At 40.8% G+C, this 72,089-nt stretch overlaps 2 protein-coding genes and 1 non-coding gene across 4 annotated transcripts; all 3 read right to left on the bottom strand.

Moving 5' to 3' along the window:
* Window positions 1–17,375: 17,375 nt before the first annotated feature.
* On the bottom strand, window positions 17,376–17,537 carry LOC114770903 (U1 spliceosomal RNA). The gene has a single exon (XR_003743494.1). It is a non-coding gene; the product is annotated as a U1 spliceosomal RNA (small nuclear RNA).
* A 25,282-nt stretch (window positions 17,538–42,819) lies between these two features.
* LOC114770635 (mitogen-activated protein kinase kinase kinase kinase 1-like) lies at window positions 42,820–43,968 on the bottom strand. The gene has a single exon (XM_028964680.1). It carries the CDS (start codon window positions 43,966–43,968, stop codon window positions 42,820–42,822), a length of 1,149 nt encoding a protein of 382 aa, XP_028820513.1.
* Window positions 43,969–53,271: 9,303 nt separating this feature from the next.
* On the bottom strand, window positions 53,272–63,853 carry LOC114770407 (CMP-N-acetylneuraminate-beta-galactosamide-alpha-2,3-sialyltransferase 1-like). 2 transcript variants are annotated; one of them, XM_028964326.1, is made up of 7 exons: window positions 63,521–63,853; window positions 62,430–62,623; window positions 60,711–60,890; window positions 58,778–58,831; window positions 57,709–57,754; window positions 57,229–57,348; window positions 53,272–54,586 (listed from the first exon to the last, which is right to left on the bottom strand). In XM_028964326.1, exons 1-7 carry the CDS (start codon window positions 63,839–63,841, stop codon window positions 54,422–54,424), a joined length of 1,080 nt encoding a protein of 359 aa, XP_028820159.1. In that variant the 5' UTR covers window positions 63,842–63,853; the 3' UTR covers window positions 53,272–54,421. The 2 variants fall into 2 exon arrangements, with proteins under 2 accessions (XP_028820159.1, XP_028820160.1); XM_028964327.1 differs by lacking the exon at window positions 58,778–58,831.
* Window positions 63,854–72,089: the final 8,236 nt, after the last annotated feature.

Here is a 72,089-nt window from a genome sequence, read left to right as displayed (position 1 = left end):
TAAGCAAGTGTCTTGCTTAGGGACACAATGGTAGTAAGTGGGATTTGAACCTGGGTCTTCTGGCTACTTCCAACCCTGGATATGGATATGTATATGGATGCTGGATTAAAGTACTGTATTTGACACATAGTTGTAAAACACCATACCCCTGTGGAAATATGGCTCCCACTTGTATTTTATGCAGGTAAGGCAGTCACATTGGGAGCTTCTCAGCTCGTTACCTGTATACAATACACCAGTCCACAGAAATTGTCATTGTGAAGCACTGCAGCCCAGCACACATCAACATGTGTCCTCTGCTTTTATCCCATCGCACTTCGTGAGCAGTGGACAACCATGAAAGGCACCGGGGAGCAGTGTGTGGGGACGGTACCTTGATCTCAGTGACCTCGGTGGCACCTTGGCAGTTTTGGGATTTGAACTGGCAACCTTCCAATTACGGGTCCATTATCCAGATTCTAAATTCTGCACCATGGCCGACAACAAACTTTCCAAGGATGTGAGAGACAAGATTGCAGACCTAGACAAGACTGGAATGAACTACAAAACCTTCGCCAAGCAGCTGGTTGAGAAGGTGACAACAGTTGGTGCAATTATTCACAAATGGAAGAACCATAAAATAACTGCCAGTTGCCCTTGGCCTAGAGCTCCACGCAAGATCTTACCTTGTGGAGTTTTGGCGATGGTGAAAACAGTGTGGAACCAGCCCAGAACTACTCAGGAGGAGCTTGCCAATGATCTCAAGGCAGCTGGGACCATAGTCACCAAGAAAACAGTTGCTAAGACAGTACGCCGTAAAGGACTGAAATCGTGCAGCCCGCAAGGTTCCCCTGCTCAAGAAAGCACATGTACAGAACCATGTGAGGTTTGCTGCTGAACATCTTCATGATTGAGTAAGAGGACTGGGTGAACGTGTTGTTACCAGATGAGACCAAATCCAGCTCTTTGGCAACAACTCAACTTGCCATGTTTGAAGGAGGAGGAATGTTGCCTATGACACCAAAACACCGTCAAACTTGGAAGTTAAGAAACTGTCCATCACGTCAAAATAGGGCCAGCATGAGGCACATATGCATGACATCACAAATGAGGGTCAGCGAACAGGAGCAGGAGCACTCACACAAATCTAGAAACAGGATCATTCGGAAAGGGTGGACATAATTACTTGGACAAAAACCGGGAAATGGCGCCATCTGTTGGGCTAATGGCACAAAAGTGAAATTACTAGCAGTTAAACATTGCAGCTTACACCCAGGTTAAATGGCATCTGCCTTGATTTATTTGTGTATCTGTTTGCGTGCAGCGCTGTAATATAAACAGGCGCTGCCATTGCATCTCAGTTGCCACTGGTGCCAGTGGGTGTCAAGATGTTGGAGCAGACTACAGCGTGTGATGTCAGGGACAGGACGCCATCTGACGCTGAGGGGGATTTCGGTTCAGGGGGCGTGGGAGGCTAGACATGAGACAGACTTCAGGTGTGTAGCTGAGTATCAGCAGGATTCTCTCTCTTACTCTATTATGCATGCAATACACACTTTGTTAAAAACTTTACAGTCAAAAAACATTGCAGTACAGGCCAAACATTTGGAAACACCTTCTCATTCAATGTGTTTTCTTTATTTTCAAAACTATGAATGAACACATGGAGTTATGTTCTTAACAAAAAAGGTGAAATAACTGAAAACATGTTTTATATTCTAGTTTCTTTGCTCTGATTACTGCTTTGCACACTCTTGGCATTCTCTCGATGAGCTTCAAGAGGTCATCACCTGAAATGCTTTTCCAACAGTCTTGAAGGAGTTCCCAGAGGTGTTTAGCACTTGTTGGGGTCCAGCTCACCCCAAACCATCTGGATTGGGTTCAGGTCCGATGACTGTAGAGACCAGGTCTCCACTTTTTGTTAAGTACGTAACTCCACATGTGTTCATTCATAGTTTTGAAGCCTTCAGTGAGAATCTACCAACGTAAATGGTCATGAAAATAAAGAAAACACATGGAATGAGAAGGTGTGTCAAAACTTCTAGCCTGTACTGTATATAAAATATTAATTAAAATAATAAACTTGATTCAAACTTGAATAAAAAAAATATTTCAGAAATGAAATTGTCTTTGGACAACTAGGTTACACCCTCTCTCTCTCTCACACACACACATACCGACCGAACTAAGAAATTAGTAAATGCACCCCTACACACACACTTTGGACACGCTAGAGCAAACACGGCTCCTGGACTGATATAGAAAACCACACTGCTCATAGGCCTGACTGTCCTAGAAAGACAAAGAACAAGAGACAGAAAGCCTGGTAAGAAAAGAGGGATGCGGGCACAGAAAGGGAACAGAGAGAGAAGGATGGGTGAAGGAGATGGATCGGTTGAGTGGGACAATATAACCCAGGGGACTGATGACCGCATTTGATAAAACTTCACACTTCATGCACCCGAGCGATCCTCCTCCCTCTGACCCATCCTTGTCTTCTCTATCCACATTTTCCCCTCTCCAAAATGAAGATGGATTGACAGATGTTCTTTTTTATTGCCACCTATTGTAATGACCTATTAATTTGTGTCTAATTACAAAGGAGTCATGATGGATTAAACCAAAGAGCACTCTCAAGATCTTTGCAACCTTATTCTTGGAAAGCATATTGAGCGCATTGACTACAACAATGAATTTCCAAACTACCAAACAAATCCAAAACATCATTTCAGCATTAACCGGTCACGACCAGGTGCCCTAAGCAGCTGCAACAACAGGAGAACCAGCAGCAGCAATGACAGCAGGCTGAAATGCAGCAACAACAGGGGCTAAGCTCTCTCTATCCACCGCCCTCGGCCGATGCCTGTCCTGCAAAATCAGCATCCTCCAAGTGCACGAACTCTACCGCTTTGCCCCACCGAATCCCCACAAGCCAGTGGACCTCCTAGCCAGAGCATAGATCTTCACCATACTCTATCTTTGCATTGCTCACCACCTGGTGCCAATTCGGGGGGTGGACGAGTGGAAAGCCAATTTTATCACCCCCACAGGTCTCAATGAATACTGTGTGATGCCTTCTTTCCAACTTATTAGTCAACGACGTCCTGTGAGATCTGCTCAACCTATACATCTTTTTGTATTTGGATGACGTCCTCATGTTCTCCCTACCCACATCCTCCATCTTGGAATGCCTCCTGGAGAACAGACTGTTCATAAAACTGGAGAAGAGTTCCACGTCACACATACCACGTTCCAATCCTGGGTTTCAGTATCTGCCTCCACGGGATGGCTATGGTTCCCATCAAGACAACTACCGCCACCTCCTGGCCAGCCCTCTCCACCATACAACAGTTACAACAGTTCCTGGGATTCGGAAACTTTTGCCGCAGGATTTTATTTTTAGAACTCACATTTACTGTTTTATTTTTTATATTCTGGGACTATTTATTTGCATAATTTTATATATTGAATCTTATATTATTCAGTTGACATAGTGTCTATTGTTTTTTTATCTTGAACTGTCCACTTTCTGCCATGACAATGTAAATTTCCGACTTCTGGGACAAATAAAGGATCATCTTATCTTATCTTGTATGGGACTACAGCCCAGATTCAAACATCCTTGCTCCAGGGCAGGCCCACCCATCTACTGTGGACCCCTGTGGCTCCATGTGCTTTTGAAGAAAGGGGTTTACAACTGCTCGAGTCTTAATCCACCCAGACCTGCAGCTCCCTTTCATGTTGGAAGTCGCTGCCTCCCCCACAGGGACAACTGATCCAGCTGATCTTCCAGTGGCTGGGACTCCCAGACGATGTCACTGACTTGTCCTGTCTGCGCAGCCAACAATGTAGACAACAAGCGACCCCAGGGACTCCTCCTCCCACTGCCTAGACCACACTGCCCATGGTCTCACGTGTCCTTAGACTTTGTGACCGGCCTGCAGACAACCCAGGGGAAGGTCAGGGTGCTGGTGTTGATAGACCGTTTCCATAAAGACGGCCACCCACATCATATGAGAGGGTGTGCCACACTATGATCCCCCAAGGACCTCTTCTTTGACAGAAGACAGAGCCCCAGTTCATCGCTCGGTTCAGACACCACCTTGGGGTGTCCATCTGTCTGTCCTCCTTCTTGCGTAACTTGCCCAGAACCATGAGTCCTCTGCCAATGGCGTCTCCCCCTTCGAGGCCTTGACCGGTCCCTGCCATCAACCTATGCTTCCAACAGCTCCACTACATCTAGGCTCTCGTTCACTGGGCCCTGAACCACAGGCCGGTTCTATGAAATGTCAGGCAGGCCAATGTCGTTGACCCACCCGCATCAGCAACTGTGGCAACCGCATCTGGGTGCCCACAATGAGAGCCTCCCCATGCCCTCATAGGCCAAGAAGTTTGGCCCCTGCTTCATCGGCCCCTTGAGGGTGCACCATCGCATCAACCCGGTCTTCCATCAGCTCTCCCTGCCTCGTTCTCTCCACTTAATTAAGTTTATTGGATTAACAGAAAGCATGCAATATACATCACAACAAAATTAGACAGGTGGATACATTTGGGCACCCCAACAGCGAATTTACATCAATACGTAGTTGAGCTTCCTTTTTGCATATATATAAGCTAAGTTGACAGGGGCATGTAACCTTGAGAGGAATCAAGGGTCAACAGTCCTCTAGTCAACCATAAATTACCTTGGGTTGTTTAGTTTACAGTTCTGGTGCAGTGTGAGCTACAGCTGAGAGTAGTTTTAAAGTCAATTGATGTACTTTATGGATTCTGACTTGAAAAATATGCAGATCCATGATGAGACACAGAAAAAAGGGTAATAGGTTAAAAAACATATGTAAAAGATACTAAGAGAATTGACTGTATACGTAAGTTTTTAGCTCATATTTAAATATTGAGAATGTGTCTCATGCCTGAATTCTCATTGGAAAGTCATTCCATATTTTTGAAGCTCTGAAAGAAAATTCTTTGTTTCCTGCTGTGGCTTTGCGTACAGTAAGCAGTAGTAACAAGTTACTAAGTTTGCGTACAGTAAGCAGTAGTAATAAGTTACTATGGTACTAAACTAGGCTGGTAGTAGCTTAGTGGAAACACACTCACCTATGAACCAGAAGAACAAGGTTAAAATCCCACTTACTACCATTGTGTGCCTGAGCAAGACACTTAACCCTGAGTGTCTCCAGGGGGGGACTTTCGCTGTAACTACTGATTGTAAGTCGCTCTGGATAAGGGCGTCTGATGTACATGTAGACTAAAAATATGTTACTACAGTATGTATCTATAAGCCGATGTAGGGAAAGCAATACTGGAGTAATTGTTCATATTTTCTTTTTAAAATACAGAATTTTGAACAAGCTGGAGCCTGTTTGTAAAACAGATTTACAATAATCCAGTCTATTGATTTGGAGAGAATGTACCAATTTCTCTGCATCAGCAATATAAATAATTTTAGAAACCTAGAAATATTTCTTAGGTCAAAGTAGGCCTTCTGGATGTGTAAAATAACAGATCAGCATCAAAGGTCACTCTCAAATTCTTTACTGAAGCACATGGAACAACTGAGAACAACTCCAACCTGTTTGTCCACATCTAGCCCCTTTAGAACTAATCACCAACAATTCAATCTTATCAGGGTCAAGTATAAGAAAGTTGTTGATCATCCAGTCTATGAGGTCTTTTCCCTTTTAGAGAGGTCGTGAACTTCATCCAAGATGTACGCTTGGGTTTCATTCACATGGAAGTGAAAGTTTTCTCCTTGCCAATGAATTAATTTTCCCGGATTAATAGTGAAAACAACAAACGGCCCAGATCTGAAACTTGTGGGACTCTATTCTTCACTCTTTCTTTGCTGAGTAAATTTCTGAGTTGCTTAATCTGACAAATGAAAGAGGTCCAATAAGTAGGATATGAACCAAGAGATGGCAGACCAATATATGCCAACTACATTTTGTAGTCACTTTATTATGATGTTGTGCTATATATATTGCCAAAAGCTGAATAAAGGTCTAGGAATGTCCTGAGATCTATAGAACATCCTGATCAAGAGGAGATATAGAGGAGATTATTTAATACTTTGAGTAAAGCAGTTTTTGTTCAGTATTTTTGTATAAAATAGGAATAAAAAGTTTCTATTACATAATTTGTTTTCAGAAAAGCACCAAGTTATTGTGCTACCAGTTTTTCTGGGATTTTAGACATAAATGAGAGGTTAGAAATTGGTCTGCAATTTGATAAAACCAAACGATTTTAAGTTGTGGTTCAATTTGTCTGTGTCGTGACAATAGTAATCAAGAATTATCCTTGTTATCTCTCAAGGAAGAGAGATATGAAGATCTGAACCTGGAGCTTTCGATGGGCTTGTCTGAACTTTTGATCAACGCCATTTAGTTCCAATAAATGGAAAGAGATGTAGATCCAGGGCATGTACACAAAATAAGAGTAAGGGTGGCAATGGCAGTGTTAAATAAGGAAGCACTGACTTCAAGTAAATGGAAACATATGGAGGTTATCAGGGTAAACATGGCAGTGGTGAAGTGCCACCCTTTGGGCCAGTGTTTACGAGCCAAACTAGGAGCTCCGGCCCATAACAAAAGAAAGGACAAAAACGTAAACCTACTAGGACGAAACAGAGAATTTTAACAAGTATTTTATTAACAAATAAATATATAAATAAAGAAGAAATATATACGAAACGAACTACTACGAATAGCGGCAAACAAAACAGGAAAACAGAGAAAAACAAACACCCCTAGGGGAAGCGCAGGGGAAACCGGAAGTGATGTCGAAGGGATATGGTAGGGAGGCGGGCGGGCGGGGTGGATGGCACGGCAAGCGCAGCCCTGAAAAAGGAGACTGATGCTTCTTTTCTTCTGTCTGTCCCACAGCAGGAACAGGTGGGCTGAATCACCAGGCACCTGCAAACACAACACACACACACAGAAACACACCAAAATACCAGGACGTAACAGGGCACTCTTGAATACTCAAAACATTCATATTTACCAAGTAAGGCTAAAATTTGAGGCTACAGATGATAACAAAAATGAAGAGCCATTTGGGAGCTAACAGAGCCGATTCTTCTTTGGGAGATGTGCCACTATCCAACTATCCAAACTTTCCATCACTAGAATGAAAATCAAATAGGAGTTTACCAGAGGAGAACATAAAAAAAGTAAATGTGATTTCATACTGTAATTTTTTACTGTATTTTTACATGTAAAAGCACAATCAATCAAAATAAAAACAATGGTGTCATGAGACTGAGGATGATCTGTTTAAATTATTGTGGTTCAATTTGTTTAAAAATATTATATTCATCCCCATTATATTCATATAAAAAATGTTTTGCTGTTTGTAGAGACTTTTACATTATGATCATGAAAATGTGCAAATCAATAAAAAGGGGCTTTCAAGACAACACAGCAAGCCCCCCCCCCCCCCCCCCCCCCCCCCCCCCCCCCCAATTTCACCTAAGTAACAGTCTTTATTCTAAAACTCTCTAACAAAACTAATAATAGAAAAACAGAAGCCTAACAAATCATTGTACTTTTGGCACTTAAGTACATTTGAAGGCAAATAATTTTGTACATTTTTTTTGTGTTTTAAAAATAAAGGACTTATACTGAAGTAATCTTTTACCTTATGCCATTTTTTGTTCACGATTTGTTTGGATTTATAAATGTATAATATTGTGGCTTATCTGGAGTTTTCTGACCAAAAGGTAAGGGTCCATAACTATGGTAGGGTCCATGGAGGAAAGTCTGAGATTATATACATAGAAATGTCACAGAACTTTAGGCAAAGCAGTGAGTGCTTTTGTCTTAGATGTAAATGTCACCATGCTGTAAAACAGGACCATTATTGACTCAGACTACTGTTTATTTCCTCTGGCAATGTGCCTAACAGTTTTAACACAGCAGGTCGACTAAAAAGAAAAAAGAAAACTGGAACTCTGGGTGACAGGAGCTGTGAATGTTTGAGGCTCTTAGACACTTAAGAGTGCTTTGGGTGCTTTTTTGGGGTTTCATTTAAACAGATTTAGACTGTTAACGTTGACCTTATTTCTTTTTTCCTTACTCCATCTATTTATTTGAGGTTCGTCAGGCAACTGGATGTGTTTGCCCTACGACCAGGAAAAAAAAATATGCAATTTAACAGAAGTGCAAGGTCTCTTTTCATCGTTGTAAAACATTAAATCACACAACATATTTCAAGAGTGCTGTGGGAGCTTTTTACCCCTTTTCAGAGACACTATAAACCCAAAAATAAAATGGGTAATAAATTAAAGTCCAAAGCTCTGACAAATAGTGTAGAACATATATAAACCGTATTCTAACCAAGCAAGGCTACAGGGAAGTTCTTTAAGTAATAGGTTTCGTTGCCATAGACTACAAATAGTCCAATGTAAGAATACAATTGCCTGTGCATTGCTGCTTTAAGTCATGTCATTTGTCCTCTTCATCCTCATTGCATTGCAAACATAAGCAATAGCCAGCAGTGTAATTTAAAATACATGCGTCTGGCAACTGAGAAGAACTAAGTGGCCATTACTCAGAATTCATGCATCTGTATTAAATGTCTAAATAAATTATTTCTTCACTGTTCAGGTGCACATAAATACATGTGCATGTGGTGTTTTCTTTTTAATGCAAAAAACGGCATCATCTCCACTAAAAAAATGCACACTGACACTCCAAAATTATAAATCCCCCCAAATGCATGGCACCGTGCAATAAATTGTATGTAAAGGCCAGATAGGAAAGACATATTTGTAGGCATTTGAAGGACAGTGGTGACCTTGGAGACAGTGGAGACTCTACAAATTGGGACAGCCTTGTCAGACCACAAAGAATCCGCCCACTAATCTGAGACATACCCAACGGGACCTACAAGTGTGCGGCAAAACACAAGAGTATTAAAAGTGTAACTGTTTTTAATTGTGTGCATCTGTAAGACACCAAGCTATCTTTGTACCCCAGTAATCTCTGTAGTTCAGAAAATTTTCTTTAGAGTTTGTGTCTTCAGTGCACACCTCATTGTAGATTCTCCTTTAAATTATAAAAAAGCTGACACTGTGTCTTTTTGTTTTTTTGGGCACAACTGTCAACTAATGGCGCAAATTACTGGCTAAATGACCGAGATGCATAGCTAACAAGCACCGTCTCACTCTAATAGCTTCCCCAAAGCCCAGTGCATAAATCTATACTGCATAATGGCCATTCCAACCATTTGGCTGAAACAGAAGCCACTGCTAATGTGTGGATGTTAATATCCGCGTGATCAGTTACATTACGGAAAATGCTTAATTCTCCTTCGGCAGTGTGGGGTCATGCCACTGTGTGGTGATGAGTGTGTGTCTTTGTGTGAGTATGGGACCCGGAGACAAAGAGGAAGTGAGAAGTAAAAAGAATTCCCCTGTAGAAAATGATGTAAAACAGAAAATCTTTGTGTGAGTGTGTGTATAGATCAAGTGAGATGGAATATTTCAATTTTGATAGCTGCACTGAACGTGTGCGTGCCAACAGACAAGCTGTGGGACTGTAGTCAAGTATGAGTCCCGCTGGACAGAATGCTGCTTCCGTCAGGGCCGGGCAGATTGGGCACCCTGCTGGTGAGAGTCTCAAAGGGTTCGGCTAATAGCAGGCTGCGCTGTCTACCCTCTCCGGTCTCTTAACATTAGAGGAGCCAATGTGCCGAGCCAGGGCAGGCTAATCACTGCTCCAACATTCCCACAAAAGACAGACTTAAAAAAAAAGAAAAAAAAACTCCTCTTTTCCAAAATGTGCCAACGAAATGGCCTGGGATCTGAACTTTACAGAACCCGACTGACTGGGCAAGATCTTAGTTGCAGAATATGCTGACGTCCAGTCATAAAGGAGAAGCTTAGAAATGAATGTGTGTGTGTCTGTATGTGCTGGCACGTGCCATAGCTGAATGGAAAGATTAAAGACTCGAAATTGCTGAAATTATGCATACGTGGATTAAGATGGAGTCTGAGTTGATTAAAGTGCAGTGATTTCCATGCATGAATAAGAAGAGTTGCTTTGAGGGTTGCTTGTTGAACGGGCACGATCACATGTGACATTTCTCAATTTCCACTGCTGTTAAAACTGTGGATTTGCCTGTTCATTAACTGGGATTGAGCTGATATTTGGAATAAAAAAAGTGGGGTCAGGCGCGAGAAATGAAGCATCATTTCGAATTAGTTTCTCACTTCAGGAGCACTCTTTAGCGAATGCTCAGAATATCTAAAGATTTTTGTTTATGTTTTCTATAACATGGAAGAAAAGTTCTTTGAAGTCCAAACCCCATCAGATGCATAGGAAGGTCGAGCAAAGCTCTGTTCTGCTTTCTGGCAACCAGTGACATATAAAGCAGTGAATTAAATAATCCCTTCCAAAGCTATTGGAAGAGCAAGCCCAATTAAAGTGTTTTACTGATTTAAAATATCTTGATATAACTGAGGTTATAGATTTTTTTTTTAGATTCATATTTTGTTCTCATAAACAAATGTCTTTAAAGTGAAGTGATTGGCACACGGTGCACACAGTGAAATTTGTCCTCTGCATTTAACCCATCACCTTGAGTGAGCAGTGGGCAGCCAGGACAGGCGCCCGGGGAGCAGTGTGTGGTGACGGTGCTTTGCTCAGTGGCACCTCAGTGGCACCTTGGCGGATCAGGATTCGAACCGGCAACCTTCTGATTACGGGGCCACTGCCCATAATGGACAACAAATATTTATGACTTCGATGTAAACCTGAAAAAATGGCATCATAGCAACCGAGGGGAAAAGTAAGAGAGTTTTTTATGAAACTGAAATGTGATTGTGGGTGAAGTGGAAAGCTGAATAAATTTTGTTTGGTGGTCACAGTAGTGGGGTGACAAACAAAAAGAAAGGCAGTGAGTGGCAAACAGGTAACGAATGTTGTGAATGAAGTGAGTGCAGGATGGGCCCTAAAATAAAAAAAAGGGGACAGATTTTAAAGTGATCATAAAAAAAAAGAATTGCATCGAAAGAGCGTGTCTGCTACCGGAGGCGGTGAGGCCACATCGCAGCTGACAGTTCTGGAAAGCCCGATGGCTTCAATATTGGTGGGAAATAAGTCTGTATGGGGTGGTGTCTGTGAAGGAGGAAGACAGACATGACTGAGACGACACACGGTCAGCGGTTTTTATTTGTATTTTTAGGAACAAAATTTAGACTTATTATTAGGGCACCACTAAGACTCATGGACATTTATGCTAAGCACTGGTGGTTAGTATTTTTTCAGTAGGAGCGGATCAGTGACAGTAATGCTAAACTAGAGTAGGACGCGTTGAGTAGGATAAGTTGGAGGTTGGAGACGCTTTGCCATCCACACGGATGCATGGAAAGGAGAAATTCAAGAGAAGTTCCTGCCTCAGATGATACACCCAAGATTAACAAAGAAGTGTAAACCAGTGCATGCTGACCAGTTCTCCAAAACTGTGCCTAATGACCTTTTAACTCTTATTAGTTTTGATTTATGCAGTTATATTCCAAATAATGGGCTAGAATAAATAGAGGAAAAGAAAAGGTAAACAAAATGGTAACATTATGATGATAATATTTATTAGGATAAAATTAAAACATAAAAGTAATCTTGTTAACCTGTTAATCATATAAAAAAAATTCTGAAATTAGTTGAAATTAGTTATTGGGGAAATGCTTTTTTTATCTAGATGACCTTGCCAGATGCAGGAGCTCACAAGAGAACACAGTTTGTCTCTGTGCAGACAGCAGCGAGCCTGAACAAATTGCTATTGACATATTGCTATGCTACCGATGTGTTTGATATGATACAGAGAGTCTGATAATAGCATACAAATTATTTACAATTCTCCTCCCCTCAAGCTTATTTTACTGAAGGTCTGCTGATAGATTACAGGACATCTGGCAGGGGGATATAATGTGCGACTGAAATATCTGCCTGGCATTACCATTTTTCCCTGCCACGCTCTCTTTAATAGTCCCAGCGGTCTGGCCAATAAGTGTTTGTGGTCTGTGGAGAGGTGTCGAGAGCCGGAGGGGTGGGGGCGGCGGTGAGAAAATGAGTGTGCGGATGGAAATGTGCGAGAACGGGTGCCCCTGCGGTGCCGTGAGCGATTGATTACACAGTGCCGGCGCAGATCATGGGCAAGGTGACCCGGCTCACCTCTACGGCACACAGAGATCCCAAACGAGACATTATTGGCACGACGTGAGACAGGCAGAGAGAAGAAGACGTGTCAGATGCAGAACAGGGGCTGCATATTCCATTGAATTAATTTGACACTAATTACCTTGTCAGTGGCTGACAGGGAGGATGAGGGACAGCAACTCAAAAAAAAGCTGCTAAAGCTGCTCAAAAACAGCGACAGAATAATTCCATTGAGAATAATTCTAGTGTGTTAACAATTTTTTAAATTTCATTTTATACAGAATATGTATACATATTTGGTCCGTCAAAATTACCATGTTAATCATTGCAATTAAGTTGTAAACAATTAACACATTTAAATTAATTAGCACAATTAACTGTATTTTGCTTATTGTTTATATTTTGTCTGATTTATAACACACATGCACATAGGCTCATTCCCCACAACAACTATTATATCTGTTTTTTGATTCTGCGAATAATTTATCCATTGTAGAACAGTACATACTACCAAAGGATCAAAATATATTGCTTATACAAAAGTGTAAGTGTTCTCTGATATACTGGTATTGCATACAATACATATTAACATATCAATAACAGCAAGCATCATAAAATATTTCTATATTGATTTCTGTCCTCCTCCTATTCAGAATATCTTCAAAACAGCCAGCCTTCTATGATGTTGACTAGAATAAAACCTTCAGATGTTTTGTTACTTTTTTGACACAAACCTAAAATGGTCCGGGATGAACACTGGATCTATCCTGGACATGAGAACATCAGAATTGGACCCTGGAGCAATGGGAATGGGAAAATTTGGTATATCTGTTCACTTTTCAGGGAAATTCTAGCATTATAATGTTGATGATCAAAACTCAAAGGACACTGGAAATTATGTACTGAATGCTAGGTGCTGAGACTCATATACTCCAATTATCGAGCCATTCCCACTGACCCGCCAGACATATTGTGCTCCCAAGATGCTCTCTTTTCGTCACTGACCCATCTTCATTTAATCGTTGTTTTGCTGGTGTCAAAGGTTCCCAGCCTTGGACCTCTGCAGGTTTCTGGTCCAATCAAGATGTGGTGGCCAAGTCCTCAAGAGACTTCATACACTTGCAGTTGGTCTCTCTTGGGTTTGTTGACTCTGTGTGGCTTCAGTATAAAGTGACCTTGATTTTTTTTTTTCACTGTACTGCTTTCCGGGTTGTGTGGCTGCTGTCCCCAAAGGGCCTTGTGCTGCTCAGGCCACAGAGAGTGCGTCAAACAGTTCCCTTGCTGGGTTCTCTGCCGCCAACACATCATGGATGAGCAATAAGCCAACACAATTGCAGGTAGGAAGTTGCATCCCTGCCCCCTCCTGCTCTTAGATTTTCATTTATTTTTATAAAGCGGATAGTGACTCAATCATTCTATACAGCACATTGCACACAAGAGGCCAGCGCTATATAAAGAAAAGCATGGAGGCGGAAAAAAAATGCACTTCAGAAACGGCAGTTTCTGATACATACTAATAACTAGGCAAATTACCTCAGACTTCAGACACTCAATATGTGGCTTTAGAATGGCAATTGTGACACAAAGAAAAAACTGAGATGAGAAAATGTGCTTCATGTTATTAAGAAGAAAATAACTTCTGAACAATATCAATAATTCAGTGTTATTGCTGCGTGAGGAGAAATACTGGACTTAGGGTGGAGATCGTACACAAATTTAAAATTTATTTGGAGACTGGATATTAACTTTAATGAAATTGAAATATGAGCAAGAATGTAATGATGGGACAAAGTACTTCAAAGTACTTCATATAATACTAAAGGCAACTGTCCTCACATTTCCTGGTATTCCTGATATGGATTTCATGGTTTGTGTTCATGATTATGTTAATAATAATGGTCAGGTCGATGGCCAAGTTTCAGTAGTACTTGTACTTTTGACATGGTTTGTTGCAATAGCAAAAAAGGTTTTCATATATCATCAATCAGTCAATAATTTTCATCTGTTATAAATGGTTCCTTGCTGTGTCCCGTACTCATTCTGTTATTTGTTGTTTACCCTTGTTTTGTGTCTGTGTTGATTTGTAAATTATCCAAAAATGTCTGCTCTTTTGAGAAATATCAATGATTTATAATAATGCCATTGAACCCTGCCAGAATAGGCTGTCAATGAACAGTAAAGCCAATGAAGATCATCAAATGAACGCTTCATTGCTAAATTTTTCCTGCACTGGCATGAATAAATCAGTGAATCATACGAACACAAACCCAAGGTTCTGAGTCAAACAATGACTCAGTGTGAGCCCACTTGTATTCATATAAAGGCACACTATCATCTATTATTTCTACTGTCCCGTCCTCAACAAAGAATTAATACAGCCCTGGACTGAAAAAGGATATAGCAGTTTCATCAAAACAATGCAATGAAAAATGCATGCTGTGATGAAAGCCAATGGCAGCCAAACCAGATGTTACAAGACAGAATTTGAATGATTTTTAAGGCTAGTTTGTATTTGGTAGGTTTTTGGTCTTTAAAGTCTTAATTTGTGGACACTATGACAGCTCAATCGCACTCCCAACTTGTCATAATTGAAAAATTTCCTGATCCTCCACAGGAATTTGGTGCGGCGCAGGCGCCTCTTCAGCGGTGATGGTTCTCCTGAACCTGCTTCTATTAATAAAGCAGCTTTTGCATAATCTCCTGAAACTGCTGAGATAGGAGTACATTGCATGTCTTCATTACATCTATCTCCTTCCGGAGCTCCTCAACGTGTTTTTCAAGGCACTCTTTTATCTCAATGTCCCTTTCCTGGAGCTGCTGAATTTGGACTACAGAGCATGTCTTCATTTCACCTATCTCCTTATGGAGCTGCTCAACTCGTTTTTCAAAGCACTCTTTCATCTCAGTGACACTTTCCTGGTGCTGCTGAATTTGCGACCAATGTTTTTCTTGGATATCCATAAACGCTGTAATAATATCTTTCTAAGACATCTCAGTATTCTCTGAAGACAAGAGAAAATCTTTTTCTTTAAATACTTATTAGTATCACGAAGGAAGCAAAATGATTGGTTGCTTCTTGGTGCTTCTTAAATACCTTCTTAAATAAATGCTACTTAAGACGTCTCAGGTAAAACTCATAGCAAAATTCTTCTTTAGGACTCAAATTCAAATTTTATTTGTCACATACATAGTCATACACGGTATGATATGCGGTGAAATGCTTTTTGCGACCGCTACAGACCACAGTATTGCAAATGTTGCAAGTAAACAATGAACCAATATGCAAATATTGCAAACATAACCAAATATTACACTTTTACGTCTTTAACATAAAATATGTGTAACTGGTAGGTTGAATGTGTGCAAATGAGTGAAAGACAATGTTTAAAGAAAAGAGCCATAAAAAAAAGAGCAGTAAAGTAAAAAGCGTAGAGTGATTTTGTGTAAAGTGATTTTGTGCAAAGTGATTGTGTGCAAAGAGTCCGGAGTGATTGGAGGTGAAAGTGAAAGTGCTGGAGCTCTATGTAGTGTTGATGTTGAGAGCTTGGACAGCCTGCGGGAAGAACCTCCTCCTCATTCTCTCTGTGTTGGACTTCAGGGAGCGAAAGCGCTTCCCTGATCGCAACAGAGAGAAGAGTCCATTGTTGGGGTGGGTGAGGTCCTTCACTATCTTCCTGAACCTGGTGCAGCACCGCTTGCTGTAGATAGATTGAAGGTCAGGGAGCTTGGTGCGGATGATTCGATAAAGCTCATAGCAAAATGCTTCTTTAGGACTCTCAGGTAAAGCTCATAGCAAAATGCTTCTTTAGGACTCTCAGGTAAAGCTCATAGCAAAATGCTTCTTTAGGACTCTCAGGTAAAACTCATAGCAAAATTAGGACTCTCAGGTAAAACTCATAGCAAAATGCTTCTTTAGGACTCTCAGGTAAAACTCATAGCAAAATGCTTCTTTAGGACTCTCAGGTAAAACTCATAGCAAAAGTTGTAAAGAGCCTTACTTTAATTTATTTCAAATACATAATATGTTGTACTGGGATTGTGGGATTTTTAAAAAATGTTGTACCAAAATGAAAACAAGGCGAGACAGGACAGTGAGCACCTGTGCGTGGAAATGAAATCCGGAGAAGTGCAAGGAGGCCGGTGAATTACCACGACTTTAAACTGCGAGTGTAAACTCAGCCGAAGCTGCAACATTCACGGATGTTGACACTCGCGTAAAAAGACAAAACAGGGTATGAGGAGGCAGGATGGGAAAAAATGAACGGTCTTACTGGCACAGATGTGATAAAAACCAAATCGAATAATCCTTGGAAACTATTCAATAACTGAGCGATCTGGGAGTGGCCATCTTGCCCTTTTAAAGGAGTCATTTCGTGTCACCAAGTTCAACCTTCAAATCACCACTTAAACTTGAAACTAGAGTGAGCAAACCACAGCATGCAGGCGAGACAGTTGCGTGAACATCGCGCACCGGAGAGGAGCACAAGCACGACTCACCTTACGGCATTTATCAGACGCTCTTATCTGGAGCGACTTCACCCGGATCCGTAAAATAACTCAGAAGTCAATCCTTTGAATTCTAACTACACCATATACAAATTGTAAACTCAGTCACATTATCACATCAATTACTGAATCCTCCCAGTCGACTCCTTTGCCAGTCAGAGCCAAAAATAGCTCTGCAGTGGTGGCCAAGCTGGTAAGAAAGTAGACCTGTAATCAGAGGTTGTGGGTCACATTCTGCCCCCCAGGTGCCTGTGATGGCTGCAAACAATGTTTTGGGTTAAATGCAGAGGACACATTCCGCTGTGTCACCGTGTGCTGTGCTGCAGTGTATCACTTTACATTTACTTTCACTTTAATTGAAGGCAACTCTATACCCAAAAGAGCTGAATGCTGTAACTAATATAAAAGGTGCTTCGCCAAAGTGAACACACAACCAGATTTTTATTTATTTATTCTATTTATTCAGTTGGATAGAACAGGTTATAGAACACGCAGATCTAGATGTCTATAGATCTCTTTTCTTTAAGGTGCCACTTCTTCGGGCTCAGTTTGAGGTTGTAAGAGTGTAAGAGCTGGAAAGACAACCTCCAACCATTTCAATGCTTCATCCACACTTGGTGTAAATACCAATGGGTCTTGAAGATAGCATACCAGGCTACTAAAATGAGGGTCGCCAAAGGCACTCATCAACCTCCTCGTGAATGATGCTGGGCTGTGGCACAATTTCTAAGGCATGCGATTATACTCATGTAGACCCACTACCAGAAATTATGCAGTCGAGATTCACACATTTGGAGAAGTTGCAGGGGGCAACACAGCCGAAGCGCAATGGCTGAGCCTCGCCCTGGGTGAACCGCCTTGTTGATCACGGTATCTCCCTTGCCAGGTAAGTATGATGTAAAGTAATGGTGTTAGCTACCATCTGACTTCCATACTAAGACAAGTGGAGAAGCAATCTCACTCACTGATTTGCAGACAATACCCTGCCCTTCCAGTTCCAGCAATTGCGTGAGTTGGCGGTGATTTCTGACGTGATTAAAATGGCTGTTTTCCATTGGTGCACAAATTTAATCGGTGTTTAATAAGTAAAAGTAAAGTGATTGTCACTTGTGATACACAGCAGCACAGCACACAGTGCACACAGTGAAATTTGTCCTCTGCATTTAAACCATCAGCCTGTGTGATCAGTGGGCAGCCATGACAGGCGCACAGGGAGCAGTGTGTGGGGACGGTGCTTTGCACAGTGGCACCTCAGTGGCACCATGGCGAATCAGCAACCTTCTGATTACGAGACCGCCTCCATAAACCGCTAGGTCACCACTGGGCATAATATGCTTTATACAATTATGTCATCACAAAATAACAAATATTTACAAACGAATATAATACTTATAAGCTAATTTGAAAAGGAACAACAGATTTCACATTTTGTGTTGAAGTCAACACAACATATTTAATGTAGTGGAGTTAAAATAAAGACTTTCCAAATTCTAAAGTAAAGTTCTGATTTGAGAATTGAGAGGACACCTCATGCATTTCTCTGTGTGTTGCACTGCTATATCTATGTAGACAAATAAAAAACTTGAATCTTAGCATGAATGGGAAGGGAAGTTGTGTGTTGTGATGCTTCGATTAGTATATGGTCACCCTAATAAAGTACAGATGCCTGAAAAAATTACTTAAGTAGAGATGCAGATTACATTTATTTCATTATCTTCCAACTATTTTTTATTTTCAGTGTACATTTGAATGTTGTTTAAGGCAAGTTTGTATTTGGTGGGTTGTTGGTCTTTAAAGTCTTCATTTGTGGATCATTCGCACTCCCAACCTTCCATAGTTGAAAAATTTCCTGATCCTCCTCAGGAATTTGGTGCGGTGAAGGCGCCTCTTCAGCGGTGATGGTTCGCCCGAAACTGCCTCTATTGATAAAGCAGTGTTTGGATAATCTCCTGAACCTCCTGAGATAGGCGTACATTGCATGTCTTCATTTCATCTATCTCCTTCCGGAGCTGATCAACGTGTTTTTCAAGGCACTCTTTTATCTCCTTGACCCTTTCCTGGAGCTGCTGAATTTGGTGTACAGAGCATGTCTTCATTTCATCTATGTCCTTCTGGTGCAGCTCAACTCGTTTTTCAAAGCACTCTTTCATCTCAGTGACAGTTTCCTGGAGGTACTGAATTTGGGACCAATGTTTTTCTTGGATCTCCATAAACACTGTAAAAAAATGATTTAAAGACATCTCAGTATTGTCTGAAGACAAGGGAAAATCGTTTTATTTAAATACTTATTGGTATCACGAAGGAAGCGAAATGATTGGTTGCTTCTTGGGGCTTCTGGTAAAGCTCATAGCAAAATGCTTCTTTAGGACTCTCATGTTAAACTCATTGCAAAAGCTGTGAGGAGCCTTACTTATGTATTTCAAATACATAATATGTTGTACTGGGATTGTGGGATTTTTAAAAAATGTTGTACCAAAATTCTTGAAATTCCTGGCCTTGTGAACTTCGCCGATGCATTCTAGGATCTTAATGTCATGAAAACAAGGCGAGACAGGACAGTGAGCACCTGTGCGTGGAAATGAAATCCGGAGAAGTGCAAGGAGGCCGGTGAATTACCACGACTTTAAACTGCGAGTGTAAACTCAGCCGAAGCTGCAACATTCACGGATGTTGACACTCGCGTAAAAAGACAAAACAGGGTATGAGGAGGCAGGATGGGAAAAAATGAACGGTCTTACTGGCACAGATGTGATTAATACCAAATCAAATAATCCTTGGAAACTATTCAAGCGATCTGGGAGTGGCCATCTTGCCCTTTTAAAGGAGTCGTGTCACCTCATTTCGGAGGAGATCGGGGATGCATTTGCAGGCATGCTTGGAGCAAGGGGACAAGTTGTCGCATGGGTAGTAAAGACTGGACGCGCTGGGGAGGAGGAACGGAGGCGTTTGGTCAGGGAGAGGGAGGCCGGAGGTGAGTTGGGACGGGAGTGAACACACAACCAGATTTTTATTTATTTATTTTATTTATTCAGTTAGATTGAACAGGTTATAGAACACACAGATCTAGATCTCTACAGATCTATTTTCTTTAAGGTGCCACTTCTTCGGGCTCAGTTTGAGGTTGCTAGAGTGTAAGAGCTGGAAGACAACCTCCAACCATTTCAATGCTTCCTCCACTCTTAGTGTAAATACCAATGGGTTGTCAAGATAGCATAACAGGCTACTAAAATGAGGGTCGCCAAAGGCACTCATCAACCTCCTCGTGAATGATGCTGGGCTGTGGCACAATTCCTAATGCATGCAATTATACTCATGTAGACCCACTACCAGAAATTATGCAGTCGAGATTCACACATTTGGAGAAGTTGCAAGGGGGCAACCAATGGTCACCCTAATAAAAGTACAGATGCCTGAAAAAACTACTTAAGTAGAGAAGCAGATTACATTTATTTCAGTAGCTTACACTCCTCATACAAGTCCATGAAATTGTCATTGGTGCCGTCTTGAATCTTAATTGCAACCAAGTGACCAGTTTTCAGATTCCTAGCCTTGTGAACTTTGCCAAATGCTCCTTCCTCAATGCATTTTAAGATCTTATAATCCTCACAGGGGTCTTTAAACTTCAAAGAATCTCTCACCATGACTAGCTGCTGATGTTGCTGAAGTTTTTGGGCCTCCTGGTTCTGCAGCTCTATCTCCTCCTCAATCAGTCGCACCTCATTATGTAACCTTCGGAGCACCTGGAAATGCTGCTGTATCTTCTGAAAGTGCTGGTTTTTATTAAGCAGATTTTGCATCTCATGATCATGCCGCTCTTTCTCCTCCTGAAACTGCCGCTTTGTATCAAGCAGCTCTTGGACTGCTTGGCCCTGTGGCTCTTTCTCCTGCTGAACCTCCCGCTTTTCAATTTGCTGCTTTTGGACTTCATGGTCCTGCGGCCATTTCTCTGGCCGATCCCACCAGATGTTACAGGCAGCATGGCGTAGTAGCACAAATCTGCACCAGACATTCTCAATTTTGTTGTCAGTCAATTGTATTTGTTCAATTTACTGGCCAATTTACCAGTGGCTCAGTGGAAATAAAGACATTGTTGTTATTTCTTAACAATGAAACATTACATTTACATTTTACCGCATTTCCCAGACGCCCATATGCAGACTGACTTCCAATCAGTAGTTACAGGGACAGTCACCCCTGGAGACACTCAAGCTTAAGTGTCTTGCTCAGGGACACAATGGTAGTAGGTGGTATTTGAACCTGGGTCTTCTGGTTCATAGGCGAGTGTGTTACCCACTAGGCTACTACACACGTATGTACAATGTGGCAGTGCCCTCATCATGCTGCCCGAAGATCTGCATTTCATTGCTGCCCTGTCCTCTGCAAATGTGCTGGAAGAAGGGTTAGTGGCTATTCTAATGTCAAAAACAATATTGTTTCAATCTTTAAAACTAAGGCCAATGAGATCAGGCTTTTGTTATGGCGAAGAAAGAGTACAGCCTTTGTTTGTGAAATGTATTCAGTCAAACCTTCTGCATACAAGTAGCATGCATACCCAAGTACTTGGGTTTACATAAATGAGCTCAAAAGAATATTACATCCATCTTGATTACTAATATCAGGGAAAAGAGTGAGAGTAAGCAAAGGTGTTTGTCAGAGCCATGCGGTGAGGCTGATGCGGAATATAAATGTCTTGAAACCTTGTGATCCCATTTGCAGAGATATGCAAAAGAGCAGGTGAGTTGTGCTTTTAATGTACAAATACAAAGGCAGCTGAAGCTGAAACACATTTGTGTTCGCGTGCTAGAAGGAGATGGAACTGAACAACAAAGATCAGGCTTACTAGATACGCTGAGACAATTTGAGGACTTGAAAGCCAGCGATATGGAACTCAATGACTGAGCATGGAACTGCGAGTGGACATTTGATTTAATTAGTGGGGAATCACCAGCTTCTGCCTTCCCGTGTGATGCCATGGCAAGGTCCCAGGAACCCCCTCCTCAAGGGTCAGCTCCATATCGCCCTGGGGAGTAGGAAATCTGTCACCTTCAGCAAAGGGCAAGAATAAAGCGAACAGGGATCTATGAGCGGTCCTCAGGGCCCCAGCCCTCCCAGTGGACCAAATACCTTGACCATGACGGCAGGAGTCGAGGATGAACTGACCACTGCTAACAACCCGAAGATCAGGAAGTGCGCATAGCTGGGGGATTCACAGGTGAGGTGATGAAGGGTTTGAATTGGGAACAGCAGAAAACATGGTGGCTATACAGACATGGAAAAAAGAGGTCAAAAGATGAATCAGGGTTGCAGCCTCCTAGATTCAGTGTGAAGTTGCAGATGAAGGGTCAAGAGCCAGACCTAGTACCCAAGTGGTAGACTATGCTTGTTGGTGAATCTGCAGTTTGCCGTGGTAATGGTGGAGCGGGACTTGAGCAATGCAACACCGGGTGAGTTGACGTGCTGAGGGAGTGTCCAGGTGGGCAAAGATGGCTGGCATCCGTAATGTTCGTCTTGTCCGTTGAGGATGTTGAGCAGAAGAGAGGCTACATTTGGATCCGATGAGGCAACAGAACACCTTCAATAGTGGCCGAGGTGATTTGTGGGGGGGAAGCCCGTGGTGGTAGCGGCCCGAGGGAAACACCACAAGGGTGACAAAATGGATGGCCATGGAAAAAAGGTTTTAGGGTCCTGTCACAGTGTTACTATGAAGGGCTTCTGGAAAAGATTTGAAGAGTCTGCGGGTGGGCGGAGCGATGATGAGGGTGTCGACAGCAGCGAGGAAGTGACGCGGGCAGCGACCGCAGAGGATGCGACCCCCACAATCTTTGCCATGTTGGGCCAGGAACTCTGCGCTCTGCTGGCAAGTCTCCCCATTGACTGGGATGACGACAAGACTGGGACTCCGCCCATCGTGCCTGTCCGCAATCGTCGAGAGGTCTGTGGGAACCCACGTGACTTCCGGTGGTGTGAACAGCGAGGAGGAAGACAGCGACACTTTTGTCTATGGTTACCAAGCAGTGGAGCAGAACCCCATCGAGGAAACCCCTGACCCGACTGCGCCAGTCCAGGGCGAGGTAGACAAGCTCAGAAATACCTCTTTGTTAAGCTAGGGGGGGTGCTCCCCTAATTTTTTTGGGGGGGGCTGCGGTATGGGTTGGACGCTCCTCCTGAGGGAAGGGTGGGTGGGGAAGCAATGGAGCTGCGTCCTCCGGTAGCCGGTAAGCAGGGAGAGCCATGCGTGGTCCTAGGTCCGCCTCCAGAGGGGCGGAGCGCCACACAACCCCCTGGATGGCATGAGGATCAAGCTGGTAAGGGCAGGAAGTGGGCCTGCTTGTCCCAATGGACGTAGAAGTGGCTGAGTGGAAAGCTCCACCCTGGGGTGCAATAAATGGTCGCCAGAGGGTCCGGGACAGCCTCCTGGCGTGGGTCAGGGAGCGACGCAGGATTCGTCAGAGGGGACGTGCAGAGACAGGGCCCGCACGTACCCCGAAGGTTCGGCCCTGGCTCCTGTGTGCAGGTTGGAGGGTCCGAGGCCGCCATGGAGGACGATGTCAGGGAGCTAGCCAGAGGGTCTGGGTCCTCCGGTGGGAGGACACAGATGGGCAGGAACTCTTTGATTGCAGCCGTCCACCCCACCTCCTCTGCTGATGTTACTGCTGGCACTCCAAGGATGTAGCTCATGGAGGGGGAGGCTCTGTCAGCTGTGTCAGTTGTTCTCAGTTCTGGCAATCTCCACACACCTGCGGCTTTGTTTCTATTCCCCCCCTTCTTCCCCTGTACATGGGTGTGTCAAATGGTGATGCTGAATAATGAATGTTCACCAGTGATGGACTGGATCATTACCCAGTGGCTGTTTGTACACTTTATTTTGAGCCCAATCATGAGCCCTGGGAAAGTGGAGATCATTCACATGATTTTCATTTACCTTAATGAACATGTTGCAATGAAAATCATTTCAGTTTCAAGATTTATTATCAACCTAGTTACGGTTTAAGATTAATTTAAAATTTTATCCAAAACAGGTACATTTCTATTTTATAATCATTTATTATAAAAACTTATTCGTTTTGACCTGTTATTTTTTTTATCCACTCATAAGCAAAAAGATTAGCATGATGTAATCTCTGCTAATGGAAGCACCTTAGTAATACCTTAGTAACATTTGTAAAGTACACCGACAAGTTACATTTATTTCATTACTGTCAACATGAGATTTTAAAATATTAAACCAGCGCTCACCTGATAGCAGTAGCTCTGTTTGAGTGAGATTGTCTTTGTAAAACCAAGGAGTGGGCAAAAGTGCTCAACATAATGAATTTATGATAAGGAAAACTTCAAGGTTACACTTCCAGCACTGATAAAAAATGAAGCATGAGATTTGCAGTTGATCATCTCCCTTTTTCTGTTCTATTTCGGCTGCACATGTGAATTCAGGTGAAATTATATTCCAGTATGACACTTAAAAACCCTGCAACAACCCTGTCACAAATTTCACCTGAGTAAACAAGGTCCTTGTTGCTCTATGTTGTTTTTTTTTTTTTTTTTTACATTTGCAGTATTACGTAGTGGAGTTTTTTTTTTTCCTGCCATATGCTGAGGGTCATAAATGCCAATGTTGATTCTTTTGATGCAGCCAACAGTGTTTGACCTTTTCACTGCATTCACACGGCTGCACAAAGCTTGTTTTTTTTCCATATAGCGCAGTATAAAGTGAGCACTAAAGGTTACCCTGTCAAGATAAGAGTAGTTTGACCAGCACAGCGAAAATGACTTCTCAAACTGATAAGTGCCTGGAATTTATCCTATAAATTAGCTATTTGTAAAAAGCCTCCGCCTCGCCAGTGAGTCATCGGTTAACCTGGTGGACCCAGACACGACAGAGTGGTTTGACTTTTTCCATCCCTCTCATTATTAGAAAAAAAAATCCTCTTTTGATTCATCTGTATAAGGGAATCCACTCTCAACACAGCCACACATTTTCACATTTCACATTCCAGTCATATTTTTTTCATGTTCACAATTTATTAATATCTAATTGCACCTTTGAGAACTCTATACTGTGGGTTTAGATATACAAGCATTGGTGCAAGCTCTATGCGACCATGAGACATTTTGACCATTTGACATTTCTCTTTGAAGAGCTATACACGTTATACAACGAACTCACTGTTTTAGCATTTGAACCCCATTTGTAAAATTAGCCTATTACATTACCCTATTTTACGTTCATTTTGTAAATTATAAATCATAAAGAAAAGTGGTAAGGTGACAAAGTTTTTGATGTCAAGGAGAGTCATTATTCTTTTTCTTTTTTGATACCATCCAGAACGATTCTTCATTTCGCACAAGCCTTGCATCGGGCACCCGAGAGAGATCTCCGTAACACTTTTCGGAAAGTGCACAGACCAGCACGCCTGTCTCCACAGGGTCTGCAGGGTCCTCTAGGGTGACAGCGTCACTGAGCCGAGAGCTCTGGACTGGGGGCTCTTCCTCTCGAAGCCCTGGCCGCCTGCCTGACTCTCCTCCTCCTTACCCTCGCTCGATGGGCCATCGATTCCTCCAGCAGAGGAGACGCCCAGGACGTGGGAGAGGAAAGCAGATACACCTCGCTGCCTACAACAGTCACTCAGCCCCTGTTGGGACAGGCATAGGTAAATTAATAGTGTGCCTGCAGCCACTGGATATCGTTAATGTATTTGGTATTGATAGACTGCGATAACATGAGTAGCTTCAGCCTTACTTAACACAAAACATAAGTCCTCACAGGTCCGGACCTTTTGCTCTCCTGGCCGCATGGGGACAGAGACAGATTTTCGAGAATATACATAACTTCCTGCAGGAATAACCATTTCAGCCATTTGTCCCTCCATTCTCAGCATGTTACACTGGCTTTGTTTTGACAAGGGTCAAATATTGCCCCAAGTGCACTTAAGCTAATGCACTGTAAGTGCAGAAGGTCAAAAGTGTTGACCAAACGTCTTTTGACGTTGCAATTTTTCCCCGTTTATGGTGATTTCATAGTCAATATTGTGAGAATTTATAGTGTGGAGGATCCATTGGACTGTTATATTCTAGTTTGGGAGAAGCCACTTTCACTTAAATCCACAAAAGCACAGCATTGTCAAATAATGAATGAACTACACATATATTCAAATTTGTTAATTATATTTTTGTATAAAGGGTTGAAGTTGCTGCAGCTTCTATCCTAAGTCTTAAATGTGCATTCAAGATGGAGCATGGGGGATTGGGAACCCCAGCTGAGCCGATCTCTTAAGAAGACGTTCATTAGCATCGGTCCTGGCAGGTGATGCTCCAAAAGGCTGAAAAGGTCTTGATTAGGCCAAAGGAGTGCAGGACTCAGACAAGGGCTGCCTGCTGCCCCTCACCTTCACCAGTGCGTATGGATCCATGCCGGAGCACAATGTTCCACACCAGCGCACCCAGAAAATCACTCTCACCGGACAGCTGCTGGCAATTACTGACCACACACACACACACCCACACGTACACGCACAAAAATGGCAATAAAATCAATTTCAGGGTCTCATTCCATTACCTTTCAAATTGATCGCACTCTGTTTTTTTCACTTTTCATTCTTGTTAATGGCCAAAATATTGGACGGGTTGAAATATAAATGGTTCCAGTCGATGCATTAATAAAGATTCAAAACAGTATGTGAAAAACTATACATTTAGTTTTTTCTATGAGGAACAGGGGCTGGCCCAAAAGAACACATTATTAGCAGGGAGCATTTATTTGAACGTATCATTACTCATGCTATAAATGAATGTGATGTAAACAACAAATTGTCTAAGAAAAATGCAGTGTGCAGATAGGCCCTTGGGTCTCTAACCTTCAGGGTTTTTATAGCAAGATCTGCTGACATCTTTTAAGCTGAGACCTGCCGTTTTATTTGGAGGTATATGGGAGGACCATGTGGGTCTTTTAAGAATTTTGTTCTGCCTACCTCTACAAACCTCCCCCTTGTACATATGTAGATCTGTCAAGAAAGATTATTTAATTAAAAACAATTATTTCATTAGTCCTTAATTCAATTGGTATGAATTGACTACAATATTGAGGATAAGGGGAAAGGAAAACTGGTTTCAGTCTAAGATGCAAGAAACAGTGTTTTTCCAATAATGTGAATGTGTAAAACAAACGATGAATTCTGTTGCATTTGTCGTCCTGGCTTCCTTGTTTTTTACACTCATGGTGCGTCACGTAACACTGAGCCCTGCCTTTCAGAGCAACGTGTATATGAGCGACAAAACCGTAAACTGCCCTACCGCATTGCGCTGGTATGTCCTTTACTTTCCTGTATTAGTTGATGAAAACTGAAAGGTAACATTTCTTGGAGGTCTTGTTATCATGACCATAAGCATAAATAAAATAAAATAAATAAAATAACCAGTTTACCATCTTTTTTCCCCCTGGGTTTTGATACACTTGATGCAGTCACACTGTGACACCCAGGGGCCATGGGATGATCACAGCAGGTGCTCTTGCACATGATTATGGAGTCCTGATCCATCTCACCAAATAGGCTTGATGGACCAGGACTCCATAAGACCCATTAGGCAGCACCCAATGTGGACCTCTCGCTGCCTTGCTTGTAGTTTTCATTCCTGTCTATTGACACATGCCTCCAGGGTCATCTTAGTTCCAATTGTGTTTGATCCCTTTGTTTTGGCCCACGTGCCTGTTTTTGTCATTATTAATAAATCCTTGGTTCAAAGATACGTCTTCTTCTGCGTCTTCTTCCCCCTTGAACCCCAAGACTTTACTTTACTTCACATAATATACTGTATGTACAGTATATTTCACATACATACTATCACAATTAGGTGCAGCTGGAGACCTAGCACCAATCTGTAGGACTGCAGGGCAGTTATAAGGCGTGTCAGAGCAGCCATTCGGTGGACATTTTGTGTGGACCGTGCAACTTTAGTTGTTTAGTTAGTTTTCAGTTCTGGCAATCGCCACATGCCTGCTGGTTAGTTTTTGTTCTCCCCTTTTTCCCCTGTTTTTAGCCCTCGTGCCAGTTTGATTTTGTCCCATGACTCCATCATGTGACTGGGAGTAACACGGAAACAAGATAACGTGACTCCTATAAATTGGAGAGAGAGCAGCTGGCAGGGGCTCGGTCAGTGAATGACACACGTCATTTGACTCGGCTCTGAAACCCGCTCTCGAAGTAAGACCGTACCTGTCCTCTCTGTAACCCTGAAGCCTGAACTCCTTCCTGTCCTCCCATTCTGTCCTGTCTTGTGCCTTAAAACGCGAACGACCACATCAGTGTGGTGTCGCGGCTCACACCGTCCGCGTTTGCAGATTAACGCGGAGGAACTTACCTGCCTCCTTGCGTCCCACCACACCGAGGCTTCTCGTCTCCTCCTACACGTCTCTCTCATTCTGATCTGGGTCACGTGTGACAGATTTGTGTTGTTTAATAAATCCTGTTCCCAATATGGTCTGCCTCTGCGCTTCAGTCCCCCGTCAACTCGAGGACATGACACATACATACATTTATTCTGTATTTAAATCAATCTATTGTATGTGTATCCAGTTATAGTCCAGGTTTTTCTGATTTATACTTCATACTGAAGGTTTATATAATTAAAGCATTTATTCAAATGCATATTGAAAAGTGAAAGAAAATCTGTAAAAACCTCTGTAAAAACCTGTGTGCTATTTCAACTAAAAATGTGCATAATCAATCTGAGGAAAATACTGTGCTTTACAATCCCCTACCATGTTTTGATAGACGTACTGATTTGGTTTCACCAAGGAGGTACACGGATGGCTTTATCAGAAAATCTTAACACAGGCGAAACTAAAATCCATGGACGTGATGCAGCTTCCTCTTAAATAATGCAGACGCTTACACCCCCCTCCCAAGAGAAATCCGCCAATCGTGCACAACTGACATTGGGCTATCTTCTTCTTGTGACACCAGACTCTTTTTCCAATATGTCCATGGCAATCAAAGCCAAATTCCATGTACTTACCTGAAAGCTTTTTTGGCATGATGTATTATTGGGTCGTTGCTTCGCATGGATGACAGACTTTTATGCCAATTGATTGGGTGGAATTGGAGGTCACTTGCCACCATGAAAGACCACTGTCAAGGTCAGAATGTGTGGTTGTTTCATTACAGCCAGAGATACTAAAGAAAGAAAGAAATCTGTGCCATGAAGAAATGTAGATGGAGTTTAAGAGGGGTGGTACCTGCCTATGAACCAGAAGACCACAAAGTCAATTACTACCATTGTGTCCCTGAGCAAGACACTTAACCCTGAGCTGCTATAGTGGGACTGTTCCTGTCACTACTCATTGTAAGTCACTCTGGATAAGGGTGTCTGCTAAATTCCATAAATGTAAATGTAAATGAGAGATTAACACTTTTGGTGATCTATATTTCTCTGTGGGATCTGATAATCTAAACAACTTTCATGAAGATGCAGAAATGTATAATGCATGATTGGATTAATTTATGACTTGGCACCAATTATGACACTGACATGAGCATTCTGTAAAGAAAATTAAATATAAATTTGGCCAGCATCCACAGGCCAGGTCTATTTAAATATCCCTTTGTGAAACATTGTATGTTGAGAAACGGTTGGCTGGGCATTAGCTCCAACTTTCAGATTCCCACCTGTTTGTTTAAGAACCTGGTGAAATTATATCAGATTACTAGACCACAAAATAAACATTTCCTGCTGGAAGAGTGTGATTTTCTCATCAGACTCTTGACAATCACTTGGGTGGAGTGTTCATGAACATTGCCGCCACCTGCAGGTGTACTTGGGTATTTTTGTCCAACACAGTTGACATAGACTAAGGTTATGGAACTCCAAAGTGTTCAAAATAAAATAGATGAATAAAGCATAATGAAATACATTACTACATTAATAATACATATTACTAGTAAAAGGTGGTTCCTCTTGACCAGCGGCAGCAACTACCATACTACAAGGGAGGCCCCATATGCCCCATATTTATACTGGTTTTAATGAAAGTGCACAAAAATGCATTGGACTTCATGACAAGCTCGTTGAGAATTAGCTATTTATTGAACACGCCATGATTTATTAACAGCTCTTGTAGAAGTGACAGCCTATAGTTTAAGAAACATTGGTTTGATCAGGCTGCTTAGGTCCCTGGAAAAGACAGCCAATTGGCACAACTCTTTTCTTCAAAAGGAATGTTTAAAAGATTAGCAGCCGCCACTGATGTTATGTCATGTTCAATCACCTTGGAATTAAATCCTTTTCCCTCCAAGTCCAGATGCTGCAAGCTTAAATTTGACTGCTTTGGCTGGCACTCTGTCTGACTTCTGGTCAAGAAGTAGGAGTGTGTAAATGGTGTGCTATGCTTTCTTGGAGTAGGGAGCCAGAGATGAAAGTGCCATTGAGGAAGGCCTCGCTCTGTGCAACATCATCTTTAAAAGAGGATAACAAAATGAGTTATATATATAAAATTTCAAAAGCTTACTAAAATCATTAAACCAATTGAACACTTATAATTGCTTTTCATTCACTCACATAGAGTATTAGCATATTATCATAGAGCACAAATATTAGCAGAATTAAACAATCGTCTAATTATTCCCCACAGCAACACGTGCTCACCAAAATGGCTACAATGAACCCAGATAATACGTTCACGAAAAAACTCGCCACAGTGAGGCCTCGGCCCATTTTTTGCTGTCTTTTGTAGCTGTGATAGCTAAATGCTGGTGCTGAGCACCCCTTTGGAAGTTTTGATTTGCTCCAATGAGCAGAAAAGCAGTCATCATCCATTCCGCGCTAACCTGACACCATGTATGGCAAAAAAAACGTCTGATTTAGTGGACTAGTGGATTAAGGAAGCGGCCCTGTAATCAGAAGGTTTCCGGTTCGAATCCCGATCCACCAAGTTCCCCACAAACTGCTCCCCGAGTGCATGTCATGGCTGCCCACTGCTCACTAAGGGGGATGGTTAAAAGCAGAGGACACATTTCGTTGTGTCACCGTCTGCAGTGCTGCAGTGTATCACAATGACAATCACTTCACTTTCACTTCAAGAGAAGACAGAGGTTGACACTTCCTGTGCTATCGCTAATGTCTGAGCAAAGAAGCAGCCAATCACACAACTTGCTTGATTGACAGGCGAAGTCATCCTGCTGCAAAGTTGCATTGCAAAAAAAATCGGGAAAAATGCCATTTTGAAATAAATAGTAAAAAAACGCTGAAATGAAATAAAAGGCCTCTGCAATAATCTGTGTTGATGGGTAAAAAATAATGACTATGAAATAACATTTCACAATAATAAGTACATTTATAGAGCAGAAGGCTATATTTCACTATAATGAGCTGTTCATCAAAATGTGTAATTATTTCACAATTTTATGTATATATTATATATCATTCTCTTATTATGCCTTTATGCCTTGTTTATTTTTATAATTTGGAGTTCCATACAATTGTGTGAAACAATTGCGGCATTTTTACAATTCTTCATTTGAACAATTTCTCAGTGACAGAATGATTGAAATAATAAAAAATAATAGGGAAACTATTACTATCCTAACTGCACTTTTTTTTATTTGTAGACAGTATGGGCATCTGTTCATTACAGAGGAACTGGCAGGTTATATTCCAGAGAATACTGTTAGGACAGTTCTTTGACAAACATTTTTTACTATAATTTTTTAAAACATTTTTATATCATTATTTTTAAACACACACAGTCTTCCACATCTCTGCATTTGTCTAAAGGGGCATGATAATATAGAGGTTCCTTTTGATGATGACAATAATCTGTTAATTGCCAATTTAATTCATGACTGCCACATTTGTCTGGGCAATTGAAGCAAACTTATTTTGTCCTTAACTCTTGTGAATCTTGAAATTCCTCACATACTGACCGTGTAGAATTTATGTTAAATAAAGTACACTCTCTAGATTTTTTTTGTTTTATTTTTTTTGCCAAATGTATTCTTTTTGCATGTAATAATGCAGATGTTCATCATTTATAGTATGAATGTAACATACCTAAACTCTAAGGAACTGCATCATAGATCGTGTGTGTGTGTGTAAGAATTCTAGAATTCTATTTTGCTAATAAAACCCACCTGATCACTGCCATTACAGTGCCCCCATGTGGTGAAGTTAAGCTAGAGCATCATGTTTCATAAAGAGATGTGATTTACTGCAAATAATCTACATTAATAAACTTCCAAAGGCAGTACGTTGGGGAAAAAAATAACAATGTCAGAGCCAGTTACGCATATGAATACCATTTTCATTACTTTCTTATAAATACAGAAATAATACAGAATACAGACAAAGAAGGTGTGTTATGCACCCCCAAAAAATTATGATAGGTTTAGCTACAAGGGCTGCTGGTACTTTTACTTATGTTTATATTGTTTACATTACATATGGCAACTTTTTCATTTTTATGCTGTTTATTTATTTTCATGCATACTCTGCTTTTCTTTTCTTTTTTTTTTTTTTTGCTGTATTGTTATTTATGTCTCATAATGCTGGAGAATAAGACTTCTCTTGAAGCCTATATTTGACCTTTTTGAAAAAACTTCGATGCAAATTCGTATATTTATAATATTTCCATTATTACTGTCATTTTTTTTTTATTAAGTCATATTCCAGCTGCAGGAGAACACACGCGAAAGCATCTGGCTCAAAGGGGGAGTTGACCAACAAGCGCACTGTGTTCCCATTGGCTTGTTGAGAAGTTAGAGCCAATCACCTTTTCTGACGTCATACCGGAAGAAATTGTCTTATACTTTTATATTATTCTGTTATTCCTCGCGTGACAGAAAAAAATGCACACAATTAAAGTAACACATTCGCGCGCTTGGTTTGCATCTCGTAAGAAATGTTCCTATTCTGCTAACGACAAAGCGTACCCACGTGGTGGGCGGAGCTGCGTTTCCATGACAGTGACGTCAGCATCAGTGTCGGATAACTAAAGGTCACATTAAAGACGAGAAACGGAAGCGAGATTCATACGACGAACTGGGATTTGCAAAACATATTTTATCACGTCGCCGACTAGAAATGAAAAGACAGTTTCCCCGCATATGAGGATATTATGAAAAGCCAATGGCAGGGAAGTATTATTTTAATTTTTTTCGCCGCCTGCTTTGTAGCGTTAGCCTCTGCTACCTCCTCCTAGTGTAAGAGACAGCAGAAATATTGATTTTCTTTTTTTATTTTGTTTGAAATGCACCTTTTTTAGATTCATATGTAAGGGCACCGCTAATTTCTGATGCCACGGAACTCCTCAAAAGCGATATCACATGTCACGTGGTATAAGTTGGACGTAATTTTTTTATTTTATTTTATTTTTTTTATATTTATTTAATTTGAACAGTTACAAACAACTTAAACTCTGCTTCCGTCCCACATTGCAAAACCTTTTTACTCACAGTTTTATACTTTACGTCTGAAATTGTGAGCAGGCAGGTGCTGCTGCATCCAGATGGAGGGATTTACACCAGCGTGGTTCTGGCCTTCTCTCTGGAATCCCGATTACTCGTTTGGTGAAATAAACCTGCAGGAAAGTTCGTTCGAGGACACAATGTCATTGCAACCTGTGCACGCGTGGGGGATGGGTCTGCTGGACCACGGATTGTCTGAGAGTGCTTAATATCCAGATCCCACTTGATTTTTTTTCCCCTTTCTCCATAAGAGATTGCCTTCCATCTGCGGCTTGGAGGTCAGTTTTCAACCCCTGACCAAGTCTGCTGTCCTGGTGCTTTTTTAACGTTGCAGATTCATTAAAACCAACAACCACTGACCACAGAGACCAAAACAAATGAAGAGCCCATCTGCCCGGCCTAGGGGGCTTGGAATTTCATTGTGAGGGGTGCACGGCTCCTCCTGACCCCATGACCTGGCCAAGGTGCCTGCCACAAAGCCCCTTTCGCTCATCTCCAGGGAACAATGCTCAGGGTGAACACCCTTCTTGGCCTTGTGACAGATTGGAACTACGCACTGGATCTATTATCAAGTTTGTGTAGACAAACAAGTTATTAACAAGTACATTTTTTTTGTCCTAAACTTTATTATTATTATTATTTATTATTATTATTGTTGTGGTTGCTAATAATAATGAACGTGAAAAGTCATGTTTGTTTGCAGTGCTTTTACTTTCTGCTGGTTCTGCTTTGTTCTAGTCATGCCCTTTAGACTTTCTGCTGATGCTCTGGAACTCTTTGAAGAACTGGGACCATTGACCGGTTCTTCCTTTCCGCATTGCGTTTTTCCCTCAGTTGCTGGAATTTAAAGTAAATTTAGTTTGCTGGTTCGTGGTAAAATTTTGTGTGTACTTACTGACAAAAATCATTACCACTGTACCTGAAAAAGCAAAAAGTGCAGTGTAGAACACTTTTGGTACTTTCTTGTTTTTACAGGATGATTAGAATTCGGATTCGTTGCACAGTCAGGACAATTCATAAGCCTGTTCTAATGAAATTATATTCAAATGAAAACATTTCTTTAAAAAAAAGGCGGTCCCGGGCTTTCAGCGGCTGTAAACATCCCCGACTGGAAGCTGTGCCCACCTACCTGGGCTTTCAGTCAGATGTTTGCGGCGGTCGGTGGCCCCAAGCATCGTACACCCACAGTTACTCAAGATTCCAGAGATTAGAATATTTCTGTAAAGCTACAAATTTACTTAAAATAAAATGGTCAGTTTTTGCCGAACACCCAACAAATGTTCAGTTTTCTTTGGATATTAGTGTTTTTTTTTGTTATTAAATATAGTCAAAATAGTTTAATCAAATATTCTTCTGTCATATCATGGGAATGTAAAGGTATGATATGTCAAAGATGTCATGGATTGTCAAACATTTATTAGTCACAATGCTTAAACGAATGACGGGTGAAGTGGCCAACTGACCATCTTATTTATTTTAATAGCACCTGTGAGATATGGGCCAAGTTACACAAAATACATTTTATAAGAACTAAATTAACTTACACCTTTCAGCATTTTGTCCACAGAAAGATAAAACCCCTCACTTTATTTTATTCGGAGAAATCAGAAGCTGTTATTCACCTTGTGCATCAGCACCTGCCATTTTGTGAAAATATCCACTGAGGTTGTAACCTCGGGTATGATGAGGAGTACAGCTAGGTTGAGTGTTATTACAGGATGAATAAAATTCCGATTTTTTGCATGGTCAGGACAATTCATAAGCCTGTTCTAATGAAAGTATATTCAAATAAAAACATTTCAGTCAAAAAAGGCCGCATGCGGTCCCAGGCTTTCAGCGGCTGTAAACATCCCAGACTGGAAGCTGTGCCCACCTACCTGAGCTTTCAGTCAGATGTTTGCCGCGGTCAGTGGCCCCGAGCATCTTCAGAATCAGACTAGAAATCTTATATACAGAAAAATACAAAGATTACAGAAATTCCATAAAGTGCCCTTTTCAGGTCAAGGTAGGTTTTTGGTTATATTAAAATATATTAAATCAGTTTAATTTACCCTGGGTGGTAGTAGCCTAGTGACACTCACTGAGAACCAGAAGACCCAGAATCAAACCTCACTTGCTACCATTGTGACCTTTAGCAAGACACTTAACCTTGAGTGTCTCCAGAGGGACTGTCCCTGTCACAACTCATTAGGCACTCTGGATGAGGACATCTACTAAGTGCTGTATATGTAAATCTTATGTCTTATATGTCATGTGGAGATAATGGTGGGAAAAAAAATTATTTCATCTAATTAAGCAAAAAATATTGGGCCAAAACAATTGTGTATCAGTCTGGAACATGTGACATTATATATTTTATTTGCTGCTGTATGAGGTAGGATATATATTTAATATTTGGGCCAATGCTGTATTTGTATTTTGATGAAGGCGCCTCTGGTATTGATTTTTTGGAGAATCTGCAGCTACAGCATGCGCTTTCAGGTCTTTCGTCAGCGGTTCACGCCAGAAACTCGACTCCAGTCAAAGGCAGAGCCTAACTGAGTGCTTTTAAGGTGAAGTGCATATAAACACCCTACACTCTGCTGTGACCTGGCAGATGAGACTGGGGGAGGGGCTGCTTACCATCACTGGCCGACCTAACCGCCCACATGCCTGCGCTCACACTATTTCACTAGGGCTGCCACGATATACAATTACCACTGTGACTGTCACAGCCTGTGTAGGAAGTGGTGACCGAGGGACAGTTTAACTGTGAGCCCAGAGTTCTTTTTCACCTCAAGTTTTCTTCATGTAAGGCCTTCATTGGGGCAGTGGCGGCCTAGCGGGTAAGGAAGCGGCCCCGTAACCAGAAGGTCGCATTTCAAATCCCGATCCGCTGTGGTGCCACTGAGCAAAGCACCGTCCCCACACACTGCTTGTCATGGCTGCCCATTGCTCACCAAGGGTGCTGAGCTGTGTTTAACAATGTGTATGTGTGAAAAGTAACCACACACGGTATGTGAATTATACGGGACTGCATAAACAAAGCCAGGGCTCTACTTTGTGGTCGTGAAAAAAGTGTTCAGTCACGGCAACATGCCAGCTAAAAAAAATTATTCTGTTGTTGCACATGCACATCAAGGACAAAATGATTGTTTGTCATTTACAACATGCATATTTTTGGGTTAAATAAATGAAGGCAGCATGTTTGCAATCATAGATGTTGATTTTCAGTGTAAATTACTGCAGTAGTTTACATTTTTCCATATATGGCAACGATGATTGAGTGAATACCTTCTCATTTTATTGGGACAGGGTCAATGTATTGGTCTGCATCAAGCAAATAAAATGACAATGGAGATCACTGAAATAACTTCAATTGGCTAAGGAATGGTGCACATTACTTAAATGATGCTTGAAGGAGAGCTCAAAATTGAATGAGGCAATTAGTAAAAAAAAGCTTAACTTTGATAGGAACCTCAAACATTGGACTGGGGGTCCATGGAAAAATTTAATGTTGTCTAACAAGTCCAGATTTACCATGTTGCAGACTGACTGGTGCTTCAGCTTAATAGGAGAAGATCATGAAGCGATGCACCCATCCTGCATGGTCCCTACTGTACAGAACGTGTTCAATGAGCTGCGGCTTCTTCAGTGAGGTTTAGAAACATTATGTGGCAATAAAATGAAGTCAGCTGACTGCCTCAATATACTGAATGGCCATAATCAGTTCTCATTTTGGTAGCTGAAAAATGAGATCTGGCACCTACAACCCTATTGCGGGTAGAGTAGTTACTCTGAGTGAGTGAGGGATTATAGTTCGTAGACCAAATATGAAGGATGGACAGTTTTGCAATAAACTGGAAGGTCCTGTACTTCTGAGCATCAAATCTAAGAGTTGTTAGCATGAAATGCCTTTGTCTGCTGAATAAAATCAAACCTGAAAACAGGCAAGAAGCTGTGCTTCTGACAAAGACTTCAGAAGACTTCAAGCCACTAGATGTCAGTGTTAAACTGCTTTAAGCTTAAGAATGACTATTCTAATATTTAAAAAAATATATTCCGATTCTGCTAGAAGAAGAAAAACGAAATACAAGACGCAAAGTGTTAAAATGACCCTGTTGCTAATCCGATTCACTAAGAAAAAGCTGATTTTAAGTATATTTAAGCATATTGTTAAACCAGGTACATAGTATATGTACCGGTACAGCAAAATGCATTGGTGAGGACCACACTTCTCCGATCCAGAAATGATTAGAAGTCCTTTAAGACAATATTACATATCGTTTTTCAGTAATTTATATTTTATCTGTGGTAACACAGTATAATTTTTTTAATGTTTTACCTCTTATATTAACAAAAATTACACTATGAAGGGAGGGCATGGCAGCTCCTGTTTGCTTTAGCTTATTTAAAGACATGCAGGTTTCGTGACTGTGTTGTGAAATTGGCACAGTATGTTAACTAACTGGATCCTGATGATTGCTGGAATATATATCTCTCACGGTTAGAATGTGAATAGATCTTTCACACGGTTGGAAGGACCACATGTGGAGACTGGAGTAACACTGTTTCTGCTGCCCATGTATAGATTCTAAGATGATAAGGCATTTTGGAATACATCACTGGTGTAAATTCACAACACAATACTGCAAAAATACAGGATATGATAAAAGACCTAATGATCTATCTATACTTTTGTGGTAGTCATGGGAGAACAAACTAGCCAAGACTGCAGACATCCATCTTCAAGTCATGAGCAGATGTGACGATTCTTTTTAAAACAGTTACCAGACAAGATCCTACACTGAAACTGCACAGCAAAACTGGAAATTCAATAATACGTCACTGTGTGGTCATGAAGTTTCAGTGAGAAGTGCCATTCAGAGGCGTTGCTTCACAAAGTACACATCAACACATCACAACAGAACATCTATTCTCTCCCAGTAATGAAATAATTTCAGTCGCTACTATTCGCTGTAAAGCCGTGTGAAACTAAATTTGATGGCTGTGGTGTTAATAAAATGCTAATAAATTCCGACCAAACGACTGATGTAAATCAATAAAATTAAATAAAATAAAGTATACTGTAATTTTTTTACACTGTACTTCAAATCTAGTTTAAACGTTTATCTTTAGTTTAAAGTTGAACAAATGAAGCACTTCAGTGACACGGACCAAATTGTGATTGCCAGACAGCATGGCCATCTCCAAAACTGCAGCTGTGTTCCCAATCTGCGGGATCTGCAACTGACAGCTTGGTGCCAGATACAATATCAGATCTTCAGAAGTCTCGAGTCGAGTCAAATTGCAATGAATAAACGAAAGAAAAATCTAAATCAAAGCAATATTTGGTGTGACCTTCAAAAGATCATGAGTTGTCCTCTGTGCCTGCAGGATTCCTTAAATCCTTCTGTCTTTTGGTGCAATGTCTGACAGCTTTGATGGTGATTGGGCATACCATCACTTCCAGGACTTAATTTCATTGGCTGTGTGTTTGGGGTCATTGTCCTGCCTACCTGAACGGTATTGCATGATCTATAAGTATTTGCATGTATTTCTCAGCATTGAGGACCTGACCAAATCTCCAACTCAATTTGCTGAAATGCAACCCCAACTTCCAAGGAACTTACATTGTGCTTTACTAATTTACTTGCATTATTGTACCGCTTTCTAGTGAACGTTTAAACTAGATTTGAAGTATAGTGTAAAAAAATTACAGTATACTTTATTTTGGAGGTATGGCATTTTGGCTACAACTTTTCCATGAAGACCACTTCTGGACAGAATTCTCTTTACTGGTTTTACATTTACATTTACAGCATTTATCAAACGCCCTTATCCAGAGCGACTTACAATCAGTAGTTACAGGGACAGTCTCCCTGGAGCAATTTAGGGTTAAGTGTCTTGCTCAGGGACACAATGGTAGTAAGTGGGATTCGAACCTGGGTCTTCTGGTTTATAGGCAAGTGTGTTACCCACTAGGCTACTACCACCCGCAGGTTTCTGCGTGAGCTGATGACACTGTTGGACAACTTTGGATTTTGAACAGGAATAAGCTTGATGTGTTTTTCATGTGCACTATACATTTCCATGGCCAGCTACTGTGTCTATAATTGCCTGGTTCTTTGTTTCTCTATAAAAGAGCTCATATTGAAACCCCAATGTGCATTGAAATGTTTGTCATGTTAAGACTTTGCTGATGCAGTATAACATTTACATTTACAGCATCTAGCAGACCCTGTTATCTAGAGTGGCTTACATAAGTGCTATCATGCTATGATATCTATCATTGAAATCCCTCTTTTGGTTTACTAGGACCTGATCTGCAATTACTATTAGTTTAATAAATGAGAACTAAACTTTTTAAAATATACATAATTAATCAAAATATTTCATGTACACTGACAATTACATCATTTAGCAGATGCCCCTATCCAGAGCAACGTCTAATCAGTAGTTAAAAAGACAGCTCAGAATTAAGTGTCTTACTCTGAGACACAGTGTTAGTAGGTTTGGTTTGAACCGGTGACTTTGGGGTCTTATAAGACACTCACTCACTACCACTGTACTTCATAAAATGGAAGGTTACTACCTTCTGTCTTGTTGCTGTGTTCAGTTTTGCTATGCACAGTGTGTGTGTATGTGTGTGTGTGTGTGTGTGTGTGTGTGTGTGTGTATATATATATATATATATATATATGGTATATATCATTTCTTGTTAATGGACACAATAGGTCTTATGGTATAACACCACCTCCTGTGCATTAATATCAATTACAGTATATTGTATGATGATGTAGCTTTAGCCGTTCTAGTGTCTTCATTATATGATATATCAATATTCAACTCAATAGACAGCTCACATCTTACCTGTCATGTGGTAATGGTGGTGTGTGTGAGGGTGGTGGCTAGGCAGGCTGCAGGAGTACAAACAGAGTCAGTAAAACCTGTCCTAGAAGTGGCTGAACTGGCCCTCAGCACATCCCCTGCGCTTTTGCTTCAATTAGATCTTTCTTCTGCATGATTAGCTTCTCTCAAATGTTCCTACCTTTACTCAAACTCAATTCAAATATGTTAAGGAGAAAATAATTTTTAAAAAAAGCATTGAAATCATTTGGTAATTTTGCACACCCTTAAACTGATACTTTGCTGAAGCATCTTTTGATTTTAGTTAAAGCATTGTCTTCTTATTTTCATTGCCCCAAATCAGTGCAGTTTCGCAGGCATCTCTAGTTCACAGCCATCTTTAGGTCACCCCATTTTTTATGTTTGGGGTCATTGTCATGTTTAGTGAAATTTTTTCCATAATTCCACCTTGACTACATCTAGCCCTACTTAAAGCCCAAATTTCTGGTGAAGAAAAAAACATGACACTACAATCACCATGCTTCACATGGGCTTGTTGTTTCTTTTGGTGATGCAAAGTGTTGTTTTTCCACCAAACACCCATTTTGAATTGTGGCCAGACATTCAAACCTTAGTCTCATCGGAGCATAACACCTTTTCCCACATGCCTTTGGGGAGGCCTGGATGTTGTTCTATGTAAGAAAAGGCTACCACCTTTCAACGCTAAAATACATATGGAGAGACTGTACCATATTTTCTGTACATTTTAATTTGTTCATACTTCACTGTGTTGCATTGTTTTACCTAATTCTGTGGATCCTGATACCCTTCAACAATGACATCCCTTTACTTTTTAAGCTCTCTGTGAACCATGCCATTTATAGTAGCATGTAATTGTGCACACATCAGTACTCAAATGTTGTACTAGGACAGCTGAACTTTATTTAGGTTTAATTAGTGATTGTCATTGTGAAACACTGCAGCACAGCACATGGTGACAGCGAAATGTGTCCTCTGTATTTAACCATGTTGAGCAGTGGGCAGCCATGACAGGCTCCCAGGGAGCAGTGTGTGGGGATGGTGCTTTGCTCAGTGGCACCTTGGCAGATCGGGATTCGAACCGGCAACCTTCTGGCTACGAGGCCACTTCCTTAACCGCTAGGCCACCACCTGGGCTGTCGTGGCCTAGCAGGTAAGGAAGTGGACCCGTAATCAAAGCACCATCCCCACACATTGCATGTTACCTTTAGGTGACGTCATCCGCGTAACACGGCATTAGCTTTCATTGCTACGCTGATGACACACAGCTGTATCTATCAGCATTTCCAGATCAGAGACAGCAGCTGAACAGAATAGAGAATTGCCTGAAAGACATTAGACAGTGGATGCTCACCAACTTTCTCCTGTTAAACCCTGATAAGACGGAAGCTCTTGTACTTGGGCCTCAAGCAGCCAGGAATAAGCTGGCTGACTACACAATAACCATGGATAGCCTTTCTATCTCACCGAGTATTGAAGTGAAGGATCTAGGTGTCATCATTGATGCAGGTCTCATGTAGATTCAATTCACATGTAGATAATGTCACTAGGATAGCATTCTTTCACCTTAGAAATATTGCAAAAATAAATATAATTTCAATGCATGATGCAGAAAAGTTGGTCCATGTGGCCAGAGTTCTAACTAGAACTAGGAAATTTGACCACATCACCCCAGTCATACAATCACTGCACTGTTTACCCATCAAATTTAGGATTGACTACAAAATCCTACTTTTGACCTACAAAGCTCTAAATGGTCTCGGCCTGCAATACCTTCGATCAATGGGTGCGGCTTCACTACTGGTACCAAAAGTACAGAAGGTCACAGCTGGGAGCAGATCCTTCTACTATAGAGCTCCACAGTTGTGGATCGGCTTGCCTGTCAGTGTCTCAGACACAGTCTCAGTGTTTAAATCCAATCTGAAAATCTATCTGTTTTCTCTGGCCTTTTGTTAAAGTCCTAGACACTCATTTCATTTCACTTTGACACAGTGTCAATTATAAAGTCCAGTTTATCACACAGTCACCCTGTTAGACTCAGAGAGTGTTAAATTCACCCTAGTTAGGCTGTCCTATGTAGGGTACCGGGCCACTGTAGCACCAAAATACCACTATTACCACATATTTCAGTATCGGCCGTACAGCTGCCGCTGCTTCTGTTTGTTTTCTCCGAGACACGGAATCAAACACACAGACTACCGGCAGACTCCAGTGAAGAGACCAGCAGATAAATCCTGGCTCCTGAAAACTGCTAAACGAGGACATGAAACGAACCAGAGGGTCACCACAGCCACCACCACCGTAACAACTACACCTTGAGGGATCTTCAAATGGACCAGTAACGTTATAATGGACACGTAATGTAGACCATGACACTGGACTTCTCCAACCCTACAACTGTAGGACTTATTATATATATTGGACAAATTATCACAAACCCTGCACTGACACCATTTGCAGGCTCACTCTACCCTGGAAGGGGGTCCCTCTCTGTATCACTCCTTCCCAAGGTTACTTCCTTTCTTTTTTTCTTTCTCCTAGAGTTTTTTGTGTGGAGTTTTTCCTTGTGTGCAGAAGGGGGGGTGTGGGGGTATCAACTGTAGGGCTTGTCAAAGCCCATTGAGACATACTGTATGTGATTTTGGGCTATATAAGAAATAAATGTTGTTGTTGTTGTTTGTGATGCTTCGATTAGTATATGGTCACCCTAATAGTACAGATGCCTGAAAAAACTACTTAAGTAGAGATGCAGATTACATTTATTTCATTATCTTCCAACAATTTTTTATTTTCAGTGTACATTTGAATGTTTTTTTAAGGCAAGTTCGTATTTGGTGGGTTGTTGGTCTTTAAAGTCTTCATTTGTGGACACAGCGACAGATCATTCGCACTCCCAACTTGCCATAATTGAAGAATTTCCTGATCCTCCTCAGGAATTTGGTGCGGCGCAGGCGCCTCTTCAGCGGTGATGGTTCATGCTCCACGTTGCTCAGGAACTCGTGCTGAAGAAGCTTCTCAACACTTGGTCTCATTGCCGGATCTAGGGTCAGGGCGTCTTCCAGAAAACTGTGAAATGCTGGAGACCATTTATCCCTCTTTCTCAACTGAGGCACTCTGTTTTTTTGCTGCCAGTACTTACAGTATGAATAGCTGCTGGTTAAGAGCAGAGGAAGTCTACCTTCGGCCAGTTCCAGTAGTGTCATTCCCAGGGACCACACATCACATCTTTCATCATAGTCACCATTGAGGTCTTCTAGAACGTACTCTGGGGCCAGGTAAGCAGGGGTTCCATCAATAAATGTGGGCTTCTCCGTCTGGATACTTGACATCGAACCAAAATCCACAAGCCTGACCTCACCAGCATCAGTCAGTAAAATATTATTTGGTTTGATGTCCCTGTGCACATATCCTTTCTGGTGGAGATAAAGGAGAGTCTCCAGGACTTCTTTTGCCACAAATGCTACTTGGCTTTCTTTCAAGGACCCCGTACCCATGTAGATGTCTGTCAGATCTCCACCTGCGCAAAGCTCCATGCAGATGTAGAACTTTTGTTCCCAGTAGTATTTGTCCATGACCTTGGGGATGTTTTGGTGGTTGAAACTCTCCAGCAGCTTACACTCCTCATACAAGTCCATGAAATTGTCATTGGTGCAGTCTTGAATCTTAATTGCAACCAAGTGACCAGTTTTCAGATTCCTAGCCTTGTGAACTTTGCCAAATGCTCCTTCCTCAATGCATTTTAAGATCTTATAATCCTCATAGGGGTCTTTAAACTTCAAAGAATCTCTCACCATGACTGGCTGCTGATTATTTATTTTTTTTTGGGCCTCCTGGTTCTGCAGCTCTATCTCCTCCTCAATCGGTCGCACCTCATTATGTAACCTTCTGAGCAACTGCAAACGTTGCTGTATCTTCTGAAAGTGCTGGTTTTTATTAAGCAGATTTTGCATCTCATGATCATGCTGCTCTTTCGCCTCCTGAAACTGCCGCTCCTCAGTTTGCAGCATTTGCTGCAATCAGTTGCTTCTTGGTGCTTCTTAAATACCTTAAAACATAAATAATTGCTACTTAAGAAGTCTCATAGCAAAAAAAAAAAAATGCATCGGCGAAGTTCACAAGGCCAGGAATTTCAAGAATTTTGGTACAACATTTTTTAAAAACAGAGCTTGGTGAGGTCATCTTCCCATGGGTTATGCAGATGACACTCAACTTTTATTTTCCTTTCTGCCATCAGATGTAAACCTGTCCACCATGTGAATAGTAAATAGAACATTAAAAAATAATACAGTGTGTGGTGTTGTTTATATGCATGGATCACAGTATGTGATTGTTTTAGTGGGCTCCTTGCAGATGTGTCTCACATGTATGGCAAGTGGTGCTAGTTTTTGTCCATGTTGGAAGGGCAGAACTCGCATGCCTTTCACTTGCCTCTCCTGCACTTCCTTGTCTGGTTTCTTGAAGCCATTGAACTAACCACACCATAAGCTGGCACTAGCCTCTTTTTTGAACATCCTACATGATGTAGTTTAGTTATGTCCTGTTCGACCTGTTTCGTACAGAAAATATTTACTTTTCCCATCTAGCGATAACCTGTACAGTATTTAAGCTTTAGTTTTAGTTAATATAGTTTAGTGTGTATATACGTATATATTTTTCTTTTATGATTGCACTATGGGTGAATTTTTTTTTCAATACTTGGTATACTGTGTATACTGTTGTACTGTCAATAAAATCTTGAATCTTGAATTGTAGTTGTTCTGTATCGAGAGCTATTGTGACTTTTGACAATGGCGCTTGAGCACGCTTACTTACAGTATTATTGTTATGCTGGTTTTGGTCTGTGTACAACTTGGATTCAAGTGAAATTGAAGTGATTGTCATACATTGCAGCACAGCACATGGTGCACACATCGAAATGTGTCCTCTGCATTTAACCCGTCAACCATTGTTGGCAGCCATCACAGGCACCTGGGGGGCAGTATGTGAGCCACAACCTCTGCTTTCTTATCAGCTTGGCAACCACTGCAGGGCTATTTTTGTCTCTGACTGGCAAAGGAGTCGACTGGGAGGATTCACCTTTGCAGGAAATGTTTGTAGTTTATACCTCATTTCTAAGTGTGGTGGTGCAAAGAAACTGTGAGTTATACAACTCTTATGGTAGTAATTGATGTGATCATGTGACTGAGTTTACAATTTGTATATGGTGTAGTTAGAATTCAAAGGATTGACTTAGTTATTTAACGGATCCGGGTGAAGTCGCTCCAGATAAGAGCGTCTGATAAATGCCGTAAGGTGAGTCGTGTTTGTGCTCCTCTCCGGTGCGCGATGTTCACGCAACTGTCTCGCCTGCATGCTGTTGTTTGCTCACTCTAGTTTCTAGTTTAAGTGGTGATTTGAAGGTTGAACTCTGCTCAATGAGGTGACACGAAATGACTCCTTTAAAAGGGCAAGATGGCCACTCCCAGATCGCTCAGTCATTGAATAGTTTCCAAGGATTATTTGATTTGGTTTTCATCACATCTGTACCAGTAAGACCGTTCATTTTTTCCCATCCTGCCTCCTCATACCCTGTTTTGTCTTTTTACACGAGTGTCAACATCCGTGAATGTTGCAGCTTCGGCTGAGTTTACACTCGCAGTTTAAAGTCGTGGTAATTCACCGGCCTCCTTGCTCTTCTCTGGATTTCATTTCCACGCACAGGTGCTCACTGTCCTGTCTCGCCTTGTTTTCGTGACATTGAGATCCTAGAATGCATCGGCGAAGTTCACAAGGCCAGGAATTTCAAGAATTTTGGTACATTTTTTAAAAATCCCACAATCCCAGTACAACATATTATGTATTTGAAATACTTTTGCTTTTGAGTTTTACCTGAGAGTCCTAAAGAAGCATTTTGCTATGAGCTTTACCTGAGGGTCCTAAAGAAGCATTTTGCTAAGAGCTTTACCTGAGAGTCCTAAAGAAGCATTTTGCTATAAGCTTTACTTGAGAGTCCTAAAGAAGCATTTTGCTATGAGCTTTACCTGAGAGTCCTAAAGAAGAATTTTGCTATGAGTTTTTTACCTGAGAGTCCTAAAGAAACATTTTGCTATGAGTTTTACCTGAGAGTCCTAAAGAAGCATTTTGCTATTAGCTTTACGTGAGAGTCCTAAAGAAGCATTTTGCTATGAGCTTTACCTGAGAGTCCTAAAGAAGAATTTTGCTATGAGTTTTTACCTGAGAGTCCTAAAGAAGCATTTTGCTATGAGCTTTACCTGAGAGTCCTAAAGAAGCATTTTGCTATGAGCTTTACCTGAGAGTCCTAAATAAGCATTTTGCTAAGAGCTTTACCTGAGAGTCCTAAAGAAGCATTTTGCTATGAGTTTTACCTGAGAGTCCTAAAGAAGAATTTTGCTAAGAGCTTTACCTGAGAGTCCTAAAGAAGCATTTTGCTATGAGTTTTACCTGAGAGTCCTAAAGAAGCATTTTGCTATGAGTTTTACCTGAGAGTCCTAAAGAAGAATTTTGCTAAGAGCTTTACCTGAGAGTCCTAAAGAAGCATTTTGCTATGAGCTTTACCTGAGAGTCCTAAAGAAGCATTTTGCTATGAGCTTTACCTGAGAGTCCTAAAGAAGCATTTTGCTATGAGCTTTACCTGAGAGTCCTAAAGAAGAATTTTGCTATGAGTTTTTTACCTGAGAGTCCTAAAGAAACATTTTGCTATGAGTTTTACCTGAGAGTCCTAAAGAAGCATTTTGCTATTAGCTTTACGTGAGAGTCCTAAAGAAGCATTTTGCTATGAGCTTTACCTGAGAGTCCTAAAGAAGAATTTTGCTATGAGTTTTTACCTGAGAGTCCTAAAGAAGCATTTTGCTATTAGCTTTACGTGAGAGTCCTAAAGAAGCATTTTGCTATGAGCTTTACCTGAGAGTCCTAAAGAAGAATTTTGCTATGAGTTTTTACCTGAGAGTCCTAAAGAAGCATTTTGCTATGAGCTTTACCTGAGAGTCCTAAAGAAGCATTTTGCTATGAGCTTTACCTGAGAGTCCTAAATAAGCATTTTGCTAAGAGCTTTACCTGAGAGTCCTAAAGAAGCATTTTGCTATGAGTTTTACCTGAGAGTCCTAAAGAAGAATTTTGCTAAGAGCTTTACCTGAGAGTCCTAAAGAAGCATTTTGCTATGAGTTTTACCTGAGAGTCCTAAAGAAGCATTTTGCTAAGAGCTTTACCTGAGAGTCCTAAAGAAGCATTTTGCTATGAGCTTTACCTGAGAGTCCTAAAGAAGCATTTTGCTATGAGTTTTACCTGAGAGTCCTAAAGAAGCATTTTGCTATGAGTTTTACCTGAGAGTCCTAAAGAAGAATTTTGCTAAGAGCTTTACCTGAGAGTCCTAAAGAAGCATTTTGCTATGAGCTTTACCTGAGAGTCCTAAAGAAGCATTTTGCTATGAGTTTTACCTGAGAGTCCTAAAGAAGCATTTTGCTAAGAGCTTTACCTGAGAGTCCTAAAGAAGCATTTTGCTATGAGTTTTACTTGAGAGTCCTAAAGAAGCATTTTGCTATGGGCTTTACATGAGAGTCATAAAGAAGCATTTTGCTATGAGCTTTACCTGAGAGTCCTAAAGAAGCATTTTGCTATGAGTTTTACCTGAGAGTCCTAAAGAAGCATTTTGCTATGAGTTTTACCTGAGAGTCCTAAAGAAGCATTTTGCTATGAGCTTTACCTGAGAGTCCAAAAGAAGAATTTTGCTATGAGTTTTACCTAAGAGTCCTAAAGAAGCATTTTTTGCTATGAGACTTCTTAAGTAGCAATTATTTATGTTTTAAGGTATTTAAGAAGCACCAAGAAGCAACCGATTAATTTGCCTCCCTCGTGATACCAATAAGTATTTAAAGAAAAGATTTTCAATTTCAAGAATTTTGGTACAACATTGTTTAAAAATCCCACAATCCCAGTACAACATATTATGTATTTGAAATACATTAAAGTAAGGCCTTACTTTAATGTATTTCAAATACGTGAAATACATTAAAGTAAGGCCTTACTTAAATGTATTTCAAATACATAATATGTTGTACTGGGATTGTGGGATTTTTAAACAATGTTGTACCAAAATTCTTGAAATTCCTGGCCTTGTGAACTTCACCGATGCATTCTAGGATCTCAATGTCACGAAAACAAAGCGAGACAGGACAGTGGACTGTTTTGGAGAATCTTTTCTTTAAATACTTATTGGTATCACGAGGGAGGCAAATTAATCGGTTGCTTCTTGGTGCTTCTTAAATACCTTAAAACATAAATAATTGCTACTTAAGAAGTCTCATAGCAAAAAATGCTTCTTTAGGACTCTTAGGTAAAACTCATAGCAAAATTCTTCTTTTGGACTCTCAGGTAAAGCTCATAGCAAAATGCTTCTTTAGGACTCTCAGGTAAAACTCATAGCAAAATGCTTCTTTAGGACTCTCAGGTAAAACTCATAGCAAAATGCTTCTTTAGGACTCTCAGGTAAAGCTCATAGCAAAATGCTTCTTTAGGACTCTCAGGTAAAGCTCTTAGCAAAATGCTTATTTAGGACTCTCAGGTAAAGCTCATAGCAAAATGCTTCTTTAGGACTCTCAGGTAAAGCCCATAGCAAAATGCTTCTTTAGGACTCTCAGGTAAAAACTCATAGCAAAATGCTTCTTTAGGACTCTCATGTAAAGCCCATAGCAAAATGCTTCTTTAGGACTCTCAGGTAAAACTCATAGCAAAATGCTTCTTTAGGACTCTCTGGTAAAGCTCTTAGCAAAATGCTTCTTTAGGACTCTCAGGTAAAACTCATAGCAAAATGCTTCTTTAGGACTCTCAGGTAAAGCTCATAGCAAAATGCTTCTTTAGGACTCTCAGGTAAAGCTCATAGCAAAATGCTTCTTTAGGACTCTCACGTAAAGCTAATAGCAAAATGCTTCTTTAGGACTCTCAGGTAAAACTCATAGCAAAATGTTTCTTTAGGACTCTCAGGTAAAAAACTCATAGCAAAATTCTTCTTTAGGACTCTCAGGTAAAGCTCATAGCAAAATGCTTCTTTAGGACTCTCAAGTAAAGCTTATAGCAAAATGCTTCTTTAGGACTCTCAGGTAAAGCTCTTAGCAAAATGCTTCTTTAGGACCCTCAGGTAAAGCTCATAGCAAAATGCTTCTTTAGGACTCTCAGGTAAAACTCAAAAGCAAAAGTATTTCAAATACATAATATGTTGTACTGGGATTGTGGGATTTTTAAAAAATGTACCAAAATTCTTGAAATTCCTGGCCTTGTGAACTTCGCCGATGCATTCTAGGATCTCAATGTCACGAAAACAAGGCGAGACAGGACAGTGAGCACCTGTGCGTGGAAATGAAATCCAGAGAAGAGCAAGGAGGCCGGTGAATTACCACGACTTTAAACTGCGAGTGTAAACTCAGCCGAAGCTGCAACATTCACGGATGTTGACACTCGTGTAAAAAGACAAAACAGGGTATGAGGAGGCAGGATGGGAAAAAATGAACGGTCTTACTGGTACAGATGTGATGAAAACCAAATCAAATAATCCTTGGAAACTATTCAATGACTGAGCGATCTGGGAGTGGCCATCTTGCCCTTTTAAAGGAGTCATTTCGTGTCACCTCATTGAGCAGAGTTCAACCTTCAAATCACCACTTAAACTAGAAACTAGAGTGAGCAAACAACAGCATGCAGGCGAGACAGTTGCGTGAACATCGCGCACCGGAGAGGAGCACAAACACGACTCACCTTACGGCATTTATCAGACGCTCTTATCTGGAGCGACTTCACCCGGATCCGTTAAATAACTAAGTCAATCCTTTGAATTCTAACTACACCATATACAAATTGTAAACTCAGTCACATGATCACATCAATTACTACCATAAGAGTTGTATAACTCACAGTTTCTTTGCACCACCACACTTAGAAATGAGGTATAAACTACAAACATTTCCTGCAAAGGTGAATCCTCCCAGTCGACTCCTTTGCCAGTCAGAGACAAAAATAGCCCTGCAGTGGTTGCCAAGCTGATAAGAAAGCAGAGGTTGTGGCTCACATACTGCCCCCCAGGTGCCTGTGATGGCTGCCAACAATGGTTGACGGGTTAAATGCAGAGGACACATTTCGATGTGTGCACCATGTGCTGTGCTGCAATGTATGACAATCACTTCAATTTCACTTGAATCCAAGTTGTACACAGACCAAAACCAGCATAACAATAATACTGTAAGTAAGCGTGCTCAAGCGCCATTGTCAAAAGTCACAATAGCTCTCGATACAGAACAACTACAATTCAAGATTCAAGATTTTATTGACAGTACAACAGTATACACAGTATACCAAGTATTGAAAAAAAAATTCACCCATAGTGCAATCATAAAAGAAAAATATATACGTATATACACACTAAACTATATTAACTAAAACTAAAGCTTAAATACTGTACAGGTTATCGCTAGATGGGAAAAGTAAATATTTTCTGTACGAAACAGGTCGAACAGGACATAACTAAACTACATCATGTAGGATGTTCAAAAAAGAGGCTAGTGCCAGCTTATGGTGTGGTTAGTTCAATGGCTTCAAGAAACCAGACAAGGAAGTGCAGGAGAGGCAAGTGAAAGGCATGCGAGTTCTGCCCTTCCAACATGGACAAAAACTAGCACCACTTGCCATACATGTGAGACACATCTGCAAGGAGCCCACTAAAACAATCACATACTGTGATCCATGCATATAAACAACACCACACACTGTATTATTTTTTAATGTTCTATTTACTATTCACATGGTGGACAGGTTTACATCTGATGGCAGAAAGGAAAATAAAAGTTGAGTGTCATCTGCATAACCCATGGGAAGATGACCTCACCAAGAGTTTTGGTGTAAAGTGAGAATAGGAGTGGGCCAAGTAATGAGCCCTGAAGGACACCAGTCGAGAACTTGTGAAATGCGGATGTGGACCCCTTCCATGTCACTTACTAAGATCTTTTTTGCTTATTTCTGTGTTATGGCCAGATGAGCATTCTCTGGGGAGTGAGTGGTTTTGAAACTAAACTAATTTGGGTCCTGACGGTTGTTCTGGGTAAGGTAAATAGAGAGCTGATTATAAAAGCTACATTCTAGGATTTTTGAAAGAAAAGGTTGGAGAGAGACAGGTCTATAATTTGAAATATCAGAGGGATTGGTGGTGGATTTCTTAAGAATTGGGATGATTCTTGCCTTTTTGAAGGCTGTTTGGACAAAAACATCTGGTCTCGTACAAACAGCCTTCAAAAAGGCAAGAATCATCCCAATTCTTAATTCTTAATTCCTGGATATTAACTGAAGAAAACTTCAAAGATGCAAGAAAATAGGATGATAAGGTTGTTAATATTACATGCTGTCTGAACAAACCTACTTATTTACTGAAGATACAGGACTATGAAATAACAGAAGTGAGTCATAATAAATGAAAAAATAGCAAACAAGGCAACAAATTGAACATTTGAGTCTCTCAATTTGACATTCAAAAATTTGCAACCATCCGCTTTGACAAACCCTAAAAGGAGAAGCAGATGTAAAAGGAATGTTAATACTGTTGCTCTCATCTGAATGTACAGCCATGTTAAATAGATGGAAAGAAAGAAATTTTCAACCAGCTGTCATTGTAATAAAATGTGTCCTGCTAGACTGTTCCATTTCTCATAACAAGAGTGGGAGTGTAAACCCATCCTCCAACTGAATTATCTTCCTCCAAGTCTACTTGATTAAAACACGTGAATATGAAGGTTGATAGAAACTGTTGGGCTGCACTATGGTGTAACAGTTAACAAGTTGCGACGCCAACCACCCTTTATGACAGGTTACACCTGAAACAAGCACTTTGTCTAATTTCAAACGGCCACAAAATCAGAAGGTTGCTGGTTCGAATCCCGATCTACCAAGGTGCCAATGAACAAAGCACCGTCCCCACACACTGCTCCCCGGGCGCCTGTCATGGCCGCCCACTGCTCACTACGGGTGATGGTTAAAAGCAGAAGACACATTTCATTGTTTGCACAGTGTGCTGTGTTGTGTTTCACAATGACAATCATTTCACTTCACTAGTAGGCTGTATAGAAATGCAAGTTTTCTTTTTCAATTAAAACTACATGTTCTAGGTAGTCTCAGAAATGCAGCAATAGTCAATGCCACATGAACTTATTAGCCTTTATCAAATTCTTTATTTGTTCATTTAATTGTACACCCTGTATTAATAACTATTTTGTGTTGTAAAAGTAAAAAATATATTATTCAGATACAAAAACCCATTAAAAATGTAAATTCTAATATATATTTAATGGAAAACACACACATTTAAAGTAAACATAATCAACATTTAAAACAGGACATTTTGGGAACCAACAAAAATAACCAAATACTTGATGCATTAACCCTTGTGTGGAGTTTGTATTTTGGGTCTGTGTTTATGTTCTTCATAGAGAATGAAGCAAAGTCAAGGACTGTCAGGTTTAAAAAATAAGCGAAGGCCCCCAATATTAACACCTATAAACTAATTCATAAATGTGACATATCGTCTTAAAGTGGATAATTTCAACTAAAGGCGCACAAAATATCAAAACAACATAAACAAACATAACCAATGAATAGATTGAAAATTGATTGGCAGTCCCTGATCAATTCGGCAGCCCCATACACAATGTAAAAACCACACCCCTGTCGTAAAAGCACCCCCTCTGCAATAGTAATAAGGTTTATAGCAATACGGTTGATGCAGGTTTATTATAAGTGAAGAGACTGTGATACACTGCAGCACAGCACACGGTGACATAACATTACAGTGCCATGACAGGAGCCTGGGGAGCAGTGTGTGGGGACGGTGCTTTGCTCAGTGGCACCTTGGCGGACCGGGATTCGAACCGGCAACCTTCTGATTACGAGGCCGCTTCCTCACATGCTAGGCCACCGCTGCCCCTTTTTTGAATGGACATGCCCAAAATTAAACAAAGAATATCTCTGCAACTGCATAGTCTATAGTTTTTTTTTTATCCAAAATCATGATGCTAAAATTACTATGCTAAATTTACGATGCTAAATTATTAGGATATAGTACTATGGGATACTTGAGGAAAACTGCTTGTACAGCCTCTCTCAGATGGCCAAATCACTGTAAAAGTGATTTCTTTTTCATTTTTTTCAGTGTTCAATCTTTGTTTTCTTCGACCCAGTATGGTGATTCCTACACTCTGAAGTAATTTCAGAATCATGATTTTAGAAAAAATTAGTATTTAAAAAATACTAATAGACCATGCAGTTGCAGAGATATTGTCTGTTTAATTTTGGGTATGTCCATCTAAAAAAGGGGCCCAGGGCTGAACAGATTAAATGAGTCCCACAGACCCAAACACCACACAAGGATTAAAACACTTTTCTTGAGTACAGGCACTTATGGTAAAAGCGGAATTGAGATTGCAAAATTAAACAAAACACATCAATAAATATTTATGACATCTGGCAGTCAATTCCACAGAAACAGTACTGACCAACATTTTCAGTGCTTGACTGAAACTGCTCCTTTTTCATCCTTTTTTTAAGACATTATTGCTATATTACTATTTAAACACATGAGAATTTCAAGGTCACACTTCCACAAGGTGGAAGTCTTAATCGAAAAATCTTGTACATTGTGATGTCTCATGTGAGAGAAGTTTGTGCAAGGCACTGTTCAGTGCTTTCAAGTCAATAAAAAACATCACACATGAACGTGTATCACAAAATGTCCAGATGATGCCACCAAAATCTTGATGAAAGTTAATGAAATCAATCATATATAAACTGAATTGCTGTAGGACAGGACAATTTTAGTAGTCAAAATGTGTCTTGGGTCTCAAGCAAACTGATGTCCAGTACTACTGCTGTATTCACAACAAATAGTCAAATTAGAAGGTTAGTAAAAAAGTATGTTCCTACAGCATCATGAAATCAATTTAAATCCTGAGAGCAGGGCTCCCATGATTTTAAATACGTCGATATTCAAATTAACCTGCATTTGAATATACAATATAGAACCTGTTATATATTTACACAATTTGTTCCACATATTGTTTCAATAAAAATATATATTTGACTTTTAGCAAAATGTTTTTGATCCATAATTCCTCATGGTCTCTGTATAAACATATAAAAGACTGATCAGCCAAAACATTAAAATCATCTGCATGGTGTAGGTCTCCCACATGCAGTCCAAACAACGCTGATCTTTTTGAGGAATGGACCGCTGAAGGTATCAGGCAGCAATTTGTTAGGAGATCCTTTACATCAAGTTGTGAGGTGTGATCTTGGTGAATAGAGAGGTTTGATTTGACTGAGATCTGAAGAAAGAAGGAGGTGAAGGCCACTTCACCAAGGCCACGTCATTGATATGTCAGAAGTGTTGTGATCATGTGATCACTTGTCCCTTGTCCCACAAGCTGTGGTTTGATGTCACCAACCTCGAAACATTTCGATTTTTTTCTTCATAGACAGGCTGTTTATCATCTCATATTCCACTCTGCCAGCATGTACACCTGTACGAATATTAGGTTTAACTTTTTCAAAGTAATGGTCCCAGTCTCCATTTTTATTGGCTCCAAATCCAAATAATTTTACCTAGATAAAAAAAAGTTAGAAATACAAAATTAATAAAAAGCATTATTTACAGCAGGTTAACTAAGTTTTAAACAAATATACATGATGCTTTGCTCAGTGGCACCTTGGTGGATCGGGATTCGAACCGGCAACCTTCTGATTACGGGGCCACTTCCTTAACCGAACAATTAGGCCACCACTGCCTAATTGTTCATCAAACTTTAAATGCACTCCAGCATACTTTTTCTTGCATGGTGAGCGTGCATACAGGCTGTGGCAGTTGAATGCATTACTTATTGTTTTCTTTGGAACAATAGTATCTCTGCGTGGTTCTTGGTTCTTGGACAACTCGACTGATAATAATTTTCATTCCTCTGAAATCATGCAGGGAGCACCTGGTTGTGGCTGGTTTATGTTCTTCCAGACTATTATTATGACTGACTGTAAGGTGTTCTGGATAAGGGGATCTAAAAAATGCCGTAATAATGTAAAATGATACAGTTAGTGTCATATCATTAATTATTGTCACTAGAATGCTTATAAACTATTTAAATCTTTTTGGGAAATGAAAAATATTATTTGATATTTGATTCATTGTTAACTAGGGGCCTATGAACCAGAAGACCCAGGTTCAAATTCCACTTACTACCATTGTGTCCCTGAGCAAGACACTTAACCCTGAGTGTCTTCAGGGGGACTGTCCCTGTCGCTACTGACTGTAAGTCTGCTCAGCCAATCAGCATGCCAGGCTGGCATTTTAAGAAGTACATTGTGAGACTTCTAACTTGGCCTTAAGGTGGTAGACAGATTAAAATATATCTGAAAAAGATATTAGATGCCTCTAATGTTGCAACGGGCTTTGAACACCCTGTAGCTCATCCTGGCTAAAATATGTATTCTTTGTATACCACGAAAAACACCACCTGATTAATAATATTGTCTGAGAACCAAACAGGTCTGGCCTGTTCACTGCAAGTTCACTTTTGCATGCTTTTGCATGTCATAGATTTGCAAGCATGTAAGGACACCTGTGAAGCATAGCATTACATTTGATTAATTGGAAAGGCAGTACATCCCATGCCTAGAGAAATTGTGTTGTGTTATTCAAAGTGGCAACATTACTTCATTTATTTAAAGGCTCCATATTGTATAATTTTTCAATAAGTTAAAATTGGTCTATAGGCTCCACTAAACTGCCTTTCTTATACCCCTGTGTTTCAGTCCCTCTCAGAACAGGTTATTTCACATGATTGTTTATTAAAATAAACTGCTGCTGGCCAACGTTACTCTAGAATTAAGATGGCAAGAGTTTCACACATGAAAGAATAAATCAACATGGCTGCAGCCATATATGGGGCAGTGGTGGCCTAGCGGTTAAGGAAGCGGCCCCATAATCAGAAGGTTGCCGGTTCGAATCCCGAGCCGCCAAGGTGCCACTGAGGTGCCACTGAGCAAAGCACCGTCCCCACACACTGCTCCCCGGGCGCTTGTCATGGCTGCCCACTGCTCTCTCAGGGTGATGGGTTAAATGCAGAGGACAAATTTCACTGTGTGCACTGTGTGCTGTGCTGCTGTGTATCACATGTGACAATCACTTCACTTTACTTTACTTATATGGTCGAGCCTGAATCAGACCATGACGAAGAGGAGGCTCGCGCGGTTTCAGACAGAAGGCTACACGGACTGTGCTGTGCTCTGATATCCACTGTTTTCTATGGCACGTGCATCTGAAGACAGATTTTGCACTTCTCCGAGATGGAGAAGAGGTGTATTATAGCAGTGTCTGAGAGTCCAGAGCTATTTCATTCAATCGTATCATCGTGATGGTATAAACCAGACATACTTTACATGGCAAGAATGGCGCTTTCAATTAATGATGAAAGTGCCAACACCAAACACGTGTCAAGTTCTTACATCTCCTTTGCCTGCAGGTTTGCCACAGACAATTGGAAGTGCCTCCTTGTTGAGACAAAGATTGGCGGCTAATGCTACTTGAATTGGTTCGCACACACCATCAGGTTTTTGCCAACTATGGCTGGGACTTGGCCCAAAAAATTAAATCTAACAATGCGGCTCTTCAATCCTCTGTGGCATGTAGCTCATGTACTGATATTTATGGGTCTTTGCAGCCAACAACACAACACTGCTCATAGATTTAACAAGTAGACTACTGGCGTTTGCACGCAGACTTAACAAACATACAGTGTGGAGGCAGAAATGAATGTCCAAAGAACGAAAAAAGCTTTTTTTTATGTATGGGACCTTTCAATTGTGTTACATTTTATTGAAATAAGATTAGAAAGCACTTTTGTAATAGAGGGTCATGTCCTTCAAATTCAGAGGAGAACAAAATGTTTACAGTATTTTACTACTCAGTAGTTCAGTTGGCCCTTAATAATGATTCAGATGATCTCTGACTAGTATGAATTTAGCATCTGTGTGATAGGTCAGACCCCACAACTAAAGCACAGCCGCAATAACTGTGTTCATTTATTGTACCTCGCTGAACTTATATAAATGAACTAATGATTAACACTATTATTGACAGCCCCATTGTGTAGATTTTTGTTGAACCCTCTACTCATCTAACACACTCATTCATCTGAACAAAATACACTTCAAGTACCAAAGTAAGAAAGAAGGAGGTGCTGTGCAGAACTCACCCTGTCACAGATATGAAGAGACATCATTAGTGTCAGGAAGCCCGTGGAAGGATAACTACCCTTCTTATCCAGCCAGTTTTCGTGAACATACTTTAGGAAATTAGGGTTTAGGACCATCACCTGAAGAATATAAAAAAAGTAGAGCAACTCCCTTCAATATATGACACCGGCTGTTAACACTTGAAATTAACCCCTAAAAAACTGTCTTCTTTAAAATATATGTAATGAAAGAACAACTTATTGTCTCAAAAGTATGTAGACTATGAGAAATATACAGTCCTGTCACATAGCATAGATATGAATTACTTTAGTTGAATATTAACAGTGCAGTAGGCCCATTTCATTTAGTCTAATACAGCCAATGAAAAGTTGGGTCATTTGCTAACATTTATTCACATCCATTTTGTTAGTTTCTCCATTCAAATTCACACATGGAGCATAGAATAATTATCAAATCATCTGAATCTGCTAAATATTCACCTTGTCTCTGTTCACCTTTAGTGTTGTCTTCACAGGTTGATAAGTCCTGAGGATAGATAAATTACAGTAATTTCACTCATAAGTTAAGAAAATAAATAAGGCTTTATGCACACAGGGTTAGAGTCACTTGAAAGAATAGATTCATCAAACCCGAGCCTCTGTAAAGAACAATGTGGAAACAGAGGATGGACTGAATGTTTAAAAAGCAGCAGCTGTGATATGTTTATTCACTGTGTATTTGTATTTATATTTAGTAGTTATGTTCGGAAATATTTTAATGACACTGTGTCTTAAATGATTTATGTATTAATCATTAAAGATTGTTTTTTATTGTTGTAAATGCTGTAATGAATTCAGAGCGACTTACAATCAGTAGTTACACTCTAAAAGTTTAATGTTGTATTTTAGAAGTATACCTTTCTGTCTACATCTGTCTGTTTTTCTCAAGTTTGGAGGAATTTTGCTTGCTGTAACGAGAAAACCGTTTTGTAGATGGTGAGTTGTTTCCTCTGTTCAAATACTACTAATAAGAAACTGCTGGAATATTTGTAGTTTGAAACGTGCATTTGAATTTGTCTAAATAAATGTCGTCTTAAGTGAACAGTGAGCATTTGATACTTGCAGCTTTGTGTTTTTTAGAGTAGCTTCTCTACATACAGTTTGGTAGAATTCTAATTATTGCAATTTAGGTTTGAAAAAGTAAATACCCACTTTCAACATTTGCAAATATTTTTTTGCACTACTAGTTTTGTTTAAAGCCACTTTAAAATGCTTTGGAAATGCAAGTACTGCTCTGCCATCTGCGAGGCTAAAACATGGAACTTGTGCAAGAACTGAGCCCTTTCCTTGCTTGCGTCAGGAATCACATTTGCTCTTAGACGAGAGGAGGTTGTAAAGGATGAGCCTGACATCAACCAGATGGTCCAATGCTTTTCACTGAAAGCCAGGTTTGTGAATGTGTCCTTTTAATGTTCTTTTTCTTATTTGTTTTACATACATTATGTTCAGAGAGGTTTATTTGTGTTATAAATAAATCTGCCTGAATATCAAGCATATTTTTCAGGTTTACCTGGAGTTTAACAGGCTTGTTGGTAGAAATCTTAAAGAAGAATTCTTTGGTGTTCTTGATGGGTTGTGTCCAAGTTTGATGGAAATTTCAAGAGGAAGACAGGAAGGATAGGAAAGCAATTAGCTGACCTGCTACAACACACAAAGGTGGGTTGATATTTCTCTTTTCTTCTTGTAATGGTATTGATGGTTAGTTCAATACATAAACTTGTTCTCCCACCTTCCCTTGTGGTATTTCTCTATATGGACAAATAAACTGATAAAAGATATATTTGCTTTGTTCTATATTCAAGTGTGTTTTCTACCGCTTTGCAGAGCACAGAGCCAGGAGCCATTAGATGCCTTGTCCTGAGAGAACTTCCAATAATTCTTGGAGATGACGCATCTATGTTCTTCAAGAGCAGTTCAGTGAGTAAACCCTTTCTCCATTTGTACCATTTCAATATCAAATTGTGTAATATACCACCTACTGTCACAACATGAAAGACGCCTATATATATAAACGCACACAAAATAGCTTGTTTACAGTGCCTAAAATAAAATAACATTGAATTACAAAATTATATTAAATAATTCTATACAGCTGATTGTAGACAAATTGCTGTTAACCTGAATATTCTCTTTTTGTCTTGTTTCTTACCCTCTTGTAGAGGGAGACTCCATGGACATCCCGGTGGGAATCCTCTGCTACGAGGACAACAGAGCTGCAAGCCCAGCATTGCCACAACTCAACCCAAGGGCATCCTAGAAGGCAACCTTGCAATGGAAGCACTCACCAACCTACCTCAAGCAATGTGCCTCTTGTTTGGCTTTACCTATGCACTTCACCTGCAGTACCCGTGCTTGTAAAACGCTTAATTCAGCAGGTAATGCTAAATTTTGGGTCAAAGTGAGCTACCTCCAAAGGTTCAGAAGCTGAAGTATGAGCTAGCAGGGTGAGACACAATTATGCTTATAGCACAGCTCTTCATGCCTGTGTCTGGATTGTTGCACAATTACTTTGCACTGATTAGAGCAAATAGGCTTACAGTTGTTCATTTTGTCTGATTCTTCTTGTGCTAGATGTGTCTAGTATTGTGTATGTATGTGTATGTGTGTATATATATGTATATAAAAAAAAATGTTTCTTTTTTTTTTTTTTTACAGAGGGCACATTTTAGAAAAGTTTATTTTTACCAACTCTGATCCTTACTGCATAACTGTTCTTAAGTCTGATGTTCTTAATGCCTGCTTTGTTGTGTGTACAGATGACTCTTATATCTTAGTATCTATTGATGTAATGATGTACATGATGTAAATGTAATGAAAAGTTTTCATATGTCAAATTGTGTTTTTCTAAAGTTAATTTCTCTGACTTCAGTCTGATGCAGTCTGACTTTAGTCACAGTGTTTCTTAATGCTGAGGTGGAGATGGGAAAAAATGTCATTTTTAACATGTTTTGTCATAAATTACTGAAGTATGTATTGCTGTAGAATTGTTTTTATTTTAGTAATTTTAATCAATTTTAAGTTTCTAGATTAAATTCCCGACCCATTTTGGTTTGCATTCAACCCAGAAGCGTAGTCATTTTTAACTAATAGTTGGGTAAAAATTATTAGTTAAAAAAATGTAACGGGTCAAAATAACCCAGCGTTGGGTTGGTCCCTTTTAGACCCAACGCTGGGTTACCAAAATAACCCAAATTGAGTTGTTTTTAACCCAGCAGTTTTTAAAGTGTACAGGGACAGTCCCGATGGAGTAACTCAGGGTTAAGTGTCTTGCTCAGGGACACAATGGTAGTAAGTGGGATTTGAACCTGGCTCTTATGGTTCATAGGCGAGTGTGTTACCCACTAGGCTACTACCACCCTATATCATTTGTAGTTCAACAATAGATAAGTGACACATTGTAACTTTTTATGCAACCTTTTCAACTTTTCAATTAAGATGCTTACATGCTGACGGTGTGTGTTGTGAAGACACTGAGGAGCCATTCCAGATCCAGAATTTTGAAAGCAAACACAATGAGTTGAGTGGAATTGTCTACATCCATGGCGGTCTCCGGGTATACTATGCGGTGTGTGGTCCTGGTGCCAACGTCGTCCTCAAAACCCTCAGTTCTGCCTCGATTTATCCTTTTGTTCACAGTTCCAGGAAGAACAAACAAAGAAGGAAGTTTCAGCAAAATCCAAAATCCATTCATCAATTCCTGGCAAACATCTATGCATAGTTGAAATGTTATTTTTGTTCTGGTCATTGGCGAAGGAAAGAGGACGCATACACACGACATAACAAGACAGGGGAATTATTACACGAACACAACACATGGGAAACATCAACCAACAACGACCCAATGGTGAGCCGACACAAACTGGGCAGCTTTATACAGCCACACAGAGGTGAAAACGATAAGGACGATCTGGTCCAAACCCTGGACCCGGAGTATCCCTTTCCAGACCGGATCCTTTAAAACAAAGTGATTGTCAATGTGAAACACAACACACGGTGTACACAATGAAATGTGTCCTCTGCTTTTAACCATCACCCTTCTTGGTGAGCAGTGGGTGGCCATGACAGGCGCCCGGGTAGCAGTGTGTGGGGACGGTGCTTTGCTCAGCGGCACCTCAGTGACACCTTGGCGGATCGGGATTCGAACCGGCAATCTTCTGATTACGGGGCCGCTTCCTTACCTTGATTTAACATTAAAAGGATACTAATTTCGAGAGCTGGGTGATTGATTGCTAATGCTTGATGATGTTGGGCCATAAATACTCTTCTTGCATCAGAAACAAGCTCAGCAACATACGGTAAGAAGACAATAAGAAGATTGATTCAAGCCGCCATTCCTCAATACGATGTGGAATGGAAAACATTCCATAGTGTTGATGTTGCTGATTCTGCATTTCCCCTCCTCTAATAAGTGGCATGTCTTTTTCAAAACTCTGAGCTTAAGCCAAGAACCAAGAGGGTCTGATAAGAAATGTGATAAGGAACATTTAAACCAGAAAATCTTGATCGTTTAACTGATAAAGGACATTGATTGATAGAAATCAAGTATTTAAAATGCTGAGAATAAAGATCTGTGTTTTTATTGCCTTCCTGAGAACCTTCAGAATCAGCATAATTCGGAAAGCAGCTGACCATGACACCATGCAAACAAATTAGATTGGATGCATCAGATGCCACTGATGCCACTGAGCTATGCACCGTCCCGACACACTGCTCCCCGGGCGCATGTCATGGCTGCCCACTGCTCAGCATGGGGGATGGTTAAAAGCAGAGGACACATTTCTTTCTGTCACCGTGTGCTGTACTGCAGTGTATGACAATCACTTCACTATGTATTACATTATGTATTAGACAGGTTTAGGTACCAATTTTATACACTGATAATGAAATTATCATTTCTACAAGGTACCCAAGATGTTCTTAAGACCACCCATTGAAAAATCTGAAGTGTATAGAAATCTCTCCTGGTCGAGTTGAACCACCTCTTTATTTCCCATGTTCTAGTCATTTACTTCCCCATATCACCACTCTTGTCGACACGGAATGTTATTATTGGAGCTAGATGTTCATACCAATGGACTGAAGTGCCCTTAGGACAGGGCCACACAATTCCCACTATTTGACATGACAATGGAGACAAACGACGACGATAAAACTGTGTTTACCTCATCACAAAATCACTGGCATCAATCAAAGGTCCGTAACCGGAGCCCTTAAGGTTCCCTGAGTTGCCCACCACTGAACAGGTCCTGCAGCGGGAAGGCCAGACCTCTGTGTAGTGTTCCTTATCAGGAATCAGTTGGAAAAGTTTCTCTACTATATCTTCATATTTTGCTTTACCCGAAGCATATTGTAACGCCTGTTTAAGAAAAAAAGGGAGAATACTGTATCATCATTATCATTATGGATCTATTTAATGTACAGTAAAACAAAAAGTTCCTTTGCCCGGTCCAACCAAATGGGTATTCTGCTAAATGAACAACTGTTAATGTAGTTTACTGTTCTTGATCTCACCTGCCATTCATGTCTGAAACCTTCTGATGTCATATATACGGTTCATAATGGAATTAATTGTTTGGAGTTGTTTCACATATTTGTTCTGTTGGACTGGATCCATCAAAATAAAAATGTTTGGATATCTAATATCTGCAATGTTCGGGAACAGGTGACTGACATTATTATATGACAGCCAGACAGTGAGTGTAACTTGTAACTATTGAATGAATAGTCACTGTAATGTGGATGGCAAACTGTCAAGAACAATATCATTACTATGCAAATCTCATTTATGATACAAACCCTTTTTTTGGATGATGTGATTAAAAAATGCATAAATTCAACTGCAATTGCTGCAATAGACATTGCTGGGATCATACAGAACACTGAAGCATTAAATTGTCTTTTTTTCCCCCAAATCAGTACAATTTGCTGTGCCAGCTGGCAAAAAGTAATGAATGAAGACGATAAATAATGGAAACGCATTTAACCTTCCAGCAACTTGTCAACTTGTTTCAGATGCTCCCTCACTGAACATCTGGAGCGATGCAGATCCAGCTCAACAAGGCAGTGAAACGACTTGTGCCGGTACACTGAGAATTTGCAAATTTGCATGTAAATATGTTAATGATTGTGCTCCTATTTCACACGAGGTCAAAGTAAATTAAGGTGTCAGTTTGACCCACAACATTTATTCCTGCAGTTTGATTACAGGCTACATCCATTACGATCTAGAGCCGTGCCGAAATGTGCATCCCACCTTCCACCAGCGGTAGGTGTCCCAGCTGAGCGCGCTGCTCCTGCGGGACAGCAGCGGGGACACGCTGGGATCGAAGCGCCGCCGGAACCACGTTTCGTCCTCCGCGCTGGCGACGCAGCGGCCGCAGCCGCACGGCCGCGGGGACAGGTACCTCTGCGACGCGTACACTAAGAAGGCGGCGACGCACGTCAGCGCCAGGAAGTTGGCTTTTTTACACCGGGGCATGGCGCCGGTGTGGGTGATGGCGCCGGTCGGGCAAGGGAGCTCCGGCTCCCCGCGGCTTCTGTAATTCCCAAGAGTGTTCGTTATGGTAAAGGACATCGTAATAATTCGCGTTGTCGTCCACGGCGTTAAAAAGGAGTCGCTTCATCACCGCAGGTTGCAGACGGCCAGCCACGCCCACTCAGTCCTGATTGGTCAGATACTGCACTGTCTCTCAGAGTTCTGGGGTAACACGCCCACGGCCAGCCACGCCCACTCGTCATTGATTGGTCAGGTCCTTCTCTCGGATTGCTGACTCGTTGAACTTTTTCTTCACTAAATTCTGCCGTCGTGATCCGTGAAATTAACGTTTGATTGGCTATTAATTGAACACTTGCAAATTACTCTAATTTTAAGTACATTTAATTTGCAGATAGACATTTGTTATTGATTTTGATGTTCTTCTTACCACAATGTCAATGATTAGTTACACATCATCTCTCACTTCATAATGCTTATTGTTATATTATTATAATGATTTGAATTTATCCCAATACTTAAGGAAATCTTTGTTTTTATCTAAAACAGTAGATGATACAGTTAATATGGGGTGCATTCTATCCTGCAACACCTCAACCGCCCGGGAACTTATGCCAGGAATAAAGCAGATCCCTCGCACCCAGCAAACTGACTTTTTGACCTGCTGCCCTCTGGCCGATGATCTAGAAGGGGGGGCAGTTGTGACATAGCAGGTAAGGGATCGGACCCGTAATCAGAAGGTTGCACTGAGTATTACTGGTAGGGTGGTAGTAGCCAAGTGGGTAACAAATCCCACTTGCTGCCATTGTGTCCCTGAGCAAGACACTTAACCCTGAGTTGCTCCAGGGGGGACTGTCCCTGTAACTACTGATTGTTAGTCACTCTGGATAAGGGTGTCTCATAAATGCTGTAAATGTAAATGTCTTATAAATGCTGTAAATGGTAGAGCATCCAAAAATCTGTAGACAGGTAGAATATGGACGCATAATGTAATTGCACAACACCAATTTTTGGACAACAACACTATTTAACACACTTATTACCAATATATTATAAATATGTTCATGTATTTACCAAATCACCAATGACCAAATGACCATAATAAATGTTAATAATACATAATATATGGAATAAAACAATTTCTACAAACTTATAGGCAAATAAACTCAAGGAACAAAAAAAATATATATTTCAATGAATTTCAATGAAGAACATTCATTTAAGTTGACAAAAGCACCACAAATTTTAAAGCACCACCATTTTTTTAATGGTGGTGCTTTAAAAATAAATATCTTATCTGAACAAAATGCACCACCTCCCTTTTTTGCCTAGCCTATGCAACATAATATGGTTGAAAAATACATTCAATGAATTTAAATTTGTACAGAAAATAAGAAGTAAAAATGTATTCTCTGCTGACATGTGTATGGAGTTTTTTTTGCATCCTGCAAAGATGCCCAGTGTGTACATTTTTGTAAAACTGCTTTCTGTACCAAAATACTGTGATACAGTCTGTGATATCTATGCATTACAAAATTTCAACTGATGGAGATAATGTGGATTATCAAAATGCACAAAGACTGTTGCAATTATGCACAGGCACTGGTATTTGAATAGTATGTAAATGCATGAATTGTTTCCCAGAATGTTGATATCTGTTTGGTATACAGATTCTATGTGCGTGCAATTATTGTAATTATGTGTTACTTTACTGATTTCAAATTATTAACTAAGCCCCCATATGAGGATACACATGTAGCATGTGTACTAGGTTCCCAGCAGTCCCTGAATTCCACAATGCCTTCATTCCAACCCCACAGAAACCTGACTCACACAGTTCACATGTTGAAATAATTTTCTATAGGTTGAGTTTGTGTTTCTCCCAAGCAGCCCATGGTTCACAGCGCAAGGAATGGGATGCTACTCTTACCTCTTATTCATGCCTCAACATACCTTGTTTTTCAATAAGGAAAAGTGATACTGTGACTAGTTAAGTACATTTCAAGGCCAACACTTTTGTACTTTTACCAAAGTGGAATTTAAATAGAGGACTTTTACTGGAGTAAAATTTTACTTTGGGTACTCTGCTCTCACCCCCCGGCATCACACCTTCGTTTTATGGGACCTATAATCTGTAATGCATTTGACTGAAACCAATACTGCATTTGTATAAATGAAAAGGAGACTGAGTGAGTGCCCACAAACCACAAAAGAGCAATGGGTCCTGTCAAATCTGTCTACTATTTATTCTAATTAGCCTAATAATTTTTATCCTAAACTTAATTTTTGATTTGACACAATGTTCTGTGTTGCCTGCTTCTAAAAGATTAGATTGTTAAAAGTAAACAAAAATATTGATAAAATGTATTGAAATGTGACATTTATTTGAACAAATTGACTGGCAAAATCTGGTGTCACACATGTCTTTGCTTATTACTTTAATATTCTTGTTTGATTCGAGAGTCAGGTGATGAGGCGACAAGAAGTCTTTTAAAAGTTTTCTGAAGGATTGAAGATTGACCAAGATGGATCTCACTTGGACAAACACTCTCTCTGTAAATTGGAAATTTACAATGCGGCAGCTCTAGTGAGCCCCATTCTGGCCTAAACAACAGACATTGTGGGGCTGTTATCACCCTTCCAAGGTCAATGTGTGAGACCTACTCTCCCCATCATACCGATTGTTACGTCATACTACTCAGCTGTTACATTGTTGTGGAAGAAACCATGCTAGAATCCATCATTATTTTGACCCGGTTTCAACCAGATAGCCTTGTTTCCTCCCATAGTCCAAAAACAAGCAGCTTAAGCAAACTGGTAATTCTAGGTCCCCTATAGGATGTGTGAGACAAATTCACCATCCTGCTACGTGTCAACCAGCTGTCTGCCCTGACAGAGATTATTTGCATTTTGCAAATGAAACAATTAATTGATATATTGTTGGTAGTGCTGACATTGGCCATTGGAATTACAATGATCAGCAGGAACTAATGTTAACCCTTTGTAATGGGAGTGTTGCAGCTGGTGCTGGTGTGTTTTTGTCACGGGAGCCATGCCACCACTGGGCCACAAGGGGGCGCTTGTGCATCCACAACCCCACCGACCCAGTAAATAAAGTAATAAAGTGAAGTGATTGTCACATGTGATACACAGCAGCACAGCACACGGTGCACACAGTGAAATTTGTCCTCTGCATTTAACCCATCACCCTGAGTGAGCAGTGGGCAACCATGACAAGCGCCCAGGGAGCACTGTGCTTTGCTCAGTGGCACCTCAGTGGCACCTTGGCGGATCAGGATTTGAACCAGCAACCTTCTGATTATGGGGCTGCTTCCTTAACCGCTAGGCCACCACTGTGGTGGGTGGCACACCTGCCTATAAACCAGACAAGCAGTTTTAAACACTGCAGCACCACACACAGTGCACACAACAAAATGTGTCCTCTGCTTTTAACCCTCACCTTGGTGAGCAGTGGGCACCCAGGTAGCAGTGAGTGGGGACAGTGTGCTTTGCTCAGTGGCACCTCAGTGGCAGACCTTGGCGGGATTCGAACCAGCAACCCTCTGATTATGGGCTGCTTTCTTAACCACTAGGCCACCACTGCCCCAAGACAATTAACCCTGAGTTGCTCCAGGGGGGCTGTCCCTGTAACTAAGTCATTTACATTACATTTACATTTAAGGCATTGAATGTAAGTCACCCTTATCCAGAGCAACTTACAACGTGCTTCCATGTTACCATCGATGAAGTGATCAGTTCTAGTTCATTAGAACCCTCAACTATGAATACAATCCTTTTATTCACTCTGTTGTAGATTCTGTACAGATGTTAGACAATAAGAAGGTTACAAGTTCATCTAAATATTTCTCTAAAGAGGAAGGTCTTGAGCTTCCGTTTGAAAATGCTCAGTGACTGAGCTGTTCTGACCTCGAGGGGAAGTTCATTCCACCACCGAGGGGCCAAGACGGAGAAGAGTCTAGATGAGTGTCTTCATTTTACCTTCAGAAATGGAGGGACCAGGCGAGCAGTACTGGAGGCTCGGAGTATACGAGGTGCAGTGCGAGGTATAATAAGGGCTGTGAGGTAGGATGGTGCTACTCCATGTTTGGCTTTGTAGGCCAGCATCAGTATTTTGAACCTGATGCGTGCAGCTACTGGGAGCCAGTGGAGGGAGCGTAGCAGAGGGGTGGTGTGGGGGAATTTCGGAAGGTTAAAGATAAGTCGTGCTGCTGCATAGTTGTAGAGGTCGGATGGTAAGTTGCTCTGAATACTGTTAAACACAGTAAATGTAAATGAGCAGGAATGAATGAATGCAGAAAGGCATGTATGAAAGCCAGAGAGAACATCCAGATGCAATGGATACAGTGGAAATCCTGGATCAGGTCTTCACCCAGAACAAGGTACACTGGCCTGAGGAAGGACACTTGAAAGGTGGATGATATACAGTCTTGTGAAGGAAACACATTCACTAGAACTTTGCAGCTTCAGTGTTTTGAGATCTTTTTGTCAATTGTTTCTGTGTATAATTACAAGCATTTTGCAAGTTTCAAAGACTGTTACTGACAATTACATCAAGTTTACACAAAGAGTGAATAATTGCGGTGTCTGGCCTTTTTCTTCAAGACCTCTGAAATTCGTCCTGGCATGCTGTCAATCAACTTACATACATACATACATACATACACAGCATTTATCAGACGCCCTTATCCAGAGTGACTTACAGTCAGTAGTTACAGGGACAGTCCCCCCCTGGAGCAACTTAGGGTTAAGTGTCTTGCTCAGAGACACAATGGTAGTAAGTGGGATTTGAACCTGGGTCTTCTGGTTCATAGGCGAGTGGGTTACCACTAGGCTACTACCACCAATTTCTGGGCCAAATAGTGACTGATGGCAACCCAATCCTTCATAATCAGTGTTTGCAGTTTGTCAGAATTTGTGGGTTTTTGTTTGTCCACCTGCCTCTTGAAGATTGATCACAAGATTGTGGTGCTCGCATTTTCCAGATGCCCTAAACAATTGGAAAGGGGCTTCACCCCAGTCCTCAGCAGTCCAAACCCTGTCTGTCAGTCTGTCCTTGATGTTTTTCTTGGAGAGAAGCGGCTTCTTTGCTGCCCTTCTTGACACCAGGCCATCCTCCAAAAGTCCTCTCCTCACTGATGACTGTACGTGTTTCCTTGCAGGTAACCATGGTTAACAGAGGAAGAACAATGATTTCAAGCATCACCCTCCTTTTAAAGCATCCAGTCTGCTCTTCTTACTCAGTCAGCATGACAGAATGATCTCCAGTGATCTTGTCAACACTCTCACTTGTGTTAATGAGAGGATCACTGAAATGATCTCAGCAGGTCCTTTTGTAGCAGTACTGAAATGCAGTGAAAATGTTTTTTTTGGGGATTAAGTTCATTTTCATGGCAAAGAGGGACTTTGCAATTCATCTGATCACTCTTCATAACATTCTGTAGTATATGCAAATTGCCACAATAAAAACAGTAGCAGCAAACCTTATGAACACCAGTATTTGTGTCCACAACTGTACAGTAGTGCATAGGGAGTGCTGGTTTATATGATGTCTGGATCAGCTGGTGAATGGTAGTAGCCTAGTGGGTAACACACTCACCTATGAACCAGAAGACCCGGGTTCGAATCCCACTTACTACCATTGTGTCCCTGAGCAAGACACTTAACCATGAATTGCTCCAGGGAGACTGTCCCTGTAACTACTGATTGTAAGTCGCTCTGGATAAGGGCGTCTGATAAATGCTGTAAATGTAAATGTAAATGGTGAATCATCTCGAAGAGACCAAGGAAGCCACGACTGCAGATACACAGGCAGTCCGTTGACACACCTGGGTAAGAAGGGTTTTTTAGTATTAGTAATAGTAAGTATTTTACTATTTTACTGCTCAGTCCTAGCATGGATGCCCTTCCCATACCCTGACTGACCTGTTGTACAAGTCATCTACTGCCGGTTTGTTGCTAGGAGCCAATTCCCACAGAAACCGGTGGCAGGAATTCCAGCAATGCAGTCATGTCAGATGAGTGTCAGATGTAGTACTCTGCGCAGGAGATACCTGTACCAGTCATTTTGCACCGCTGCACCAGCAAGTGACAGCGACAGGAGGCATGCCCGCTGCTTGTTTGAAGAATGAGTTCACGCTCCATGCCACTGGAGGACTGATAACTGGGTCTCGACCCTGCCTGTATCACGACCACCACTTTCTAGATCTAGTTTCTTCCACGGTTCTAATGCCTGGATAACTCTCTCTCTCTCTCGCTCACCTGCATGGCACATGCTGCAGCACGCCAGCCAGCGCTCTTCTACCCTTCCCCCTCTGTCGCTGCAGCAGGCAGACGTTCCCAGCAGCAGCAAGCCCTTAATGGGCAATAAAAAAAACTAAATTACATACCCTGTTACACATGCAATCCCAAAAATGCACTGGCTAAATAAAAAAAAAAATCTAATAGCGATGCCCATGATGCCTCCTCCACCACGATGCCACCCTGGATACCCCCACTGATTAGTGCAAAGTGGTGCAGTACATTAGATAGGATAGCCTAACAGAGGTGAAATGAACACTGTCTATGCTGACTTAGTGGCGTTTTTTTAAAAAGGGACCTTGATAATTGACACTGTGTCTGGGATTTTGACTTTATTGACAGAAGGCCAAAATGAACAGATGTGTTTTCAGTTTAGATTTAAAGGTCCCCTTACATGAAAATAACTTTTTGCTTTTATGTCGATCTTAGTGGTACCCTATTACATCAGAATTACATCATGGTCCGCAGGTGAGTTGATCAGAGTTGTTAAATCTGGGAAGATATTAATAAACCTCTGTGCTGTACTTGATGGGACATTTGTCTCTACAATGCAGGGATTTATTGCGTTTGATTGCCTTTGGCATATTTTAAATGATTTTTATTCTTTTTAACTCCTACTAATTCTAATATAGATAGGAAAGCTCTTAGATAAACTTCTAATTTATCGCAATGAATGGTAAAGTCGCCACTAAATTAAGCCACGGATACAACCTGGTTGAAAAAGAAGTCTGAAGAGGACTACTTGTAAGGCTAGGTTTTTTGAGAGATATAACTGTCACAGCCAACATACCACCTCCAGGGAGACAGCGACCCTGAAGCGGGAGTGAGGTGGATCAGTGTGCAGAATAAAAGTCAGGTGCCCAGGTGCCCGCTCTTTGGTGTATTTAGTTCTCAGAGATAGTTCATAGAATTCTTGATCAAGCTTTTTTGCCCTTGATCTTGGAAGAGTGAAGGTCGACCTTGAGTTTGCCTGTCCCATGTGAAACCACAATCTCTGCATGCTGCCGCACCTATCTGCCACCACAGCTTCCGTCTGTGCCACCAAGACACCCCCCTCCTCCAGGGCCCATTCCCTTAACTTATTCCCCTGGTCCAAGCATATCTGCGAGTGTGTCCTCGAACCCAAGCAATGACACTAACGTTTAATAATCCTGTCTGAGGTGCTAGTGGTACATTCAGCAAGACTGATATTTACGGGTAAGACAGCCCAGGGAACAGCCAGTAAACATATTTATGTGTATTATTATTAACATTCCTGTTTCTTGTAAGATCTCTTGTTTTATGAGAGTGAGGTAAACACATATTGTCAACAGTGTATACTGTAGGTTGCAGCTCTACGCTAATGATAGACACTCTGTTAAGCCAGTCTTTCTGCTGCCTGGTCTTGGCTCTACCCAATTACGAGTTTGGGTGGTGAGAACACACGACAGATTTCTAGATAATTGACTGTTGCTTACCCAGTTTGGAGGGATTACACCTCATTCAAAAAGGACCAGGCTTCCCCCAGAATGTTGGCAAGTTATTAATGAGATCCACATTATTTTTGAGACATCGGTAACGCTGACATGAGTAGCTATGCTAGAACATCCGTGATTACACTTTTAAATTTGGGGGTTCTGGCTCCAGGAAAGCTTGGTGGGTTGCCCCAGTAGCTCGCTTGTGTATTTTACCCTCAGTACATAGAAAAGTCTTGCTTGCTGTTGATAGGCTAAACATTTCACATACTGTGCAGGAAACTTATGGTTTTTAGTGTGTAGTATGAAAAGCAATCATTTGAATCCTTTAAAATGAGTTATAGTAGAGTCTCTTTGTTGTAGCAGCTTACACCTAACAGCCAAACAGTCCATTTTTATTTTTTGTTGGGAGGGCCAGGCAAGGGCGGGGGGACGATGTTAACAGTGCAGTTTTTTACACCATTTTATTACTTGCATGAATATGTGTTTTGAAAACCCATGACGTGACTAACCCTGTGTCCACATGCCTGGATGAGGCCACATACACTGAACTCAGG

Source organism: Denticeps clupeoides, chromosome 20, assembly GCF_900700375.1.
Source record: "Denticeps clupeoides chromosome 20, fDenClu1.1, whole genome shotgun sequence".
NCBI classification, from domain to species: Eukaryota; Metazoa; Chordata; class Actinopteri; order Clupeiformes; family Denticipitidae; genus Denticeps; species Denticeps clupeoides.
This window is presented reverse-complemented; position numbering and strand designations above follow the sequence as displayed.

Bases quoted from the DNA above. Each gene is read 5' to 3' on its own strand.
- LOC114770635 (XM_028964680.1), bottom strand. From the start codon at position 43,968: ATGCTGCAAACTGAGGAGCGGCAGTTTCAGGAGGCGAAAGAGCAGCAT.
- LOC114770407 (XM_028964326.1), bottom strand. From the start codon at position 63,841: ATGTCCTTTACCATAACGAACACTCTTGGGAATTACAGAAGCCGCGGG. The intron at 58,832-60,710 runs GTAAGCATCTTA...CAACCCATCAAG, and splicing joins ACAACACACACCGTCAGCAT to AACACCAAAGAATTCTTCTT. The intron at 54,587-57,228 runs GTGAGTTCTGCA...TTTTTTATCTAG, and splicing joins CTCTTCATATCTGTGACAGG to GTAAAATTATTTGGATTTGG.